Source organism: Haemaphysalis longicornis, unplaced genomic scaffold, assembly GCF_048455015.1.
Source record: "Haemaphysalis longicornis isolate Haplotype H1 unplaced genomic scaffold, Haemaphysalis longicornis Haplotype H1 scaffold_4, whole genome shotgun sequence".
NCBI lineage: Eukaryota > Metazoa > Arthropoda > Arachnida > Ixodida > Ixodidae > Haemaphysalis > Haemaphysalis longicornis.
Window position 1 is genome coordinate 150201875 of NW_027526361.1, and position 72089 is coordinate 150273963.

At 45.4% G+C, this 72089-nt stretch overlaps 1 protein-coding gene across 1 annotated transcript; it reads right to left on the bottom strand.

Annotated features, from left to right (window-relative positions):
• Positions 1-1249: 1249 nt before the first annotated feature.
• Positions 1250-59504, bottom strand: LOC144180047 (pancreatic lipase-related protein 2-like). The gene is made up of 5 exons (XM_077708455.1): positions 59418-59504; positions 30874-31058; positions 20949-21260; positions 3197-3449; positions 1250-1467 (listed from the first exon to the last, which is right to left on the bottom strand). Exons 1-5 carry the CDS (start codon positions 59437-59439, stop codon positions 1250-1252), a joined length of 990 nt encoding a protein of 329 aa, XP_077564581.1. The 5' UTR covers positions 59440-59504.
• Positions 59505-72089: the final 12585 nt, after the last annotated feature.

Sequence of the window (72089 nt, forward strand, 5' to 3'; positions counted from 1 at the left end):
GGCCACGGGTTCTAGCGCATGCTCAAGGGGTCCACTTTGGAAGAGGTGTGAAAGTCCCCGGACGACACCATCATGTCCTGCGAGTCAAGGAGACGTTGAAGCGCCAAGGCCGGAAATCTATGTGACGTGCAACAGCCGTGTTTACGACGAACAGGGAGGGGCCGCCACCTCTGGTGTTTCTCTGGCCTTGCACCACTAGTGCAAGTGGCGCCATTTTGGAGCAAAAACTACAGTACGCTACCTCGGGCAGCCTTCGCGGGGTGACCAGTTTTGCCCTTGAGAGCTAGAGGTCAAACCAAACCCCCTCCCGTAAGCTGCCGGATTGGAGCAGAGCCCAATGGCGAGGAGAGATAGGACAAGAGGGAACGGAGAAGCGCGCCGGACCCGTCCCGCCACCTGTCGGAGGAAGGCGAGGACGCCGTCGCCGCAGCGATAAGTCCGCGCGACGAAGGAAGGCGGCGTGCGCGCAGAGCCATGTGCGATGACGTAGGACGACCATCCAGCTGTGGTATCTCGTACAGCGGTGACGCTTAAACAACGCCGTGAGGCCAAAAAGAGGAAACGCGCTACTGTTGCGTCCAGCTTCGCTAGCTTTAAGTCTTACGCGTTAGTGTGAGCTTGCTTTATTTTTTATTATTGCCTTAGGTTTCAGCATGGTTATTCCTGATGTAGCCAAGGCCACTGCGGCCAAGATTTTCTTAAAACCGCAGCCAATGCCTAAATTGAAGAGTCTATTGATAAAACACCTGCAACTGGAACACGTTGGTAGTGTTGCGAGAATGCGTCAGCCAGGAAAAAGCGTAGAAATGCCTCCGTGCCGAGCGCATGTTCTACGTGGCGGAGGGGAACACGCAAAGCATTCAGAACCATTTGAGTACCCACTTTTACCAGCTACCGTGGTTACACCGGGACTATTAGTTCGCAGCGTATGATTATGGCGTCGTGGTGCTCGCAGCATTCCAGAACATGAGTAATGAAGTTTTGTGTTATTTCATTGCATATCATCTGGAGCAGACAACGTTTCATTCGAACTGGCCCTTACACATACAACAATCCTGAAATTATGTGTTTGTTCGTAGGAGAGAGGACACAATTGATAACTCCACTACAAGGGAAGTACCACAAAAATTAAGAATTCAATAAAACCCCATGTTTTTGTTATTAGTGTTACGTTTGTGACTGACTGTACATCTGTTTTTCGTGTTCCCTAACGATGATATTTGGGGGTAACCACCCTAATGTTGTTTATTCACCCATATTTGAGTTGCTTACCGAGAGGTGGGCAGCCGGGTTGGAATATGCCGCCGTTAGGATAGAAGTCCACGTCACCGAAGGGCGCATATACTCCCAGATTACCAGCAAGTACGTTGTACCCTGCCGTTGTGTGAATGGCATCAACGTAGGAGGCATCCTTCCTGGTAATCTGGTGTTCATAGCCTTGAAACAGGGGTCCTGCCGCATCCAGTGCTGCAAGAAATCAAAGGATAAATACACTATTACGAATAAATATTTAACTTCGGCCATGACAGATGCATCCGATAATTTTATTCGTTGGTTGCCTTCTGTTTGAAATACGGTACAGTTCAGCACCTGCATCACTAAACATGGTCTCCGTGACTACAGGGATACATCTCGTTCTATTATACGTAGTTTTCGTAGTACACAAAATATATAAACGGTGCACCGCATCATTGGAAGCTCTGTATGGCTTAATTCCCAAAACGATAGTCATAAACACTCAAGAATGTGGCACGCCCTTTGTCGCTTCTGTGCTGCACCAACAAGCTCATTTGGTTCTGTACCACCCAACTTTACATTGGTAAACTGTGTGGCAGTCTGTTTGCCTGTCTGTAACACACAGACAAAAAGTCTGTCTGTCACAGGCTGCCTGTAGCGAGACCCCCCTCTCCTCCCCGCCCCACGGTATCCTGCTAAAGATAACGTTTGCAGGTTATACGTCCACTTTCGCCGGGCATGATGGCGAACATTCCATTGTGAAAATTTTATTTTTGGTTGCAAATAGCGCAAACAATCTGTGGCCAGAGAGGAAACAGAAAGATGCCTTTCCGTGTTGCTTTTTTTTCTTCTGGTTTGAGTGGGCTATTTGTGAAAGGTATCAATTCCAACTTGTCTGGCTCGCAGTTATACTTACTTTCTTTCTGTTTGGTTCTTTTTTTGGTTTTGAAAAATTACGTCGACCAATTATCTCTGTTTGCCCTAATACAACTATTAAACGTCTGACCCTCGCCAAATCTGCATTTTCTTGGAAATGCAGGGCGTTAAACGGTCGTCGAATGGGGCGGGGTGGGAGAGGGGGGTACTCGGCAAAGAATGGTACTTAATAAAACAAACGTAGTGGGTATTATGCACGTATTCTCGAGGTCGTCTAAGAGGTACGTAATAGAAATCTGCGGAATAATTATATTACGTAGGCATCTTTATTACGACCGATATCTCGTGTCACGGCTGTCTTTTTCTAAATATATTAAAGGAACGGTCGTCAGAGGGGGATCGAGTTAACAGCGGAGGAAAATTTTAGATTTAACGCATCATAAAAGCTAACTTGCAAGCAAAGTCAAGTGTAAAGTATCAGATTCTAATTATTGTGGCGACGGCTTCATGCTATGACAATTGTCACAAAAAGCAGCAGTGTTTATTCGGTGCCTGAAACAACCATATACAACATTTATGCCCCACATTATATTCTATATATTTACCCCTCGGAAATCAAATATAAAAACTTATATGAATCCGCAACTGTAACATACCAAATCCCTTTTATAAATACTGTGGACACTAAAGGGCACAGCAGCGCAGGCAGCGCGGGCAGTCTGTGAAAAACCGTGTGTAAAGACGCGGCCGATGCCCCTAATATGCCGTGTTTGAAAGCACCGCGCGACCCGCTTTCTCCCGACCGGTGCTGCTGTGCCGGAGGGATCGCGCCAGTAGGTAAGTAAAAATGTCCGACAACAGTCAGGTGAAGTTAGACGCTGGACAAAATAATTAGCGTACAATTGTGCTTGCTCAGAATTTCACATGTGTACTTGCTGCTGTGAGCACAAGTTTTGTTTTCGGTTACTTCTTCGATTTGAAAGGACGAATACGTAGAACAAGTCAAGTAATACTCGGCGGGCGTTGCAAAACAGCCTGCAACAAGACAAGAGTATTGCTAGAAAGCGGAACTGGAGTATTGTACCTGAAATTCGACCAATCTTCTGTCCAGTGGCTTTAACAAAGTAACGGCCACAAAATCCAGCGATATGCGCACCCATGCTAAATCCGATCAGGTGCACGAGCCTGGGTTTTACGGACCAAGAGAAACTTGACATCAAATTCTGGATAAGCACGGACATCTGGCGGCCCACCAATGCAGTGTTTGCCACTGCCTTTGCGTAGAAGGGAGACTTGCAGCCACGAGACCAGTCGACCAGAATGACGTTCATGTCCTCCTGTCATAGCATGAAATGAGCAAAACTTCAGATACTAAATAACAGATAACAAACACTACGGAAACGCAGCTGAATATTTCAGTGTCAAAATTAGCCAAAATAAAAACTCGTGAGTTGAGGAAATCATGGCCTTCTAAACAGTTTCATGTACACCCGCTTGCAAATATATGACGTTTCTGTTGTTAAATTTAGCCAACGAATTAACGCGCTATATATTCTGAGCAGGCCAGTATTTGTGACGACATCCCGACAAAATGCAATACATAGACAGATTGGAAATTGCGGTAAGGGGCTTTTCACCCCGAGTGTGTGTATACGGCGTATGCAGAGTAAAAACCATAGGAAAGAAAGAAAACATCCGCGAGGTAAAGTTTATACAGTGCGCGCACCAATTAGCTCTAGCGGCGACACTATATAACCTTACGCGAGAACGGCACAACCAGCCCTTTCAATGGTTTAAAGGGAGGGTAAGTTTTAACCCTCACTAGCATACATAGAATAGTTGCGAAAATAAGGTCGCTATTACAGGAGCGCCGTCCTGCTGTGGGTGTCACTCGCAAGCAAATTAACCTTCCATGCAAAAAATGTGCAGGCTGTATTCATTTAGCAATCTTTTTCGGACGGTGTGCTTCAAGACTCTCGTAATTTTGAGTTATTTGCATCCCAGTTGTAAAAAAAATTAGGTTTCCATCTCTGTGTTGTAAAAGGACACTGAAGTGAATTTGTCAAGCTCCCGTTTTTGCTCGCACTGCGTAGACCAGCTCAAATTAACACAGTTTTCATCGTTTATCCGGTTGATAAGTCGGTAATTATTTTACAAAGAAGAAAGAAGAAAAACCACTATGCGCGATCTGCGGGGGCCGCACCAACTGAAGGCTGTGACGTCGGGAGGAGGTGCACCGTGATTGCACGATGTCCTAGATTAGCATTCAAACAAGTTTCGGTTTCGGTTCTGTAAACAACATGCTTGACATCCGGTGGAATCGTTGGATGGGCATTCTCGATACCTCAGTAATCGTCATACCGCGCTTCTGCCATGTTGTGGGCTATAACATGCCTACGTTAAACCTTCCAGGACGGCTTGGAATCGTAGCAATCACCAGCCTACGCAGTGGATGGACGCCCATTTTGCGTCAACCACAGACGCTCAAATGCCATGCGCTTCTCCGCCATATTTGGAGCTTGCCTCACTCATGCCTGTATCGTAAAAAAGCGTGTAAGCACCAGGTCAAGGGTCTGCTGATTCTGGCCTGTGCCCACTGCCCGCAAGCAGTCGGTGTTTATGGCAACAGCACGCCGACGAGAACTCGCTAGCGCGTCAGTGTCATTCTGCGCGCGTTCAGTGAACTCGCTCGTGGAGCAGTGAAGTTTACGCCCCAAAAATAGTGAACTCAGCATGGAAAATATCGGCAAAAGCTAAAAAATGAACTTACAAAAAAATGTATCCTCGGGTATTCGAACTTGCAACTTGCAAAATAGGCCTAGCGCTCCAGACCACTCGGCCACGGGCTAGCGCTGCCGGCATTGGAAATATGAGCCATATAAGGTTCAACCAGTTTACACTTTTATTTAGTTTTAGCATTTCAAGCAGCTTAGGTGACTATTTGTTGTATAGCGCTCGTGCTGTAAGCGTCCCAAAACTTCCACAATATCTCACGTCTAGTTCTTGCATTTCTCAGACGGAAAAGCGTTCGCAGATGCGTAGTCATGCTGCTGACCGCTGTACTTGCTTACCCAGCGTAAAAAAGTGCTTCCTTCTCGCTAGTTTTACGCTGTATGGTAAAAGTTAATTTTATTTCCTTAGTACCTATATTGACTTCTCCGGCTGACTTCTCCCTCCTTCAAGTGGCCTTAGATTTTCCTACTAGCGAACCAGTCAGCGAAGTATCGCATGTGCGCTTGTGCAGCGCTTGTGCGGAGCGACTTGGAGCTTGATAGAGTGTACAAACTAATAAACTGAAGAAACGAATTCTTCCATTGACAAACGTGCCGAGGCTTAGTTTCAACGTCGTTTCAACTGAGCGAATGGATTGCGACGACCCGTCGGCGGCCGACGGACTAAACGCTCGGCCGACTGACTCTGTCGCAAGGTCGGCGAGCCGTGCAGTAGCGCAGTCAAGCCAAGTCATTCACTCCTGACGTCACATGAAAACGCCACAGAAAATGCGCGTTGATGCAAAGAGTGGGACAGCATCTTCGAATTGATTTTTCTACTCATTAAATTCGCGTAAATGCACTCAGAGTGGTCGAAACATGGCCAATGGACTCCGGACTACAATTTGCGCTAGTAATCCCGCAATGTTTGCAGATCACTTCAGTGTCCCTATAACATGTATTGGAATACAACCCTACAGTTATAATTCACAAAACACCTGTACCCGCCCTTAGGTAGAAAAAAAAGCTAAAGCCGTTCCACTAAGCATGAAAGCTTCTCAGCCTCTGTGAAGCATAGTTGGAGTAACAATTTGTATAGGGAAATCAAATAAAAAATTCAGCCAGTTTTGCACCTGTAAAAACTGCTGAAACAGCGCAGCTGACTTCAGCCCGCTGGCGAGCTACTCCCGGAGAGCAGGGGGTCTCTCACAACGCTAATTGCCACGGCATGTATGTACTCAAACCTGACTTATGAAGGTCTGGTAGTTTATTGGTGCATATATGTGGGGTGGTAGTACGTCACCAGCCCCTGCGCACGAGCTTTGTTCGCGCACCGGAATGCTGTCGTATTGTGTTGAAAGAACTTCTGGGCAGGGTTCAGAGTTGGCGGGTCGGCGGTGAGCCCTCACGGCCAAAACAGTACGGTTTTGATTAGGCAAACTTTCGTGTGACTACGGCAGTCGTATTTCGCGACTTCTACACTCTGGAGGCCACCTCCCGCCGGGGCGGCAGTCGCTCTCAGCGCCACTGGCCAGACGTGTACGTACTCGATGTTGACCCACGGAATTCGGGTATTTTATCGGTGCATATGTAGGTATAAGGACCTGCTCCGCATGCCGAGATAGTGTATGGATTACCATCGAGGCGGTGACGTTATCTATCGGCCCAGCGGTGTACCTTCGCCTAGCGTAACGCACAACACCTCCGCCTGGCGTGACGGGCGTCATCGCGAGACATTGCGATCCCCTAAACAGCTCCGGTGTTAAAATCTACTTTAAATCGCCCAAAAAAAGACGCAGAGTGCCTTACCACCTTGCTACCTTAGCACGCTTGCACCGACCAACCCGAATAAGCTTAATTTGGCGGTGCTGACATCAAATCGCACGACAGGCAAATGTGACGCCACATTACACGAGAGAAAGTGCAGGCCGGTGAAGTAAAACTCTAATTCTTGGTGCGTTGCGCTCTGAAACGTCGCCAGTGCGCCTGTCCTAAAAGTTCGCACCACGTAAAAACCAAAAGGTCGCAAGGTAAGAGACGCAAACTAGAAAGGAGGGTAAAAAGTCTTCAATTAGTAGCCCGTCGGGAAGGTGATGATGCTTCCTTTTTCAACGAAAGCTCGCATATCTAAGTGCCCTAAGGAATTTTCTCTAGAGAATGACTGCACTGACATTGTAACTATCAATTAAAAAAATGAACTGAAATTTCAACTGCTGTCACGGCAACTAGATATCTCGTAATCATTCCTATCATTCAATAGAGGCAGTAATATTGCACTGCCGGTTTGTAAACAAATAAAGCGCTACTTTTTCCGTAGGTGTTCCGAAAAACGGGCGGAGGTCTGGACAATAGCGTACAAGCGTGTTGGAATATCCGTTTTACTAACAAATTCCAGAATTTTTAATCTACAACCGAATCATGCCATAAAAATGGATCGAAAAGGAACGCGAACAGAACACAGCTAAGTATCATCAATTATATGACCAAATATTCCCAACATTACAAAGTGAAACTGATACGGTCCAGTGGCTATGAACCCCTTTCAGAAGACCTTCTTCCTCAGGCATCTCTTGTCTAGTAGAGCACTCCCAACCCCGGTCCTTAAAGGGGCCATGTAGACAAAATACAGTAGGCTCTCGATAAACGGAATTTCAAAGGACCGAAAAAATTAGTTCCATTTAACAGGAGTTCTGTTCACTGAGAAAGATGTGCAACAGTGGAAATTTATGTGCGTAGGCATTCTTAAAGGCATTTCATGGAACTATAAGGATTGGAAGCTGAATGTAGTTGACAGTTTTTCACAAAGCAAGGAAACTACAAAGGGCTTAGCCACAACATTCATAAAGTTTATTGGCAACAATCAGTGACTGTACCCTAAAATGCATGAAAATGCATCAAAGAGCCGTTTTCGAAGTAAAGAATGATGTCCTTTTATTTCTAACGTAAGCGCATGGTCTGCACTCCTTGGGTCTCGACTTCGCGAGGGCTTACCAGCCGCCGACTTTAGAATACAGCAACGCGGTAATGAAGCACGAATAGCACCACGATGGCACGAACGAGGTGGCAGTAGCTAAGCCCTGTAACCTAGGCGATTTGAATTGATATCGAACGACTAGAACAAGAACAGCGACGTTATATTCATCGCGCTAAGATGGCTGACTACTAACGAGACGACGCTTGCGAGGCCAACGAGGCTAAAAAAATAAAACAAGGACTAAGACAGCGGAACCGCAAAAAGCTGAAGCTATTGGCCATAGGTTTGACCGGAAGTTCTATTTTTGGTTCCGTTTACACGTTGTGGCGGAGATTTTAGTTCTGATTACCGAAAGTTTTTTTACGTTATCTGAATACGAAACCTACCAAGTTATCGGCAACAGTTTCGTTAAGCGGAAATTCCGTTTCAGCAATTTCCGTTCATCGAGATTCTACTGTTCAAGTTAGCATCATTAAAAAAATTTGATGTTTTAAATTGGCCCCAGCGCGTGTCCGGTGGCGAAAGATGCCGTATTGACTGAGAAATTAATTAATTTATGCTAAAATTTTGATTCTCCCCCAAACCATGTGTTCTTGTTACGTCAGCTTTGAAGTCACAGGGGCGGCTATTGAAACGACCTTCCAATGCGCCGTTAGGGTCTGCAGCCTTGCTTAGGGGACTGAAAAGCGGGATTAGGGGACTGAAAAGCGGGAGCTGCTGAAATTTCTCAACTTTAAGACGAACATAGCATATTAAACCATGTCAGGAAGACGTAGCCCAGCTTTGCCGATTTTGCGGGGAACCCGGAACGCTACGCTATATGGTCGGAGGGTGTGACCAATCCACACTGATTCCCCCCAACCTGCAGCTTTTCTTTCGAGATTTGGGAGAGCGCCTTGGCGAGCACCGGCCCGGACGACCAGTTTCGGCTGGCTCAAAGGGGTGTCGATGCTGCCTGCGCTCAAGGCATCCTGGAATGAGGACGCCTCCTTCAAGATTGAGTACAATCCCCCCTGTTGATTTAAATAAACGTTTATTAGGTGCCGAGCACCTTAGGACCGCACAATGTCCGTCTGCGTCCGGTCGCATAGCATTACAATCGCTAAAAATCACACAGGCACCGGTAGTATTCGAGCCTGTGCCTGGTAGACCAGACACTGTTACCCTGGTATTCTGAGTCCCTCCTCCGCTCTTGGCTCCAGGGGAGGAGATCCTTGAAATTGATTTGTCCATGCATAAGCATTGCGGAATCCTCCCCCCAGCCGATTGGAGGGAGAAAATGGAGTGGAGGAGGGTCTCAGAACACGGCCCTTAGTGTCAATCGTCTTACCCATTGGGCTACGACCATGAGTTAGTACCCGAGAGTCAAACGGCTTACTCCCTCGCCTGTAACGGTGCGGACTACCTTAGGACCTCGCAACGTCCGTCCGCGTCCATCCGTGCACCACCACCATAAAGCTAAATTTAAGCGAAATTCGATTTGAGCAGTGAGTTGCAGTTTCATTTAGGTAGTAATCAAGGTGCAACTCACGGCTCAAATCGAATGACCGTTGGGGCGCAAATCGGATGTCACTCTGGGCGCAGCTTGGATGTCATTTCGAGTCCCCGTACTCCGCACCCTCGCCATCATCCACGGAGTGGAGATGCTGTATTTTTTCACATTCCAGAGTAAGTGAAGGAATTGTCCCTTGTCACTGTTTGTTAATGCGCCGATTCATAGGGCAGCAGTTTTCCCTGAGCGCATGGATTGCACCACTAACAAACATCTTCTTCAGAAAACCTCGTGGTAATATCCAAGAATTGCCGTTCAATGCCAACGGGTACTTCGTGTGTAAAGGCTGGGCCTTTGCCGTGTCGATTAAAAAGCTCTAAAATATTTCCTACCATAGGAAGGGGCGTTTCCGGGGTTAGCTTCTTTAAAACCACTACAACATCATTATCATATTTATTATCTAAGTACTATTTTGCCCCTGACATTGCCCGGAATCTCTCCTATGAAACAGAGTGAGGAACGTCCAGAGCAGCCAAGCGCCGCGGCTTCCAGAATACAGTGAATGAAAACTTCTTTGTCTTCAATACGCTCAATCCTACTGGCAAATTTTCGAGGAGTATTTATTAAACAGCGCCTTCTAGCTCGTTCAATGAACTATGTTGGACGGATATCAAAGAGTTTTAAAGGGGCCCTGAAAGGCATTTTGAGCACACTAAATGAACTAGCGCAATCGCTAGATTGGGTCGCCAACGTCACCTGTGCCAAGTATTACTCTTTTACGCGCAGCGGAAAGCTCACACTTTTGTTGCAAAGTTTGTCGCTTTTTTCTCACCCTTTCCTTCGTGTTTTTGGACGCCGCCATCTTCACATGTCTACATCATCGATTCCCAGATGTTCGTCATGAGCTAGACATCCTGCTATTGGGCGGCTTTTTCACGCACTTCCGGCAAAGAGATGAGTCGTCTGCTCAGCGTCGGCTCGCCGGCTGATCTGCCAGCGGAGTGCCGGAGTGCTTTGACATTTTACGACAAACGAAACAAGTGTAAACAAACGCTTAACCGTTTGTATTGAATGCAACACGGCCATAACACGACGTGGATTTTATCTTACGTGAGTACGTACCATAAAGAAAGTCCCGTGGCACTTCTTTGGTGCAATCGCAGAGAACGCCCTCAGCCGAATGCCCGGGTTTGACGCGTACATTTTATTCAACTTCAAAACAATCCAGAGATGCGTTTCGAACGAACGCAACGTCACAACATGCGTTGCAAGTCTGAACCGCGATTGACAGACGATGAGTTGCCTCCTCCTGCCCGTCGTAAATACGGCACTCACCTCACACGCGGTTTGCGGGGACGAGCAGCAAGTCACAACTCTGGCGCGCAAGCGAGAAGGCTTTTAGCCAGGCACACTGCACATACCCCATGCGAGGTTGAGTGGTACGTCGTTCGAGAAAGATAATCCAGACCATGGGAAGCACTATCCACCCGCAGAAGTACAATGTCGCATTTCATCGCGAAACGAACGCGTCCACAACACACAGGAGGCGATGCACACACACACACACAGCTTCGGTCGCTGCATTGGCTTAGCTGCAAGCTTCGTTCGGACAATGAGCGATGCTACGACGATACAGAGCTGCGTGAGGACGACGTGCTAACCACTTCAAGTATTTAAAAACACAGGGGCAAAGAACTAGGTTCATCCGAAGCAAAAAATCTTTCCTCCATTATACGCCTCGAGCGCGGCCTGTAGGGGCGCCACTGAAATCCCCCTAGCGGCCCGTTTCGAAAGCAGGCGCGGGAGTCCGCGCCCCGCTCCCCAGTGCCGCCGCTGCTTTTGCGGCACGTTCACGACTGAGATTTACCGTTTGTGGGCGTTTGAAATCCATGTTTGTGTGGAGCAGTCACTCTGTTCGCAAATGGGGTGTGTTTACGAGAGTGTAAATGTTTCCGACGCGATCTTAGTGTGGTATTTTCGGTCTGTATAAGCGCCAGGTGTGTGTCACAGGCCAGCGTCGCGGAACCGGCGTATGATGGAGCCGATTGTAGTTACACTGACCTGAATTTACTAGCCGTGTCTCCGTAACCACCGGTTCCTCAGATGTTCATGCTACGGCTATACACTAGGATTTAAATCGGTTTTGTGCGCTTACATAATCAGCGGAGCACTCATACCTGACAGCACACCAGTTACGTTTGCCAATATTATACCTCAGATATTGATCACCACCATTTACAAGCCAGTCTGTGTTAATTTCGGAAATATTCAACAAAAGTACGATGGACAATGCATAATTATACTCGGGGATCAGCACACGACAGGGTCGTCTTGTCGTGAGGTGTGCGCCCGCAGACCTTCATCTGCTACATATATCCTCTGCGAGCAGCGCGGAGACGGGCTTACAATATAATCCGCGTCCGCGACTAAATGCTTCTTCGAAATATCGTCATATGGCACAGGGAGCCTGCAGAATAAACCAGAAACTGAAATCAGAGGGCCTTATCACATACCACACTCTTCCAACGACACATTTCATCGCTTTTTGAACAGCCTACCCTGTATACTTCCAAAAATGCGTCCGCCGTACGATCAGCTCTTCGTTGAAGTAGAAAAACAAAAGGAAAGTGAACGCGAGATTTATGTGTGGGATTACTAAAACGTTCATTGCTTGATTCCGCTCCGCATTTGTACACGGCGTCCCCCTCCGCGCCCCCCCCCCCCCGCCCCCCCACCGATTTCTCGCGAAATAGCAGTGCATTTCGCGTATAGTTGGTCTAGTGAAACCTACCTGGCTTAAGTTTAGACGAACGTCTTTATCATGCGAGAAGCTGCACTGTTTCACTGTTTTTTTTTTTTTTCATTTCTGTTAGAACTATTATGTTTCTAAATTCCGCATTGGCACAGCATTTATTTTTCTGTGGTTTCATTTCCTTGGTTCTTGCTATATGGCGTCTGTGGGCACATATTTAACGACGCACAGGCTTGGAATATACTTTACATTTTCGCATGGTTTATATTCTTATAAAAGGCATAAGTTATTGTCCGGGATTTGGTAATCACATCCCCGAAACATATTTTTCTGCGGCGTATATATGCGAAACGAAGCCGCATTCGTTGTCTACGCTGCAAAATGAAGCCAACCTCTCATTGTGCCAGTATCAGGTCTAAACGAGGCGTCAGAAGAATTCATTTGTGCCTGTTTTGGAGGTGACATGGGTGATATGTTGCTGCCGTCGCCGACGCCCGGAAGAGCGGCGACGAAGCGCGCAGAACCGTGTCCCCGGGTAGCTCTTGCAGGCGATCGCGTACTCTACGAAGACGCAGCTGCTTTTTAAGTGACCTAAACGTACTCTTTGCCTATAGTCGTCACCATAACAAGTTTTTTTAGGGCGCGGAAAGGCGAAAAGAAGCGAAATAGAACCAAAACACTGCACGAGCCTCTATCAGTCACGCAGCGCAAATCCCGTCAACGCCGCGGAGAAGCGGCGGCAGGCGGCGCAGCGATCGCGAAGCTCGAGGCGTATAGTGCCTGAAATATACTGGCTAGTGTGCCGAGGGCGGGCTCCAGCGGGCGCCGGGAGCGATGTACGCGGCCGTCTGCCGCTTGGGGCGCTGCCGTGCGGGAGTGTGCGCGTTCATCCGGCCCGAGCAGATCGCGCGGTTACCTCCGAGCTGCGTAGCAGACGGCAGCGCGGCAGAACTTTCCATTCCCGCTTGCGACGAAAGCGAGCGAAGGCGACGGGAATTCTGTCGCGCAACCAAAATCTGTCCCGACCATTCGACAAAAACGATCGTCGCGCGACAAAGCGACGGAATTCCTGCCGCTCTCACTCGCTTTCGTCGCAATTAAGTGCGAACGGGCCTTTATGCGCAATCTCCGCCCCACATAAAACAAGCTCTTGCTTGTCGCCTGAGCATACGGTTGATATCTGACTACGTTACACTGTGCTTGCCAGTGTATTTAAACGACGTCACTAGGTTTGAAACGTACGCGCTCGGCGTGCAGCTTTGTAAACGCAAGCGGTTTCACATACGCACGCTATTTTGCTGCTAATAGAGTTTTAGTACAGCGTTTGTGGCCTTTGCATACGCTAAACGCTAAATTTTTGCGTCCCGCTACGTGACACCGCGATGGGAGTTGTAGTAGAGCGTCTCATCAGTTTTGCGTAGCGACACACTAATGCATACGGCGCCATCTGTCAAATGTTTTCCGAAATGTCTCGCCGGCTGATCTGCTAGCGGAGTGCCGGAGTGTTTGGACATTTTACGACTATCCAAACAAGTGCAAACAAACGCTTTCCCGTCAGTGTTGAATGCAACACATGGGTGAAGCGTGTCAGAACACGGGTTCTCGCTGATCGAGTGCAGCGTTGGTTTGCTCTTCGCCTTCACGTTCATCGCCGCTGATAAAGCGATCCGATCCGGCGCGTTTTGTGCACGGGTTCTGTGTCGGTTGAAAATGTCTTTTTTCACATGCCGCCGGTAGTAGGAATTACAACCACCGCAAAATAACACCCTGCACCAGCGGGGCCACATCTGAGACCGCGCTTTTTGGATAAACAGTGCGCGGTGCACCAAAGGGAACGAGCGCACGATTCTCCCCACGCGGCTGCGAGTTCGCCGCCGATACCAACTGCAGCCCTGCAGCTACGTACACCGCGAAAGGGCAAGGCCAGGCCGCACACATGCGGCCAGGTCATTCGTTCGCTTTTCCAGCCTGTGTCCATGGTGTCTACAGAGATGAAAAAGCCGAAAGAGCTGGCCCGTAGCAGACGGCAGTCTGTGGGAGCGCAATAGCGGAAGTACGTCACCGCTGAGGAGCGGAGCATCATGGGAGGGGAGGCCAACAGCGAAGAAACAGTTGAAAGGAGGAGGAAATACGGCGCGACGATAATTCGCGGTTTTTGATTTACGATTTCTCAGCTAATACTCATCGCTTTAACAAAATTCTTGCAGGAGGAGATTGCTAATACATTGCTTTATTTAGTTACATGTACACATATATATATATATATATATATATATATATACTACAGGGAGCAGTAGAACTTTGAAGATGGTAGAGAACACAATAAAAGAAAACTGAATGAGGTAAAAGCACGATTGTTGCCAAAGAGACTTGCTTTCGTCAGGGCAATCTCTCGCCTGGCTGGCACGCTTTATATAGGGGTACGTCCCCCTGTTGAGAGGAGAGAAGGAAAGAAGGAAGTGAAATTCAGAAAGCGGATTTGTTTGGGAGTATGTCGGGGGAGATATTGAGGGGCAAAAAAGGTTGTATAGTTTGAGCCGCGAAGTAGGTGACCGGGAAGTCAGCCGCGGGTTGATATTCGGGGAATTTTCGGAGATAAAGGATGAGAGGGTGTTCGTTGACCCGCCGCGGGGCATACCGAAAGGTTCTCAGAGCCGCCGGAAGCAGACCACGTGGTGAGAGTGGGGTCCTTATCACAAATTCATAAATTCAACTCCATGGTACCTACTGGAATCAATGCGTCTAGGGGCAACTTGTAATCCTTGCGATATTCACCGGGAATACAGAATTAGGCATTGTCTTGCATATACCTTATACAAAGACTATGACCCCTCCCTCTTTTCTTTACCTGTTCACCTAATTTCTTTTATTTTCATTCCTTAGCTTCCAGCTTAATACTCGCACGCATCCCTGCAACATTTGCTTATGGAATTCCATTTTATTTATTTTATATCTCCGTTTTTTTACTCCGCTTCGTCTTGTGCCCCGTACGTCACTCTAACTTTATCTTTTCGTTTTTGAGTTTCAGGACAGGCCTGTTCGAGGAATGTTGCCGTGGGCGACACGTGCCATTTCAGTTGTCGGGTTACTGCTTTTTCTTTTGTGTGTGGGTTTGTGTAGTTTCCCTCCCTGTTTTCCTTCTATTTTTTTCAACTTTTTTTTCTTTTTTTCTGGACCTAATCATTTCCCCCTTTCTCTACCTTCTCTTTTGACCTGAGGCTTGCAGATATTTTCTGATAAGGACCCCACTCTCACCGCCTGGTCTGCTTCCGGCGGTTCTGAGAACAAACACCCTCTCATCCTTTATCTCCAAAAATTCCGCGAACATCAACCCCCGGCTGACTTCCCTGTGACCTACTTCACGGCTCAAACTATACGACCTTTTTTGCCCCTCAATATCTCCCCCGACATACTCCCAAACAAATCCGCTTTCTTAATTTCACTTCCTTCTTTCCTTCTCTCCTCCCACCAGGGGGACCTACCCCTATATAAAGCGTGCCAGCCAGGCGACGATTGCCCTGGCGAAAGCAAGTCTCTTTGCTGACACGTTGGCAACAATCGTGCTTTTTGCCTTGTTCAAAGTTTTCTTTTCTGGTATATATATATATATATATATATATATATATATATATATATATATATATATATATATATATATATATATATATATATATATATATATATATATATATATATATTTATATATATATATTTATATATATATAATTAATAAAAAAATAATAATGTAACGTCAATAACGGTAAAAAAAAAATCTAACCACTCCCCTATGCCTTCTTTGGCGTTGTAGACTGCCGGCATTTCTTTCTGTATTTCCTAACGAGCCCCTCATTTCCAAACCCTATTATCGTGCGAAACCTTAGCGAGGGCCTCGGTTCTGGCAGCCTTGATGCCAAGGTAGCATAAGAGGGTTTCCCGCCAGTTAACCGCTCATGACAGGCTGTAGACGTTCGCGTCACGCCCCGGGGGTTGAAAAAGAAGGTCCCCTTCTCCCCGTGTAGTCTGAGTGGCGCTGGCTACCACCCTTAAGCGTCAGATACAGTTGCAGTAAATATAAATACCCCAGAAAGTGAAGCAGAACACAGTCGCCCAGATAGCCGAATTGGTAAGGCATTCGAGATCTAATCGAAAGGCGTGGGTTCGGTCCCCACTCTGGGCGCGTGTTTTTCTTTCTTTCTTTCTTACGTAATTAATAAAAAAAATAATAATGTAACGTCAATAACGGTAAAAAAAAATCTAACCACTCCCCTATGCCTTCTTTGGCGTTGTAGACTGCCGGCATTTCTTTCTGTATATATATATATATATATATATATATATATATATATATATATATATATATATATATATATATATATATATATATATATATATACAGTCGAACACGGATATATCGAACACGGCTATATCGAATTATTGTCTATATCGAACTCATAAATTATCCCCTTGAAAATTCTGTGTAAAAGTATAGGAATTCGTACGTTTATATCGAACCGTATTTTTCCCGACATTGCGTATATCGAACGCCGCGCGAGCTGGAAGGTGCTCTGCGGCGGTCGCTGCACCCCGGATTGAGGTTGAGTAGGATGTGGAGGAATGTTCGGGCATAGCGAAGATTGGCTCGTGGAACTAATCCGCACTACCGGAACGAATTTGCGCTTGCCCAGTCGGGCCCCTCTACTGCCCGCCGTAGCGTTAGCAGACGGAGCTCGGTATGCTAAATCTCTCTAGGCACACAAGCCCGAACGCTCGGAAAATGTGACAATGCGAGGTAGGGATGCCCTGACTGCGCACGTCCTTTTTTGTTGTTTTGCGGCTGCGTACGTTCCCCGGCTTGCCGAAAAAGGTTTTTTTTTTCTTCTTTCTCTCTGGGTCTGTCTTCCCCCGATATCGTCTCAGGAAAGGGAAGAGGGAACGAAGGCGCTGGCGGCCTCCTTCTTTTGAATTTGCTGCTGTTGCTGCTGTTTGGCGAGTTGTCCAGCACCTTTCGGAGATCACTGTTTCTCTCGGAGATGACCATCGCGAGCGCTTTGCTGGAGTCCGTTCAGAGAGCCTTGGAATTGTTACCTTCAAAGTTCCTGTGGTACGTGCGCGCTGTTCTTCTTTTGCCTGCGTGTTGTGCATGGTGTGCGAAGGCGCAGCGTACTGCTGGAATTTTCTAGTTGTGCAGCCTCGAGAAGATCCAGACCAGCGTCTTTAATTTCAATTCCAGGACGAAGAAGCAGGCCAAGATCGGCGATTTTTTTTTTCACGGAAATAAAGCGTCCTGTTGCGTCGTGAGTGCGGAATTAGTTGTCATTCTTGAATGCGACGATCCGTAAGTGATCGTCTGCCATAGGTGAGGTCTCAGAGCCCATATTTTTTATATCGAATTTTTTATATATCGAACTATTTCGCGATCCCCTTGGAGTTCGATATATCCGTGTTCGACTGTATATATATATATATATATATATATATATATATATATATATATATATATATATATATATATATGTCAGTGATATCAGCAGTAATATCTGTTCTACTATTCGATTTTTTGTGGATGACTGCGTTATTTACAGATGAATTATGAACACCTAACATTCCTTATCAACTGAGAAGGTAATGTAGGGATTGCAGATGAAATTGTGTTTAAAACCAATGCCATAACATTTACTAAAACCAGCATGTCACAGCGCTGTCACTACATTCTTAATAGTACGTTTATACAAGCAATAATCATGGTAAAATGCGTAGGGTCAAAATAACGTCTGATCTGATCTGGGGCCATCCTATCGATACAATAACCAGGAATGCATCTGAAATACTCGAATTGATTGGTCGAAATAGGCATTGAGCTAATTTATTACAAGTGTAAATATTTGCTTATTCATTAAAACCCGTAGACAGGGTTAGAAAAGACCACTTGGAAGGGAGACAGGGAAATTTGTTTTATAAAAACAGGTGCTAAACGTCGGAGTCTGGTAAATCGCTCTTAATTTTTTTATTTAGATTAATTAGGGGAAACGTGATATGGGCCTGACGCTTTTTGTCCCTATCCATTTTGCCATGACTGGCTTTTTATCAATTCTATTTCAGGTGGGATCAGCTCCATTGAGCATGAGCTGACGCAATCGGTCTGTTGTGTTGGTATGTGAAAGTCATCCCAGAATTCGCACGTGTCCTTGTTTTGCTATTTTACAGAACTGAAGTATCTTCCAACCATGAGTTGCACTCACATTTTCTGCTGTGGGGTGCCAGATTGCCTCAGGGGGCGATTTCTGACACGCGTGCAGGTGCTCAACAAACCTCTACGTGAAGCACCTCACTCTCTGTCCTATGTATCCTTTGCCGCCGCCCAGAAGAATAGTGTACACGGTCCTTGCTTCGCGTTCAACCAACTTATTTTCATCACTTGTTTTAGAGACATCTTTGGTGGCTTCCCCCACAGTGTTTAGTTCTTGGCACATTCCTTTAGGATTCACTGGCGTGAAAAGCTCAACGTTAGTATCAAAGTGCACCCATATCTGTTTTAATTTATATGAGGCCTTGTGTACGCATGGCACAGCAGCGTGTTTCTTGTCATGGCTCCTGTGTACCAGCCGTTTCTTTCTTTTCACGTTGCTCAAATTTTTTTCGGCTCAAACTAAAACTAGCCTGCTGACTGCGTAGCCCCTTGCTTGTTCCACCTTTAAAATATTTAATTTATTTTATAGTTTCTTTTTACCTTTTTTGTCTTCACAGTTTCCCGCTTTATTTTCTGAGGAGTGGCCCGCCTCCTCCAAATAAATCTTGCACACGCCAACGGTCAGAACATACTGCGCAGTCTCTCGAACTTCCCGCTGTTCCAGCACACTACCAACACTACCATGAATTTTTTTTAACTGTCGCTACCTTCCCCGTACCTCGCCACAATCCCACCATCAACTAACAAAAATTGAAGCATTCATCTGGTGTCGCTCCAAAGCGAACACGTACTGCAACGGCAGCATCTTATCTCCTTTGTCCCGTACCTCTTCAGATGTCATTTTTTCCTATCTCCTCATAACCCAACCGCAAGGTGTTGACTTGGTAATACACTTCATTTCTTGCCCCCGATCTAACTCTTTCCCAAGGAGCAGAAGGGCCTGGTGGCTAGCTATGAGCACGCTGACCAGATTTCACTGCTCACCCATGCCAGGGCTCCCTGGCATGGCTGGAAATCTTTATACTCTATCTCTCCCTCATCTCTTTATTCGTATTCTGTCTCCGCAGTACTTGATTCTAATAACTGAAACAGCCTACGCCTTAGAAACACGTCTATAGTGTGGGATAGCTTTTGTAGGGGCACGTTGAGGCTTGCTGTTTCTTATTGATAAAGAAACCTTACAGGCCCCAGGGGAGGGCAGAGGGTAAAAGGGGCATTCGAAAAGTTACACATTGCTAGCGTACAACTTTCCGGCAGAATCTGTGCAACAAATAAAGTAAATAAAAACACTTATTTCGCGATAATAGGACGTACATTTTAAGGTATGCAACATGTGTTGACGTGAAAACGAGGTAAGAGGGATGCATTTCGAAAGAATAGAAGGCAACCGAGATATAAATCGCAGTAATACTGAATGCACTCAAAATTCAAGAACATGGTCGGAGGGTGAACAGAGAGAGTATTGGCGACGGGTAAATGTAATGGGATTAGATATGGAGATAATACAATGAGGGTTGTCAATGTGTATGAACCCGAACTGATTATGCAATCTGCGGGATAAAGAATGCGGTATTTTAAGCTGAGGCAGAGTTCGTTTATTGGAGGCAGCAAATTTGCGGAACAGGCAAAGAGCAATATTGCGACGACTATCTAATGGCAGCAGTTGAAGGCCTAACTTAATTCGGTATGCTTGGGCTGATATACAAGTTACGTGATACGCAGCGGGCTGTTCTATTTTGAATCCTTTGTGCCATTATGGTAAAGTATTTTTGTTAAGGGGACCAAATTGCTTAGGCAAATTCCTATATTGACAGAATTTCCCAAGTTGCGCCACAGGTTGCACAGCGAACCTGATGTTTCGTAGAGGTAATGTGTGAGGCCCATGAAAGATTTGCTTTACGAATACCACGGTATTTGCAGGAAGAAGTGTGGGAAAGCATACTGTCTTCCAAATAATGGGAAAAGTTTGTTAAATGTTTACGGCTGAAGGACATTACGTGCCATTTTGTAACGTTCAATTTCATAAACCATTTATCACGACACAACCAGTTACAAATACGGTTAAGATCTGGAATGTTTAAGTGGTTATTACTAGAGTTAATTGACGGGTATATTGTACAATCATCGGCAAAAAGACGCATGCAGGGAGTAATATCGGAGGGTAAGCTATTATTGTAGATTAAAAAAAGTAAGGGCCCAAGGACGCTTGTCGGTACACTCGAACTAGCAGAAGAAAAAGGCGACGAAACATTGATAACAACAGTGAACTGTTGACGAAACAAATGAAGTTTGGAATCCAGTATAAGGCTATGAGTCATGTCGTAGAGTAGATAATTTCGTGATTAGTCTGCCGTGGGGCACACGATCAAAGAGTTTTGAAAAACGAAGAACGATACAATCGGTTCCCACGTTGCTGTCTACTTTAAAGAGCAATTCAGGGGTTAATTCAAGTAATTGTGTGTCCGACGAAAATGTCTTCCTAAAATCGTTCTGATTAGAAAAAAACAAATAGTTCGTCTCCAGGTGATGGTACACGTGTGAACGGATTATGTGATGAAGCATTTTACAGCGTATCCAACCTAAAGATGTGGTAATTAGTAGTCAGGAGAGTGAATATCTCCCGTTTTCTGAATTGGTTTTGTCTTACCTAATAATGAGTCGACGGGTAGCATGCCGGGTGTTAGAGATTTTTGAAAAGAAAAGATACGGTGAAGACTTACTATTTTCAGAAGGGCGTCACGCAGATCACCTTCCCAAGGCTGGTAAGCATCGCCGGTATAGCCGTGTATTATAAACACCAGTTGTTTTGCCTTGTTGAAGAGCTTCGAGACCTTTCGAGTGAACTTGCCAGCGTAGTGGAGGTAAATTGGCCAGCGCCTATTACGGCGCGAGAAGAGAAGGAACTTTGTTTTAACTTTTTCGGGGGATTCCGGGAGCCTTCCAAATGGGGCGAACCTTCCACCGGGGTGATGGAAGCATCCCAATCCGATGTAACACACTTCCTCGTGGTTATTTGGTGTGCTGGCGTTCATCTGCATAACGAACAACCGAAGAGGTATAGGGGTAGGCGAAATTACCAACTGTGCGAACCCATCATGCCTTCTACAACCAAGTATATTTTTGCTGCCGTTTCAAAGAAACCGTTGAAAAACCTAATACAACTTGATAAGTAATTTACAGCATTTTTAACTAGGTCTATCGTGCAGGTACAGGTACCAGTATCTTTAAATATGTTGGAGTTGGAGTTTGGATTATTTTTCCAAAAAGCAGTACGCGCATTAACAGGCAGCATATCAACGTGATAACCACAATATCTGATGTGAAAATCGGCAAAAAGCTGCTCGGATGCAGCTTGACTCAGACCCATCTGCCGTGAAAAGAAAGAAAAAGCCGCAGGCTTCACAGGGCAACTATTTCTAAGCAAAAAAGGATGCGGAGTAGAAACAGTGTGCAAAACGTAGATTTTTTTATATACAGAACAAGCTCTGACAGCACAAATGAACATATGGGTACACGCATCATCTGTAAATCATTTTTCCCTCACACAGTACAGGATTTACACAGATACAATGCTATTGTTAGATATACGGAGAGAGGCATGTTGCCTTGGTCTGTAAATATGTACGACTAAAGTAGGAATGAGATGTTCAAAACTCAGTGAGGTTAACAACATCCTCGCACAAATTCAGCACAATTGTTCTAGCAGATGCATACATTTAGAACGTGTGGCATGGTAAATGTAAGCACTCTAAGGTCGCAATTTTTTTTTGCGAGGGATATGTGCCAGACTACGGTATTTAGTTTGCATTTGCTCAGCTCAACTAGTCGCTACAACATTGTTTTCTAGTAATCATGATGGATACACTTTTATTAAATAGAAAAGGAGTAAGGATCGGCGTTGTCTGCCTCGTATAACGAAAAGGCGGCGAGAGGACGCCGCCATCACCGTTCAGTCGACCAGCCTAGCTTGAGGTTCAGGGTCGGAGCAGGCCAGCAGCCTCTCCTACTGCTCACTTGAAGGGCACGGGGCTAGTTGGGGAGATCGTGCTTTTTTCCACGGATGATACGCAGCAAGAGGTAAGTTTCAATACTCACATTTACGTTTTAATTCCATCAGCCTATCTACACGCTTGCGCCTAGGTTCCGGTGTTACAGTCTACAGGTTGAGGGCTTTCAGAGTGCTCAGAAACAAGGTTATTGCCTGTGATCAATAAGTACAGAATTGGTTTGCGACAACATAAATCTTTCTCACCGTGGAATGCTGTTAAACGTGTTTTCGTTTCAGAGGAGGAGGAGATTTAGAAGAGACCTATCGCCCCTTTGCGAAGTTTGTTTATACAGTGAAACTTCTGTCCCTTCACCCTTCCTTAAACAGGCATATTTCAGAGTAAATGAAAGTGAAATACTGAAAAATTCTCCTCCGCATCTAAGTCTATCTATGGTGCTTTGAAGACAAAAGCATTCTGCATTCCCGTTTCGATACTTTTTAATAAGATCTTTAAACTATTTCCGTTTATACAGAGCGAAAAATAGGCTCGCGAGCTTCGACCTCAACTAAAATTCAAAACATCTTTCCCAATGCCAAGGAAAAAACAACTTTACCATTGAGGACGCATTTTGGGTAGGCGAACGCGCCTCAGCCTGCTTTATGCAACATGGACACTACCTCAATCTCCCATCACCCTTCAACACAAAGCAACTATTAAGACCTGACTTCTTTTTTTGATGTAGGCGAAAAGCAAAAACACCCACGTGTACGTGATTTCGCCGCACGTTAAAGATCCTCAAACGGTCAAAATTAATCCGAAGCCCTCCACTACGGCGTGCCTTATCGCCTGCGCTGTATCGGTGCGTTAAACCCTACAATCAATCATACCTGACTTCTACACCGGTCTTGTCATTAACCATGCCACCCCCACTGGAAGCACGTTAGTCTGCTGTGAACCCAAAGCCGCTACCTAAAGACGACTTCCTATAGGGCCTTTTTCGATATTCCGCCAAAGTCAAATGTGATGCTCCAGCTAAGCCTGTGGATGACTTTACATGCCAAATTCTTCGTTAATCGACCTGGTCTTGAAGTGTTTCTTCACAAGACATTCCTCGCTATCACCCACAACCATATGATGCTTTGGCAGAGTTCGCATGGAGAATTCTGCTTGATCGTTTGGAAGTATTCTAGAACCGCCCTATTCGCAGTCTCCAATCCCTCTGATGGCTACACGAGTGTGCATGCGTGCGATTAAGCAAAAGAGGGGTGGCTACGGTGGGCAAGCACACGGTATTCCTGGCAAACTAAAAAGCAGAAATGAGTACAACTTCTCGTTTTGTGAAAGATTTGATTATATATAGCGAAAGCAGCTTATTTAATATTGAGCTGTGCGCGGATTCAGTGTGTTGTTGGCGATATGAATTAGCTCGGTAAAGCAAAACACCGTGTCATTAGAAACAGGGTCAGTTCTTCTGTACAGAGCTCTATAGAGCAGCCGTTACTTCCAGGATAATACCGAACGAGGAAGTAGTTAATAGGAGATAGACATCCCACTGGTAACGACAAAAAAAGTAAGAAGACTTTGAATCAAATGCAAGCGCGCAAATCACCTGGTGAGGTTCAGATAAAAGCAAACATTTTGAAGGATGGCGGGCAAAGTGTACTTGAAAATCTTCAAAATCTGTATACGCAATGCCTAATGATCGCTAGTGTACCGGGATCTTGGAGTAACGCGAATATAATCCCAATCCATAAAACAGGTGACATGAAGGACTTGAAAATTTACAGGTTGATGGGCCTACTGTCAGTCGACTACAAGGTAGTTACGAAGGTAATCGCTAACAGAATTTCTACCACCTAAGAGTTCAGTTAACCTAATGAACAAGCAGGGTTTCTTAAATATTATTCAACAATGGGCCATATTCACCCGATCAATCAGGGGATAAAGAAATGCGCGGAGTATACACAGCACGAATACAGGGTGATCAAAGTTAAGTCGGCAGGTTTTCTCTAAAAAAAAGCGCTAAGATTTGCGTGAAGACCACCTCTACAGTGAGATTGTGCTCCCAGGGGGACACATAATTAGGAGGTAAATCTTGATGTAGGTGGCTTAATTATTTTAAACTGCTCAATTAAATTTTTAGTGGCTACAGTAACCAGGCATGTTTGTATTGAAAAGGGAGACGCAATCCTGTTTCTACGCCATTTCATTCGGTAGAATTCTTCTGGCACGTCTGTACTCCGACATATTGACACGTGGTCAAAGACGACTCTGTTGTCTTCAAGGAAAACAAGTTTATTGGAGCGAACTTGTGCTTCCCTAACAACTCAAAAAGTACATATGCGTCGAAGCAGCAGTGGACAAGTTGACGTGCGTCGGCGAGTGTCGGAGAGTGGAATGGAAAACCGCGGCGTCTGCTCTGCAGGCTTTTAAATGCAGAGCATTTCTTTAACTCACGATGTCACCCGGCGTTGGCGTGCCTCGGCGTCCGCAACAGCTGTTCCAGGTGCGCCCTCTCCCCCACTCCTCCTCGCCTGCTCTCCGCTGCTCCTCGCGTGTTCTCTGCGTGCTCCTATCGCGTTCAGCAACAGGTTGGGCGCGCATGCATCGTAGTTTGGCGCGGGAGCAACAACAGTTGTGGCGTGATAGTGACGTGGTCGTGACGTGGTCGTGGCGCGGTCGTGCCGTGATGGGGTGCTTCTCGGCGTTCGCTCTCGCTGTCAATTTCTTTCGAACCAGATAAAATCGGGTATGTGCGGGGTTCCAATCCAGTCATCGCCTGCGCTCTCTTCAGATGCTGTCGCCGGAGTCAGCGTTGTACGGGATGGAATCAAGACCTTCAAAACAATAACAACCAAGAGCAACAACTGCAACAACATTAACGTAACCCAACCTACTTAACGTCGTGCGCCCCCCGAAAATACTCTACATCTGACCGTGCCCCTCGCGAGGGGGATGTTTAATATTCATCACTATTTATCTTTAGGCGCGACTGGTTCTCGAACCGTCGATTTAAAACCAGAACAAAGAAGATTCTTCTAGGCTGTTCACGATAGTTCAGAACGCTCTCCCTATCACAAGAGATAACACATGCGGCACAGAAAGAAACCATGGAACACGCGCTTCCCTTGGCACACAGATAACACAGACCAGCGCAACCGGGCGGTAAAACCAAACATAAATAAACAAACCCAATGTATGGTTCGTGGCACTATCGAGCTGCGAAGTGTAATTGCCGCTCGCATGATTACGCATGCTAGATGTCAAGACCTGCGCATAGCTCCTCCCTTTTAGATGCGACGCATCTCTTTAACTCGCCTTGTCCGCACTACTCGGCGTAGTCCGCACGTCTCTCCCCCATTCTTCTCGCCGCGCCAGCTGCGCGCTAACGCCGCTCTCTCACCGCAGCGCCATCTGCGTTTAGCGCTCGCTGGCGCTCGCTCCCGTCGGCGTGCCAGCTGTGTGTCAGCGCGTGTTAGCGCTCAGTTAAAGACATGCGCATGCGCTACTCTCTCTCATTCCGCTACATATAAACGCGGTAATTGCGCCGCTCCATTCAGTCGTTCCGCCGCCGTTCCACCACGCCCCTCCGCCGATGGCATCCGATGACCACCGATGATTTCAATGGAGACTCTGTGGGTTTCCGTTGCGTTTCCCTTTTGTTAGCAAGTCCATTGTTTTTATGTTTCCATTTTAAGCAGCGTGTCCCTCCCCCCCCCCCCCCCGATGCGTCGTATCTACCCATGGTTCTCCTCGCAGGAAGATGGTGTAACATTTTGTTCTGTGTTTCGATAGCGGTTCCGAGTAGTGCGGATTGCGATAACGCCGTCCAAGTATGAAAGGATTCCAGTTATCTGTTTTTTCTATGCCTCCACCCCGTTGTCGAACTAAACACCGTACCCAGCAGGCACGCCACAGAAGGGAGGAGCTTTGCGCCGGTGCAGTCTGCCTTGCATGCGGAATCATGCCAACGGCAATTAAACTTCTTAGTTTCATATATCGGGGTACGTATGCGCTTGGACAATTCTGCCAAATGAAACATAGTAGAAACACGATTGCGTCTAACTTTCCAATACAAACATGCCTGGTCACTATAGCCACTAAAGAGTTAATTAATCAATTTTAGTTAATTAAGCCTCCAAAATCAATAATTCTCTCCTACTTAAGTGTCCCCTTGTTGTCATAACCTCAGTGTAGAGGTGGTCTTCGCGTAAATCTAAGCGCCTATTTTTATAAAAAAACTTGTCGACTTAACTTTGATCACCCTGTATATGGCCTTCGTAGATTATATGAACGCATTTGACTCGGTCGAAATCTCAGCAGTGACACAGGCATTGCGGAATCAGGGTGTGCACGTGCAATAAGTAAGAATACTAGAGGACAACTGCAATGGGTCCACAGCGACCATCACCCTTCATAAGGAGAGCAGTAAGATACCTATAAGGAAGGGCATAAGACACGGCGACACAGTCCCTCCAATGGTTTTCACAGCTTGTTTACAAGAGGTATTCAGAACATTGGATTGGGAACAGGTAAGCGTAAGGTTAATTGATAATACCTCAGTAGCTTCCCATTTGCTCCTGACGTTGCTTTGCTAAGTAAGTCGGGGGACGAATTGCATAGCTACATTACAGCAGTCGACAAGCAAAGTTGAAAGATGAGCTTGAAAATGAATATGCAGAAAACTAAAGTAATCCTCAACAGCCTCGGGAGGGAACAGCGGTTTCATATGGGGGACGAAGCAGTGGAAGTGGTAAGCGAATATGTCTACGTAGGCCATGTAGTGACCCCTGATCACAACTATAACGTAGAGATAATTAGAAGAATGAGAATGGGTTGGAGTGAATGGGTTAGAGTGAATCACATAATTATTCGTAGCATACCCTTCTCCTTGAAGAGGAAAGCGCATACGAGCTGCATCTTAGCGGTACTCAACTACGGGGCATAAATTTGGAGGCTCACTAAGAGGGTTCAACTTCAATTAAGGACGACTCAGAGAGATGTCTAAATGAAGGTGAATGGTCTAACGTTAAGGGACAAGAAGAGCGTGAAGTGGGTCAGGGAACATAAAATATTAAAGTCGTATTAGTAGAAATTAAGAATAAACGGTTGTGGGCAGGGCAGGTGACGCAAAGGCAAGATAACTATTGGTCATTAAGGGTAACAGAGTAGATCCCTAGAGAAGGCAGGCATGGCAGGTGGCGGAATAACGTAAGATGGGCAGATGATATCAAGAAGTTTGCAGATACATTGGTGGCAGTTAGCACAAGACCGGGGTAATTGGACATCTGTGGTAGACGCCTTTGTCCTGCAGTGGGCGTAGACAGACTGATGATGACTATAACTAAAGTACGTCCTGAAAAGCCTGGTGGATAGCGCTCCTCTCGCGCAGTTCGCTCTCCAGGAACAAAATGATGCTGCATGTTTTTGATGACAATGCAACATGTAGAGGCCTACACCTGGGGATAATTTCGAAAAATTGAGGGTGTGTTTCCGCTCCGACCCATTACACCCTGTTCCCCTAGCACGGCACGACACAGACCCTGCGGACGACAGAGCCGCTGCCAAGCAAGAGAGCAGGGCGAAGCTCCGTGCTGCTACACCCCATGACCCACGACCACTTCCAGGAGGACTTCCCAGAGGGGCCCAAATCCTGCTACACAAAATAAGAGCAGGGGCTGCCCTTACCGAGGACGTGCTCGCAAAGTGCCGGGCATACGTTCCCCGACGCTCACGACACCTGAGAGTACCCCTCGAGAACTCCAGGGAGACTACCATCGTCACCTGCTCCTCGTGTCATGCGCCAACAAGACCCACAATGTAGCACATGCTGTGGGAGTGCTCGGGGCTCGCGGCGGAGAGAAGAGCCTATCTTCCACCGTACATCAAGACCCTCCAGGAGTGGGCATCGCCTCCTCTGGGCCGGGCTCACCCAAGAGAGACTGTTATGTCCCTGTGGACTTTCACTTGTACCACGGGGATACACAAGAGAATGTAGACGCTCTCACCTTCTTTACCACCTTCCCCATCCCTGACTAGACCTTGAGTCACCCTTTCCTAATAAAGAATTATAATAATAATAATAATTATTAGCATATAAATTTTCTGGTCTCGCCTTTTTTTATTCAAACTTGGGTTTTCTTGCTCGCTTCGTCTTAACTACACTTAATGCAATTTTAATATTGCGTCTGTTTCCTTCGAAATGTAAGGGGAACACGTGAGCAAAATTTTAATGTTGTAATTTAGATCCTTTGTGTGGTATGTCGGATCAGATTTGGAAATAAATTGGATTCCTAGCCGAGTTTGGCTTTCTATTGCAAGAACTGTATATTCTTGCAACAACAAAAGCTTTTTTACGAAAAATTCGCCGTGGTGAATTGAGAAAAATATTTACGAATTTCCCCTTATAAATATTTTAGTACATAGACGTCACGAAAGTTCCCCGAGGCGTATGGGAAGGTACCCTCGGGGGTCCACCTTGTCGTGTTTCCACTTTTTACAGCTAGACAAAATTATTTCCGGGAAACATATTAGTAAATTTAGAAATTAAAATAAACAGGGAATCATACAAAATATTTAAAGCAAATTGAAAAGGCCAACCAGCCTCCCTTTTTTCCATCTTATCACGAATCCCACGTGATTAACTTCACTGCGAGAATTACTTGTTAAATCCGCCTTTCTCGTTCGAAAGCATATGGGCAATCCGGTTTTTGAATACCTCTGACCAAAACATTGCCAGGGCAAGTTTATTACCTTTAGCTGCATCCATGCACTTTTTTTTTCTGAATTATTCGGGAATCCCTTTAGAATAAGTTCACGGATATTTCTGTTTGACTACTGTGATAAACACACTCTAACGAAATACACCAACCGGTATACGGGATGTTATTGGGTGTAAGCTTTCTGAAGACGTTCTCTAGGCTGTGAAAGATCTACGTTTCCCAAAACCAACTGATGTTCGCTTTTTTGTTTACTGTTATCGCGTTGTTTGGAGATAATGCCCAGTGAGAAACTGGGAAGTTAGAAGTTCGGCTTATCAAGGAGAAGTGTGAACGGGTAACAGCTGGATTAAAAATCAAGCTCGAAATTGCAGCAGTGTCCCAGAATACTGTCCCAACTACCGAAACCTCATAAAATTTGATTGTGTTATAGAGTTAAAAAAACTGGCAGGAGATTTAAATTATATAACACCTATTATACAACAAAGTTGCTTGAGGTTTTCGCCAGTAAGATGTCCTCATAAGTGTTTTCCGCAATTTTGGAAGGGAGCTTATTTATTGTTTTCGGAATGTGCTTAATGATTTTGTTATTCTGCTGCGGTTCAAGTCACGAAGCCTTTGAAAGCAGTGCAAGAAAAAAACGCAGGGTGACGAAAAGGTTTCTGTACGTAGGAATTATCGTATATTTTTCTGAAATAGAGAATAAAGAATAAGGTTCTTTGTTGGCATAACGGAACCACATCTCTTTCTAGGGCGCAACTTACAGCAAAAAGTTCCTTCACACAAGCGTATAACCTGGATGCAAGAATCCCTGTTTTGTTTCCAGTTATACAGTGGCGCCATCTGCCGTGGCAATTGAATGTAGCACTGCCGAGATCGGCCGTATCAGATTGCATGCCTGACTCAAACGACAGTTTTGTGAAGCAAAACTGACCACAAGCCCAACTTTTTAGACACAGACACCGAAAAATGTTATTACGCCAGAACATGCACTATTATATTAATGCGTAGCATTTCTTGCCGAGTACTCCGACAGCCATGATCGTGTCACGCCCTCCATTTTCGCAATAATGCAGATTTATCCCAGGTAACACCTGTAATCGTTATAATAGTTGTAATCGTTATAATCGTTGTAATCGTTATATAGCCTGTACTCGTTATAATTATAAATTTAATAATTAGTTGGTCATGATTGCAAGAACCAAAAAATCAAGTACAATAAAAGAAAATCACTAAAATGTTATGAGCAAGGCAATAAATGTGCATGGTATGCATCTCCCAGATTAACCGAATAATAAAAAAAAGTCCACAGAAGATTTCTCAAAATATGTAGAAGAATACTGTAAATGGGTCGTTATACACCACCCTTTGCTTCTTCTGGAAAAATCAATAATTAGCGAAGTTAAGGCACTTAGTCATTGTAATAAAATATATTTACATCATTGGCGAAGACAAACAAAAGAAAACTTAAAAAGATTGAAATATTCGAACGTATTTCACTGCTTATAGTCATGTGTCGGCAAAGAACTAACACTCTAGTGAAGGAGCACCAGAATGCTACCCATTAGTAGACAACTGTCTAAATTTCTGCATATTTTCTCTAGCATGAAAAGGCAAATAGTGACCTAAGGAAAACCTTTTTATAATACCCTAGTTGTTTTCAGCAGTTTTAAAACAATAATTTGAATCGTGTCTTCAGCAGGTCCATAAATATTCGTCGACAGCGTCCCTCATCGCATCATAAAAGTTTATTGTCATCGTCGTAAAAAAAGTTCTCAGTATGGTAAAGTCAGCTTTGGCGAAGTTGATCGAGTCTTCCTCAAACGAAACGCCAAAACAAAACCTAGCTTGCGTGCAACTCTGATAGTTTAGATATGAAAAAAATATGAAATATAACGCACCTTAATCAGGTCATGTGTTCAGAATGTTTTACTTACCCTGACTTCTATTTCGGCGTTATACATGCTTCGGACACTCCGTCGTATCCGTGACTTTTCATGAGGCGGCGTCCCCTCACGGTAATAAATAGCATTTGCGTAGCCTTTTCCGGGACACGTATCCTCATGTTGAAATTCTGTCTTGGCGCTGATGTTGTCGAAGGTTGATGTTGCCAGGAGGAATGCTATATGGCAAACAGAAGACATGGTGGTGAAAAGTACAACACAGCTTTCAGACTTACTGAAAGCTGTGTTACTGACTTACAGACTTACTAGCGGTAGTGCCCGGCGATGCCCTAGTGAGCCCCTATACGGTAGAATCTCGATAAACGGAAATCGTTTCAACGGAACTGCTACTTAAACAGAACAATAGCCTATAATTTGGTTGTTTTTGTATTTATGTAATGTAAAAAACTATTGGTAATCGGAACTAAAATTTCCGCGTCACCATTTCAGCGGAACCAGAAATGGAACTTCTTATGAAACCCATTGGCATGAGAATAAGCTTTTTACGTTTCCGGCTGTTCAGCTTTGTTTTGTTTTTTTCTTCCTCCATCTCTTTTTAACCTCGTTGGCCCAATAAGCCTCGTCTCGTTAGTGGTCAGCCGTGTTAGCGCAAAGAATGCAACGTCACAGTTCTTCTTCCAGTCGTTCGGACTCGATTCAAGACGCCAAGGCTACAGGGCTCAGATACTGCCGCCTCGTTCGTGCCGCTTCATTACCGCGTTGCCGTCTTCTATATTCAGTGGCTCGTAAGCACGCGCAACGTAGAGGCTTGTAGCCTCCCTGTAGATGCATATTCAAGGACTCAAACAAAAATAATAATGCATTTTGTAGTGCACGACGACTCATTATTGCCAAATCAACTTTGTGAATGCTGTGCCTAAACCTGTTATCGTTACATTCTATTAGTTACATTCACCTTCAGTAATTCACATTCAACTATCAGTTACATTCACCTTCTAGTGCTTACGTTTCCATTAAATGGAATTAAGAGTATCTACGCACTTAAATTTGCACTTTCCCATATCTATCTGAGTAGACGGAACTCCTGTTAAACGGAGCTCATTTTTCGGTCCCTTAAAGTTATGTTTATCGAGAGTCTACTGTACTAATGGCACTAATTTTTGTAACAATTTAGTTATTTCTCACGTGCCGTAATTGGGTATTTAACCGTGAAGTTGTACACAGTTACGAAATATCGCCTGCTCTTAATACATGGGCTCTTACCGGAGGCGTGTGGTAATGGGAAACGCCTGAAACTCGTGTTTTATTGGAAGCCTTCCGAACCAGATTACACTTAGATGGTGCGCTCAAATGACTCCTTACACATGGTAAATCTCAGTAGGTATGAACGGCACTCATTAGTCATAGTTACATGATAAATAACATTGGCCCCTGAAGAAGGACGCTGTTGTAGAACGTCCCAACAGATGGCGAGCGCTATGTGATCGAGGGGAATTTAAGCTTAATTCCACAGTCCTGAATTTTGTAATATATCAACTGCAACTGTCCTCTTTGTACGCAGGTTAGGGCCAAACCCTGAAATAGGTTTTTGGAGAGCTTTTTGGGCAGCAGTTTCCAGCAACTACAAATTGGATTTCTCAAGGGGCAGTATAGTTATTTAGGAATGTGTAAAAACGTGCAGTTTTCCTGAAATCCTGATTCTTCGATTAGGTGGGTGTTACAGAAAAATGCTGCAGAACAGTATTTGGATACCTGTGTAAGTTACATATGTCAAAGAAAACCAGTTCAATACTGGAACTGGCCTGGGATAAAAATAAGCACTTAAAATATTATTTCAGTACTTTTCACTCTCCCTGGTGTAAATGTTAAATATTCTGGAAATATTGAGCTCCCAAATCAAAATTACACTGTGCTCATGCAACCTGTTTGAACCAGCAGTTTGGCAATGCGTTGACTTTATTTCTAAGGCTATTTCGGTTAGAAAGATTTGCCAAAAAAGTTGGCCCTTTTACCGGTGTTTCAGGGTTAAATCCGTAAAATTGTTTTTTGCATTTATGTGAGTAACAATTATTAGAAAAAAACTAATCGAATAAAGCAACCACTGAAACATTTATTGGAAATATAGAGAAACAAACATTTATTGCATGGCTGAGCAGGAGGAAGCTCTTAGGGCCTCCCCATTATTGGACGCATCCTTATTCCAAGATGCCTTGGTGCTAACTAGCCGCCCAAAGCCATTCCCTTTAAGAACACCAATTATGTTCTAAAATGCACAAACGCCCTAGTCTTGTTGGTTAGGGCGACACGGGGAACTACTTTCCAGATATTATTAAGGGCTGCACATATAAATAAAAAGAACTTCGATATGTGAACGGGGGACCAAGATAATCGCACACTGACGAAACCACAATAACGCCCTTTTCCTCGGTTAGGTGTACAATTTCCAGAAATTCCGCCTTCCTGAGTCCCTACGCCATGACACAAATGTACTCCCGAAAATTTACATGTCTTAACACAAATACGGAGCAACAGCCCACCGGTAGCTAGTGGTCATCGCACCAGAAGCTTATTCTGGAATTCGTGGGTTCGGGTCCCATCCGGCGAGCATTTTTTCTCCCCTTTCTTTCTGTCTTTCCAAATTCACCAGCTGTGTTAATTCCCTACCACATTCTCCCCTTGGCTTTCCGAGATTTTCTTGACTGCCAACACCCTTGTTTCCACCTTCATTCAACGTGCCCCTCATTTTCCCAATCTGATTCGCTATATATATATATATATATATATATATATATATATATATATATATATCTATATATATATATATATATATATATATATATCTATATATATATATATATATATATAAAAATATATATAGTAAGGTAAATGAGGGGCTCGTTGAGGAAAATATAGAAAGATAGGTCGGCAGTCTACAATGCCAAAGGAGGCATAGGGGTGTGGTTAGGCTCTTTTCTTTTTCACTACAGTTAATTAGGTAAACATTTTTTTTTTAAATATACAGAAGAAAGAAAGAAAGAAAAACACGCGCCCAGAGTGGGATATTTCGTAACTGTGTACAACTTCACGGTTAAATACCCAATTACGGCACGTGAGAAATAACTAAATTGTTACAAAAATTAGTGCCATTAGTACAGTAGACTCTCGATAAACATAACTTTAAGGGACCGAAAAATGAGCTCCGTTTAACAGGAGTTCCGTCTACTCAGATAGATATGGGAAAGTGCAAATTTAAGTGCGTAGATACTCTTAATTCCATTTCATGGAAACGTAAGCACTAGAAGGTGAATGTAACTGATAGTTGAATGTGAATTACTGAAGGTGAATGTAACTAATAGAATGTAACGATAACAGGTTTAGGCGTGGGTTCGGTCCCCACTCTGGGCGCGTGTTTTTCTTTCTTTCTTTCTTCTGTATATTTAAAAAAAATGTTTACCTAATTAACTGTAGTGAAAAAGAAAAGAGCCTAACCACACCCCTATGCCTCCTTTGGCATTGTAGACTGCCGACCTATCTTTCAATATATATATATATATACATATATATATATATATATATATATATATATATATATATATATATATATATATATATATATATATATATATATATATATATATATATATATATATATATAGATAGATAGATAGATAGATAGATAGATAGATAGATAGATAGATAGATAGATAGATAGATAGATCTGAAATGGGAAACGAGGGGCTCAGTGAATTAAGATAGAGTAAGGGTTGGCAGTCAAGAAAACCTCGGAAAGCAACGGGGGGAATGCGGTAGTTCATAGAAACAGCTGAAGAATTTTTTAGTCATAAAGAAAGTGGTGAAAAAATGCCCGCTGGGTGGGATCCGAACCCACGACCTCGAGAATACCAGTCTGGTGCAGTACTAAGAAAATATCAGGATATCCTAATTCAAAGTGGGCGCTTCAAAAGCGTATTTCCCGAACCACCACGCCTAGTCTACCGGCGTAATAAGAGTTTAGGCGAATTTCTTACTAACTCTCGTATCAACCAACCGGAAACTACTGGTTGCATGCCCTGTAATAAACCTCGGTGTAAATATGCCCGCACATGACCACTACACAGCGCTCCACCAGCATGGCTTCAGACTACTACGTAAATATAAAATGTAACTTTAACTGTGACTCCGCGAATGTCGTGTACCTTCTAGAGTGCACTGTCTGTCGGCCAAACGGAAACGCGCTTCCGAATACGGTTCAATAATAACCGCTCTCATGCAAAACATTGCCCTTATTTGATCCTGTCAAGACATGTGAACAGTCCCGTGCATGCATTTTAACATCCTAAAGCAAAAGTTTTAATTTCCGCTCTCAAAACTCACCACGACCGCGAGGTTCGGGAATGTTATCTCATTTATAAGTATGGGTCAGCGACGCTTGGTATGAATGAAAGTTACTGAAAACTAACTTGCTTATCCCTGGATTAAACTTGGCACCTCATCATTTTTACCACATTGTTCATTAATCCTACCCTTGAGTTTCCCATCAGAATTCGCAGACACTCTCCAAACACAGTAACTTTTTTAGCTTAATGCGGCTCAACAATGCGTTTTGTATGGACCCTACCCATTTTATGTTCGGTTGCTAGCTCACTATGCAATGCTCTTTTGTGCACTATATCTATTTTCTTCCATTCGCGGTGGGGCACAACCAAAATACAATCTTTGTTCATGCCTGTATGGAACCGTCCGAACCAGTCTCCCCACCCACTGAATACCTTATTGTATACTTTTCCCTTCTTTTTGAAACCGCGATTGCCCAGTCTTCCGAACTGTCTGAACTTGCAGCCCACGATACGCCGTACGTGGCCCCGTCGTGGTCCAACCTTGAGAGATGCCTTGTTAATACAACCCCTGTCACTCTCTCTCTCTACTTTCTATTTTTTTGTTGTTGTTGTAACATAGGCATAGCCCGACTGCATGCATACGCGCCGTTTCCGAAACTTCTTGCGCTCGTTCTCACAGTTTTCTGCAAAGCTATATAAGAAATGTATTCCAAATGTAACTTTACTCTGATGAAGGCAAGTCCGGTTGCCGCTATGTAAGTAAGCCTTTTGTTATTGTTCTTGGTGTGTATCCGACTCTTTATTTATACTATATATATATATTTAGCGCCCGCGGACGAACACCTCTCACTAATTTGGGGTTGTCGAATTTGGAGAGGATAGACTTGCACATTATGAATAAACATCGCTTCGTGCGTTTAAATATTTCTAACTTGTCTAGATTTATCCGTTTAAGAAAAGATGCGAAAAAAAATTCCCCCGCATTTCCCCGAAGGGGAGTATGAGGAAGTGCGAAGCACGGGGTGATGCAATGAGGGGGAGTTTGTTGAAGTTTGGTGGCATTTTGCCCGTTAGTTACATTAACACCCCCTCGTGATCACGTTCGGCTTAACACGCCTCGTTTGTCCCTCTGCGGAAATCTTGGTGAATTAACGTGTATGTTCGAGAGGAGGAGCGCACCGCACCGCAGCGCACCGCAGCTGCGAAGCGCCGACCGGAGTGAAGGGAGAGGAGGCGCAGTCACGTGAGAGAATGCAGAACTAGCTGGTTTGTAGTATCACGTGTACACCACGCAGTTATCAAGCCGCTATAACGCCGCCGAGTCGCCAACGCACGCCGCTGACGACGTAGTTTGAATGCGTTAAAGATATAAGGCGCGTTACTAACACTGATATTAACGTCGAGACAAAAAGGCGAAATTAAGTCGGCTAGTAGAATGTCTGCGCTCTCTTGTAGAGGCGGATGAGGAGAGACCGGGAGAGTTCGCTGGGGATATTCGCAGCGTCAAGGAAGAAATCCGGTCTGAGCTCGAGAAACGATATTGGGGAGCTCTTGTGCGGAGCAGGGAGCAGCGAGTAGTGTCCGAGGCACAGCCATCGAAGCTTTTCGGTGCTTTCGAGAGAGCAAGGACCGCCGCTAAAACAATTTCCGAGCTGAACCACTCTGGTAGCATTGCTAGTGGGAGCGGGGAGGTGGCGACTGCCTTCTGTGAGTACTACGGCAAGCTGTTTTCCTTGCGCTCGAAGCTTGACGATCCCCCACCGGACGTCTTTGGCGAGCTGCCAACGGTGCCAGATGACGTTAGAGTCATAATAAACAGCCCGATAACGGTCGAAGAGGTAAAACACGCGATAAAAAAACTGTCAAAAAATAAGTCACCGGGGCCTGACGGGATTGTTTCTGAATTCTACCAGGTATTCCGTGAAGAGATAAGCCCTGTTCTGGTATCTGTCTTCGACAACATCCAAAACACAAAAGTGCTGCCGCCTTCAATGCGGAACAGTTTTTTGTGCCTCATACCCAAAAAATCCGTCCAAGATACGGTACCGAATGTGGAAGATTTCAGGCCCATCAGTTTACTGTCGACAGACTATAAAATCCTAGCACGTATCCTGGCCCGACGACTCGAGATGGCCCTCAGTGGTGTGGTGGGCCCACATCAGACATGCGGATTTAGGGGCCGCTCCATTAACACCAATTTGCATCGCATGCGGACGGTCTGCGAGGTGGCAGAGTCAGGCACTTACCCCTTAGCTGTCCTTCAACTCGACCTTAAAAAGGCCTTCTACCAGGTAGACCACACCTTTCTGTTCATGCTCCTTAGTAAATGTGGGATCGGAGATGCAATGGTAGATTGGATAAAGACCTGCTCCACAGAAATAACTACAAGCATCATCACGAATGGGGAAGTGGGGCCGCCAATCAACATCGGACGGTCGGTCAGGCAGGGCTGCCCCATGTCCCCTATTCTTTTCGCACTGTACATAGAACCTCTCTGCAGGATGGCAATAGCGTCCAAGTCGATCCGAGGCTTCGTCCTTGGAGACGAAGAACTAAAGGTCCTGGCCTATGCGGACGATGTTGCCTTTGTGTGCACATCGAGAGAGCAGGCGGGGGAGGTTGTTGCACGTGCCGATGAATTCTGTCGATTCTCCGGGGCTCAGCTCAACCTTTTGAAGTCGGAGGGAGCGTGGCTCGGCGAATGGCTCACCAAACCCCAACAACTCTACGGAGTTCGATGGAGGGGGGCCATCACCCGCTACCTTGGGGTAAACCTAGATACCGGCGCAGCCATCGCCCCCCGGTGGCAGACAAAACTGGCAGCGGCTGGAAGGAATTTGGATCCCTGGAGAGCGCGACATATTGCCCTCTTTTCTAGGGCACATGTTTGCAACGCCGTGGTATATCCGGCCATCTTGTACGCGGCCCGCGTCTCGACTATTGATGCAGGCTCAGTGTCCAAGCTACACCGGTTGTTTGCGGTTTTCGTCCGGAGATCCACGTATGAACCCATGCGCCGCACTAACATTTTCTGGAGCGCCGAAGCCGGGGGTCTTGGACTCGTTAACATGGAACTCAAACTGATTGTACAGAGATTTGTGTACTTCCGAGATCGCAGTGATGGCTTCCTCCAGGCGGTTCTCCAAAGTGTGGGCGCCCTACACCTGGCCCCTTGGCTCGTAACAACAGCAGACCTTGCACACGGCACCCGTGCAACAGGCTTTTACAGGGAAGTGGCGGGGGCACTGGCCCTCTTGCAGGAACTCTTCTCCTGGGAGTATTTGTGCGCAGTGAAGCCGAGGAAGCTCTACTGGGATTTGGTAGAACAGACCCTCCCACCCCCCTTGTACCGCTCCCCACCTTTAGGCCGCCTTAAAAGTGACGTCTTACGGCGTGTGCGGAAACTCCCCGTTCCAACAAGCTCGAATGACTTCTTTTTCCGTCTGCACGCAGGGATACTCACAACTAAGGCAAGGCAGGAAGAGCGGGGTTTCTTCCTCCCTGGAGGGGCCAACTGTCCGCTGTGCGGAAGGCGGGAGACGGGCGAGCATGTATTCTTAGAGTGCAATACGGCATCGTATTTCTGGGACGAGCTGCAGTGCTCCTTTGGCACACAATGGCAGCTCACGTGGACCAACCTGAGGTTCTTGGATGCAGACACGGAACTCCCACACCTTCGAGATTGCATCCACGTCATGGGACTCCACTCGCTTTGGAGGGCAAGGGTGGATGCTGTTGAATGCGCTGAACACCCTCGGCCGGCGTGGAGGCATTTTGTTCAGAAGGCGCAGTGGGCAGTGGCCGCCCTTGACGGGCCTGACTCGGACACCGAGCTGCGTGATGCACTGGCGCAGGGTTCGCGTGTCCTTTCAGAATTTAAGGTAAAGGAGCGGAGGAGATGGGACTCAATTTGATGGCTAGAATCGGGTAACACTCCTGCTCACCTCTGCTTGCCCAGAGCCTTCTGCCCCTCCCTCCGCTCCGATCCCATTCCCTTCAAGCGGTGCACAAAAGGCACTGTCATCCATTGGACAACGTTCGTGCTAGTGTAATTACCGCCCAAACTCTGCGGCTGTGCCAGCATTGCGACGCCACTAGCTTACACTTGCCGGCAGAACACGCTTACGCCATGCTAGCGTAAAGGCAGTAAGCGCCTATTTTTCTGCATGCGTAGAGCTGCTATTGTGTACGACGAATACCCTGCATTCATCTCATGTGATCCTGTATTTATCTCTGTAAGTAAAGTTTTTTGTTTATCAAAAAAAAAAATCGCGTCCGTGGCTTAGTCGGTAGAGCGTCGCGCTGCGGCCGCAAAGTCCGCAGATCGAAACCTGGCGCCGGATGCTGTTTTTTTTTATATAGTGTAGTGGCCTGGCTGGCGCGCCGAGAGAGGGTGTTGCGAGCTGGAGAGTAGTAAAGGGGCTTTAAGAGAGTAGGCGAGGGGGGAGAGGAGGCGCTATGCGAGCGCGACGATTCAGGCTCGCTTAAGAAGTGCATTCGCACTTATTCCTGGCCAATCTCCCACGTGGGTATGTGCCATGTCAGCGGCCAGGCAGCGCGCGCCCATCTCCCCCCGTTGCTAAGGAAGACGAAAAGCGCGCGCACCCGCAGCTGTTGCTATGCGGACGGCGGAAGGTTCGGGGTCGCTTATAAAGTGCATTCGCACTTAAAACCTACTTTACACTCCCTCCACCGTCTACAATTCCAGACTGCCGATGCAAACTCGAGCTTCGTAATAATAAGGGCTTTATAGAGGGCTAGAAATCAGGATCATCCAGAAAAGTCTCTTGTTGCAGGAGAGATCGCACCCAGAGCGAAGACAAGTGTTAGCTTAAGATATGACCTAACCAATGCTAGTTCTGTGTGACACTGCCACTGTTTGGATGTTGTCAATACCCATTAGTAGAAGAAGGAATCGCGGTGGTTGGCTTTTGATTGCGTTCGTACTGTCCATTTCGCTCGTTTGTCTTCTTTTAGTTGTGTCCCCTGTAACCCAATGCGAGTCGATATATCATTACCGATACGGCAAACAAGTTGTCCACAGTGCTATGGAATGACAGAGTGAGCAGCCTTAGATGAATTTTACATGAGGCCGTTTGAACACGGCGTTCTGAAGAGGTCGATCGTGTATTACTTATTCTAATTAAAAAAGCGTCTGTAAAAGTAAACAAGCATCTTCACTTATCAACACTTGGCATTTCTGACAGTCTGATCTTTTCTGTTGATTCTGGTATTTGTGCACTAGGTCAATAATTGTCCGAAACATCAGGTTTTAAGTGGTTCTTTTTATTCTACGTGAACAAACTTATCAATATTATCGTAAATTATCAAAGAATTTTTATTTGCCGTTTGAGGCGATTTTTATGGCCAATGTATTATTGTGATTAACCCTGGAGTTCCTGGTTTATGTTGCCACGTCTCCAGGTCATGAATTGGAAACAAAAAACAGCCAGCAAAAGCCTGGGAGCACTGCGGTACACAAAAAGCGTAGTAATTTTGATGAAGCCGTTATGGTTTGAGTACTGCTACCGAATCTGATGCCAAGGTATGTAACCCGGTTTTATGCATCATTTACGTGTTAATGTGCGCCCCTTTCAGTCGGCGGCCCTCTGTATGGGTAATTTCGTTGAGGTATGGAGGCCTCGTGGTGTCTTAGATGGTCCAATTGCCAGCGAGAATTTTTTTGGCTGATATCCGCTTCCGTGCAGCATTCTATTGCAAACCTTTTAGTGACTTATGGTCCCCGTTTAGAATTGGATGAAAAATGCGCGAACTTAAAGACAAAATACGTGGAACACAATGACAGCCGCTGGTCTAACAACGAAAGTTGAAAATCAAAAAGGGCAAATATTAGCTTTTAAAGGGACACTGAAGTGAATTTGTCAAGCTCCCGTTTTTGCTTGCACTGTGTAGACTGGTTCAAATTAACACACTATTCATCGTTTATCCGGTTGACAAATCGGTAATTATTTTACAAAGCGCGAAAGAAGAAAAACTACTATGCGCGGTTTGCGGCGGCCGCACCAACTAAAGGCTGTGACTTCAGGAGGGGGGACACCGTGATTGGACGATGCCCAAGGTTAGCAATCAAAAGTTTCGGTTTCGGTTCTGTAAAACAACATGCTTGACATCTGATGGCGTTGTTGGATGGGCATTCTCGATTTCTCAATTATCGCCGTACCGCGCTTCTGCCATGTTGTCGGCTGTCAAATGGCTGTCAAATGTCAAACCTCCCAGGGCGGCTTGGAATCGTAGAAATCACTAGACGAGGCCTACGCAGTGGATGAACGCCCTCCGCGTCACCGCAGACTCTCAAATGCCATGCGCCTTTCCCGCATATTCGGAGCTTGCCTCACTCATGTCTGTTCGTAAAAAGCTAGTTCGCACCAGGCCAAGGGTGTGCTGATTCAGGCCTGGGCCCACTGCCCGCAAGCAGTCGGTGCTTGTGGCAACAGCACGCCAACGAGAACTCGCTAACGCGTCATTGTCAGTATGCGCGCGTTCTGCGATCTCGCTCGTGGAGCAGTAAACGTTACGGCCCAAAAAGGGTGAACTCAGTTCAGAAACCATCGGCCGCATACGAAAAAATCAACTTACAAAAAAAATACATGTACCGTCGTGGATTCGAACTTGCGACTTTCAAAACACATTCCAGCGCCTCAGACCACTAGGCCACGAGCCGGCGCTGGTCAGCTAGAATATATAAGGTTTATAATGTATGACCAGTTCACACTTTTATTTATTTTAAGCATTTTAAACACTCTATGTGACTGTTTGTTGTATATCACTCCTGCAGTAAGTGTCCCCCAAACTTCCACAATAGCTCACGTCTAGCAATTGCATTTCTTTGACGGAAAAGCGTTCGCAGATGTGCGGGCATGCTGCTGACCGCTGTGCTTGTTTACCCAGCGCAAAAAGTGCTTCCTGCTCCCTAGTTTTGCGCTGTACGGTAAAAGTTTCAGTTGATTTTATTTTCTTAGTACCTATATTGACTTCGCTGACTCTTCTCCCGCCTTCAATTGGCCTTAGATTTTCCTACTAGCGTAAAGTCAGCGAAGCGTCGCATGTGCACTTGTGCAGCGCTTGTGTGGAGCGACCCGGACTCTGAGTTTGACACAGTGTACAAACTAACAAAGTAAGGAAAGGCACATTCTTTCATTCACAAAGGTGTTGTGGCTTAGTTTCGATTGAGCGAGCGAATAGCGACGACCCGTCGGCGGCCGGCGGACGAAACGCTGGGCCGACTGACTCGACCGGTAGGTCGGCTGGTCGGCGAACCGTGCCGTAGCGCAGCCATTTTCCAGCTCATCTCCTGCTGACGTCACACGAAAACGCCACAGAAAATGGGCGAGCGTAAAGAGAGGAGGACAGCATTTTTGAATTGATTTTTCTACTAAATAAATTCGCGTAAACGCGGCCAGAGTTGTCGAAACAATGCCTACGGACTCCGAACTACAATTTGCGCTAGTAATCCCGCAATGTTTACAAATCACTTCAGTGTCCCTTTAACACGAAACAATAAAACAATCCGCATGAGCGAAACAAGTATACAAAAGCCTCCGTGAAGAATCAACTAAACACAGGCTACAGTCAAGGCTCACGCAGATATGCCATCTCTTTAGGATGAAGACCCAGGCTTGCTTGGTTGACACAAGTTTGTCTCCTCTTTCTGCTATGTGGAACGCTTCCATATTTTCAAGGGGCGTTTGTTCACAGTGCTTCAAGGGGCACTGACACAAATTTTGAAGGCACGATAACTTCGGAGGTAGATTGGTGTGAACACATATACATCATCTGCAAAATATCAGCGGCGAATACAGCCTAGAACATATTTAAAGTTAATTTTAAAGAGTGCGAATCGCAACCGAGCAGCCAGCAGAGGACCACGCGCAATCGACAATCCCCCGGATATTTTGTAAATAAACAACATCCAAACACGTCACGAGTTTGTGTTTGTCGCTCCCGCACTGCCGGCGTTTTTCGCCGGCTCGCCCGGCTCGCCACTTCAATCGGAGGGCCGGAGGGCGGAGCTTCTGCTCTCGAGAACGAACGACCCGATCGTTGGCGGTGGAGGCGCTGTGATTTCGTCAACTCATCGGGCAGCTGGCCGCGACGAAAGTTCTACAGCGATTCCAGGCACTCTGTTTCTATTACTTGTTTTTTACATTGGACGCGAAAACGCGCCGGAGACACGAAAAGCCCACTGAGCGAGCCGCACGGTCGCTGTGCAGGCGGCGGCCACGGCCACGAAGTGGCCCAGGCCGCCGTAGGTAGCTCGAGTGATAGCTTGTTACCGCTGCACGAAAATGTACCCCAGTGGCAGCTTATCAGAAAGGAGTTAAAGATGCGATCGCGGGTTGCATTAAAAATTGTCATCTGCACCGCTTACGAGAGCGGCAGTCGAATATCCGCCGCAGTTCTAAGCCGAACACATCTGTAGGCGGACCTGTAGGCCGACAGGCCGGCTGCTCCCAGCGCGCGTCTTGCCACCCACTGTCTCGAGCGTCGCGCGTCGTTCTTTAGCCGCGGTAGCATTTGCACTCGCAGCGCCTGCGTCACGTGAGTCCACGGTCACTTTTTAATTAAGCAGCTCCCGAGATCAGTACGTGTGGGCATTCTCAGAAACTGCCGGCGATGCGGATTCGACAGTGCTACGGCAGCTCTGCTCTGTGATATCCCTCCGAAGGTCACGTGGTCAGCTTTGTTCACATAAAATCCATCGGTTCGCGGCACCCGCTGAAACCGAAACTGCGACTGGCCGCATTGAAAATGCCTCTGATTAAACAACCGTCGCACGCTGAAGCAAATGAGGTTTCTACAGGTGATAAGTAGGTCACTAGTGACTTATCGCAACAAAAAAAAACAGGATGCAAAATTTTTGTGCCATTGCCCCTTTAAATAAAAGGTTAGCGTCAGGAAAATTACGTTTTCATACGCTGCACTCAGTACAATCTGAAAAAAGACGGGATGATGCGGGGCTCTTTAATGACAATTCGTGCTCTCTCAAATGCGCGTTGATACAACGGCCAGTTTGTCCAACATAGTTCGGCCACATGGTAAAGGATTGCATTACATAGCAGTCGCTGAGCAGGCAACGTAGCGGTTCTTGCGGTTAACACCCCAACAAACCCCTGTTTCATCACTTCCCCATTTCATCTTTCTGTCAAGCCTGGCACATACAGGACGCAACTTGTTGCGAGCCCTGGTAGTCAGTTGCACTCCATAGCGATGGTCCACAATTTCTAGGTGGTGCGTGATGGCACGGATGTATGAGACGATGGCGATATTGAGGGATTTTTTGTGCCATCTGTAACATCCCAACAGCTAGATTTTGTATTTAAGATTTTCAAAAGTTTTTCACATGTCTATGACAATAGGTCCTGTGGAAATCATGCCTCCCATTGAAACTATTTGTCATCAAGTGTTGTGCACGACTTCGAAACCGCTGGGCGAAAACACGATAAAGTATTGGCGTTCTTAACATGGTTCGTATAGTCCGATGAGTAGCTCATCAAGGGATTGATGGATCATGGCGCATACATTCAGCAGGCATGCTCCTTTTCAAACCGAAGATAGAAATCCAGATACTGGATGCCATTTTGTTTCGTTGTTTCCACCGGGAAATTAAGTCAAAGCCCTTTTTTTTATTATTTTAAGATATCTGCGGTTGCTCCAAGACCGAAAGCTTCCGCTTCCTCAAAAACAAAAAGGTAAAATCCTTCACGCAACGAAACGCTTTAGTGGCCATGCCGTTTAGGTCTAAAAAAGCGATCTACTTTGGCGAGGAAAATGTCACTTAAAATTGGAGCCACTCACCAGACGATACAGACGCCCGGCTTCTGCGTGCACACCACACCGTGGTGGAAAATAACTAAAGAGCATCAATAAAAATTCAACATTTCCGTGAAAGCTGTAACAGGTATGCCGCTTACGTTTTTGAATGTCATTTCGTCGTTATCAATTGTAATTCACACCTTAACAGCAGGCAAACGATTGGCATGGGGAAGCGAGTAGAACAAACCTTCCACATCAATGCTAAAAGCAGATAAGTGAGAAAGGTCATGCGCTTCAAAGGACTTCACTACTGCTTGAAATTGGCCCCTGACATTTTATAGAAGCCCCGCAAAATTTTGGAAGCAATCCGCATAGCAGAAAGAGGAGACAAGTGTGTCACCCAAGCAAACGTGTGTCGTCAAACTAAAGAGATTGCATATCTGCGTGGCCTTGACTGTAGCCGGTGTCTATCTACAGGTTTTCCCGTCCAATTTAATCCAATTGTCATACAACTTAATCGAGGCACCAGCAAATTTAATCCAAGCGCTATGTAATTTAATGCAAGTGCTAGCGATTTTAATCCTTTCGCAAACCAAATTATTCCAGCTATCCGAAGAATGTTCAGGAGTGTTTTGTGCGAAATTATGCGCAGCTTTTCGGGCTTCGTTGCGCGTAGTGTGGTGAAAATGTGGTGTTTCTTGATCCATTATGTACGAAATATCATATTAGCAGGCGCTTCCGTCCCTTGCACGCGATATTTCTGACGATCTCGTAGACGACAGTATAATTTGGAAATAATGCTTAACACTGCATAAAAGCATGCAGTAATTGAAAAGCAGAATACAAAGCGCATTTAGGTAACGTGTTTTTATCGACAGAGCTTGTGAAGGTGTTGTTACGCGAAGAGCAGACGATACTTGTGACGTGAGTTATCGACGGCGTTCTTGAAGACGATCAGCTCTCAGCACGCAGCACCAACGGATCACAGCACGCGGCGCCAACGAATCCCAGCACGTAGCAACAACGGTGCGCGCGTGTTAGTAAATGTAGATTAGGCTGTGGCATAACATATTTTTCTCATAATGGCTTACAACACACCACGTTTTCACCCCACCACGCGCTACACAGTCCGCAAAGCTTCGCCTAATTTCGCGCAAAATACTCCTGACATTTTTCTGATAGCTGAAATAATTTGGTTGGCGAAGGGATCAAATTGGTTGGCACTTGGAATAAATTCGCTGGCACCTAGAATAAATAAATGGCATTGGATTAAATTCGCTGGCGGCTGGAATAATTTGTACGGCGATTGGATTAAATTGAGTGAGAAAACCTGTAGTTGCCTGATCACCGAAGTTTTTGTAAACGTGTTTCGCTCATGTGCAGTGTTTTCTATTGCTTTGTGTTAAGGGTTTATATTCACCCTTCTCGGTATTAAACTTTAGTTGTTAGACCAGCAGCTGCCATTGTACCACTTCTTTTGCCTTTGTTTGAGTTCGTGGTGGTTTAATCCAAGAATATGTCTTTCCAGCTAGCCCAGCTTGCAACTCGTTAACCGTTTAGGATCCAGGAGAACCGTTAAAATATTTTGCAGCATGACAAAAGGGTACGTCGTTTAGAGAGTACTCTTCTTGAGCCCGCTCGGGCCTTCGCCCTTTGCAGGTGCGGTGGCCAGCGAGCTCCTCCGACGTGTTTGCGCTTGTATGCTCGATAAAACAATAACTTCTTCCATGAAGGACTGTTGTCGCAACAGAAAAGAACAACAAAAATACAGTCCGTCGCGTATGTGGATTTTTTTTTTCTTTTTTATGCCATCACACAACTGGCCCCTATTGTTTAACGTTGTCCAGGTGTCCCTGATAGGTCTGACCAAGTCGATGACATTGTCATTGAATTTCGAAAGGCTTTTGAGCTTCTTTAACACTTACAACTGATAAAAAGACAGAGTCGAACGAGTTTTTTGCGTTCTGAACTAACTGAATGTCTTGCTTCGTATTCAACCGCACATGGTATGTTAGTACTAACGTTAACGATTTTTATTAATTGGCCGTCGCAAACAAAAAGCAGCGTACTAGGCCCTCTGTTGCAAACGTTATTATGTTGTCACGTGACAGTGAAGAGATACAATATCGGAAGGGGGTGTATTTACTAAGCAGACACAGTACTCACTGGCACTAAGACAGGTTGATGACACACAGCCTGTTCAGTCGTTGTTGTTGTTGTTGTTGTTGTTCCTTTGAATATTGGCGCATACCCAATCAGGGGATCGGCCAAACATCAGTCGTTAATTCGAATGAGATTCAAAGAAAATTAGAAAATTAGAATGATTCAAAGAAAATTATAAAAATTTGGAAGCTTTTCTTTTTCTTGTGTTGGAGGAATTGAGTTTGGAATTTGGTTAATATTGAAACAAAAAAAAAAAAGGAAATAAGTAAATAAATAATTAAATAAAGAAAAATAAGAAGAGGAAGAAGAAGAAGGAGGGAGAGGAGGAGAATAAAAAAAAAAAAAAATCAGAAATGGATGCTTTTGGAGGGCTCAGGTGAGGATCCAGAACAAGATACGAATTAGGTTGTAAATCTTTTGGAATTTTCAATGAAGCGCAGAAGAGCAGAACAAACATCCCGGCGGCAGTATCCCGTTTCTGAAGCCCCAAATGATAAAAGAGCCGGCACTGATAATACCAACCCCAGGCGATGAAGCGGCACTTCAAGGAGCTGACGTCTGAGGCTTGAAAATCGCCGACATGACAAAAGGAAATGGTCGACAGACTCTTCTTCATTACAGTAACTGCACATGGCAGTCTGCGCCAGACGAGACCTGTGGAGGTATCTGTTCAACTGGGGCACACGACATCGAAGGCTCGTTACAATCGCCTCCAGGTCGCGTGAGGGGCACCAATTCGGATTCCAGGAGAATTTTAGATGAGAAAAATCTCGCATTGACAATAAGACTGATTCGTGCTGCCCTTGCAGCTTCAACAATCTACGGAATCTTACAGCGGCTAATAAAGGCGTTGTCTCAATGACATCGACAACAGGCCCGGAGAGTGCTACCCTTGCCAGTGAATCTGCGGTTTCATTAAAGGCGATTCCCGCGTGCCCAGGGACCCAAAGAAGGTCAATTTCAGTAATATGAGGTGGTAGAAGGGATCGAAACGTCCGTAGAAGAGGTGAGTCTTTCGGAGAAGAAAGGGCTAAACCTACGGATAGGGAATCTGTAATTATAAGTGGAGACGACACCGATATGTCAAGCTTTCGTATTGCCAAGACAATTGCCAAGAATTCCGCATAGAATATAGGGATAAAATCCACCAGACGAACCGAAAAGTACCAATTTAAGGAAGGGGAAACTATACCTATTCCGGATTTTTCATCTCGTTGAGAAGCATCTGTATATATGATAGTACCTTGCTGAATTGAGGCCAAATGATCTTGTAGGATACTATTGAGCAGTCTGGCAGGTAGCATTTTAGCATTTTGGGGAAAGATGTTCCGGAAGTTGACCGTTATCGTATGACCCCTATCAAGAGATGGAAGTACGTTATTGAGCGCAACCCCTAATGGAGACACCAAGCTTTGTGCTACAGTAACTTGCGGTCGATAGGACCTGGGCCACTGGGCCGCCAAAAACACCGCTGGTTCATCTACAAAGATAAATTGTGCCCTGTTAACCCCCGCGCCATAGGCTCTCAGGAAAGTATCCACAGTGAGTATTCTAAATCGGTGTATCAGAGGAGGAACTCGGGCTTCCAAATAAAGTAACGCATTAGATGCATTTTTAGGTAGCCCTAAACAGCAGCGAAGAGCCTGGCGTTCCAGGAGAACTAGGCGATGGAGCTTATACGTAGCAGCACCCGAGAATAGAACACACCCGAACTCTAAAATAGGCCGCACGTACATACGGTATATCATCAGAAGAGATTCACGGCGCATTCCCCTTTTTCTATGGCTGAGGCGCCTCAACATGCCAACAGCACGTGCTCCTTTAGTAGCTATACGCTGTATATGTGGACTCCAGTCAAGTTGGCTGGTGTATACTACCCCAAGGTATTTTAAAGAATCAACCTGGGGTATGATGTGCTGACGGTAACAGAGAGTGATATTAAAGGAAAAAGTGGACTGAAAAGCTAGCACAGAGCATTTGCTGGCATTTATTGTGAGAGAAATGCTATCTAACCAGGAATCTAAAGAATTCAGATATGACTGCATTAATACATACAGTTCGTGTATGTCAGAAGCTGACGCGAAAAACGCGATATCGTCGGCATAAACATAAGTCTGGACACCCGAAACCACAGGGACCGAGCTTAACAGGATATTAAAAAGAACCGGCGAAAGGACAGCTCCCTGTGGTACACCTCTTTTCTGTGAGTGCCGAGAGGAACAAATGTTACCCCTCACACACCAGAACTGCCTGTCCTTTAGGAATTCACGCAGCCATGCTATAATGTATCTAGGGAAATTTAATTTCTGCAAGCGAGACATTAACACAGGGTACTCCACGCTGTCGTATGCTTTTGCTATATCCAAGGTCACTAGAGCCGCAACCTGTTTATATCGACGGGCAAGTTTTATACGACTTTCAAGGTCGATGTGGGCACTCCAAATAGAACAACCTGGGCGAAATCCAATTTGACTTGGGCTGAGGATATTATACTCAGACAAAAATTCCATAATTCGGTGAAGTAAAATCCGCTCAATTAGTTTTACTACGTTCGAAGTCAGAGAGATAGGCCTGATATTATCAATAGCGAGGCCCTGACCAACAGTCTTCGGTATAGGAAGTATTTTAGCTATCCGCCACACATCGGGAATCCATGCATTCCTGAGAGAATAATTAATCATACTCAGCATGTCATCCGGTGCATGATCGTATAGTAGTTTTAACATTTCAGTAGTAATGTGATCCGGACCAGGGGCCGCTGCTGGCATTTTTGACATAGCATCAAAAAGCTCTGCATGCGTAATTTCTGTGAAGTCCTCTACCACTATAGGTGGAGGAGGCGAGGTAGCTAGAGCAGACGAAAAACGAATTTGCAGACCCCTAGCAATCAACTCTAGAGACTCGGAGATTTCATTGGAAGATAACACTATAGAGTCTAAATTATCAGATTGGGGAACCGCTTTCCTAGACCGAAGAAATCGAAAAAGGGCCCGCTTATTAGTGGGTTCAGAAAGAATTGAGCAGCGGTGACAGTCATAGGCCTGTTTGGCATTAGAAACTGCTCGTTTGAACATCGCGGAATGATACTTATAATTGCTCCAGTTCAGCGGGCAATGGTTATAGCAAAGCTTCTTCCAGGCTGCCTTCCTGCGTCTAAAGTTGCGTGTACATTCTTCATTCCACCAGGGGCTAGGTGACACAGCTCGCTTAGACCGTACTTCAAATAACGAGGACTGCGCCGAAGTGGTTAGGGCAGCACAAAGACCCGTCGCCCGTTCAGTTGTGTCTTCTGCAGGCAGAGAAGATACGGCCTCCTTCAGAGAGATTTGGAATTTCTTATAATCTACAAAAGTGCAACTTCGCCGGACGAGAGAGCGAACAGGGCACTGAATCTCAAACAATATTGGAATGTGGTCACTGCTAGTCCCGCTGTCAACAGTAGACCATGAAGAAACTTTAACACCCCTAGAACAAATAGTTAAATCTAAAACAGATCGAGTTATTCCCTGTATGTAAGTAGGAGAACCTGAATTTATACATGCCAAATTGTTGTCCGTAATCCAATCTAACAAGCGAAGACCGCAGGAATCCGTTCGATAGCCCCAAGAAATATGATGGGAATTAAAGTCTCCCGCAACAACGACGGGAGGTACAGCCGCAGCAAGAGCGAGATCTAGGGGTTCCGAATCAATAACCCCAAGTGGAAAGTAAACGTTCGCCAAAGAGAAAGGAAGACATCCAGGGAGTCTGATCTCCAATACCAAAATTTCACAATCTGATCTTCGAAGCTGGAAGCATACCTTGGTCTTATGAGCGAATTTTGTTGAAACTAGAATCAAAACGCCGCCCCCTCGTGAAAGTCTGTCTAGTCTGAACGTGTGGTAATTACATAAGCTAAAGCTTTGGTTGCTATTGAGCCAGGTTTCCTGAAGCAAAATTAGATCTGGATTGAACTGGGAGCTCAGACAAAGCAAGTCCGCGAATCCGGCTGTAACAGATCTGCAGTTCCATTGGAGTACTTTAAGGGACCCTATGACTCGGGGAGACCAGCCGCTGCAACTGCAGCGTCTAATATGCTTTCTTTGATCACTGTTCGCGGTTTATTTTTCTTGTTCTTTGGTTTCGGTTGAGTATCTAGGGACCCAGTACCTGGGGAGCCCGATCGTTTACTGGAGTGAGAGATTGAACCCAGAGGCCAACTTTGAAATTCCATGTCCGAATCTGAAGTGGGGGAAGCCGGAGGTAAGCACTCCGAGCCAGTTTTGGGATAAGACGAGGAGCCTGCATCTGAACAAGGAAGCTGCGCGGGTTCATCTCTTGGAGGCGTGACAACCGGTACTTCGTTAGCGGAGCTGGGGGCAGAACACTCTGCTGGCGGTAACGAAATGTCCGCAATAGAGGACACCTGTGGAATGCTATTTGGAGGAGAGTTGTAAGTGGCCGGAGCCAGCGGCAGGAATGGCGCCATCTGAGCCACTACTGTCCGGGACACACACTCCGTGATGCTAGCTGTTAACTGAGTCACCACTGAGGACACCACTTTCTCTACAGCCGCTGCTATAAGCGAAGCAAAAGCTGGATCAGCTAGCGAAGGCTGTTGAACCTTGGACACCGCTTTTTCAACTGCCGCACCGATGGCGTTCAACACAGCGGGCTCGGTCAGCGATGAAGTTTGTTTGGCGGCTATTCCAGCGTAGCCATGCGCCCTTTCTTTAAAAATGCCGAACGCTTCCTTACGTGAGCAGCGGCGCTTTTCTATGATATCAAGCACTTGGGCTTCTTGAGCCCTCACAGGACAATTGGAGTAATCTGCTGGATGACCAGCGCCACACAAACAGCATTTGACGTTCTCAGAGGAGCACGAGTCGGCAGAATGGCTGTCACCGCACGAACGACAGCGGGTAGACGATTTGCACGCCTTTGCAGTGTGGCCAAAACGCCAGCAACTGAGACACTGAAGAGGCCGAGGAGAGAGGCGCTCGACTCGGTAAACCAGAGGCCAAGCTTTAATCTCAGTGGGGCATGAGGAGCCCACAAATGTGGCGATCACGGACTCTGTTGGGACCCTGTTGCTCTCCACAACGCGGCTGCAACGGTACACTGATGTCACTCCTGCCACCGCAAACTCTTCGAGAATCTCATGCGGAGTCATCTGGACATCGACACCGCGAATAATGCCCTTCACGCATGCCAAGTGGGGGGGAACAAATGCACTCACCTGGTGAGAAGCGAATGTTGTGCATTTGAGGAGGTCTGCCACACAGGTCTCATCTGATGACTTACAGAGGATGCCGCCCTTTCCAAACGGCCGAACCTCGGATATTTGATCAAACCTCTCGGTAACAGCCCGAAGCGCCGCCTGCACGATCCGGGGGTTCTTTAACCGGATGGCTCCGCCGCTCACTGGGACCAGAGCTACCGGGATGCAAGTCACTCCACTGCGCTTTAGAGTCTCCACCGGCAAGTCCTGAGGTCGAATGGAGGCCGCCCAGGGGGAACTCCCCCAGCCCGGCGAGTCACGAGACATCCCTGCGCAGCTAAGTGCACCTGGAAGGCAACACAGAGAAGCGACAAACGACCAAAGAAACAAAAACCGCCTGACGGTTGGCCGATCACCTGCAGCGCCAAACCTCTAGGGCGAAACTCTCAAAACTCAGACTTCGTCTATCTTCTCTTCGTCCCTTTGGTCATCGACCAGCGTCTATATACAGAAGCACATACCCAGATAGGGAGAGATTGGACACCTGGATATGTGGCTATGCTTGGTGTCCGTTTTTACGGAAGCTTGTCAAAGTCTGTGCCTTAACTACTCGACGGAAGCTTGTCAAAGTCTGTGCCTTAACTACTCGGCCGCAGAAGTACCATCCCCGTGCCTGTTATACAGAAGGAGCAGCAGTTGGTGGATCCCGTGTGTGGTACGGCTTGAAGCGACTCCCGTGAACCAGCTGAGGTGCTAAGTGCACAGACGATGTCAGAGGCAACACAGGCACAATTTCTTAGGGGACGGGTTGACGGTACGCTCGACGCGGTAGAGGCCAGTGAAGGAGAGCTTAAGCTTCTCTGACAGTCTAACGGGGTCCCCAAAAGAACCAAGGAGCCAGGAACAAAGTTTGCAGGGTGGTGTCGCTCATCGTATCGGGTCTTCTGGGATGCTTGTCATACAGTTGAGCGTGAATGATGACGTCCCGACCATATACAGTGATCGGCTCACTTAAGGAAGGCGGAGTGGTATCGAACAGTAAACTAGGCTCAAGGCCAAAGAGCAGTTAGAAAGGAGAGCATCCAGCAGTGTCGTTCCGGGAGGAATTATTTGCAATTGGCACATACGGTAGTGTAACGTCCAAATCCAGATGGTCTTTGCACAGCTCGTGGGAGTGCACGTGTTATATCGTAGCGGGTAGCAGAGCCCCTGGGTTCCGCAATCCAACGATTTTTGGAAAAGGACAACGGGAAGGGGCCTAAAAGATCTAAGTCAGCACGATAAAATGGTTCTGGAGGAATTTTCAAAGGTTGCAACTGGCAGGCGGGGCGTAATGGGGGCGTTTTCCGACGCATTGAAAGATCGCATGCCGCGAAATAGCAACGCACAGTCCGGTTGATCCCTGGCAAATAAAATCGCTGCCGGACGCGTCAGTACTTGCGAGTGGCGCCAAATGTCCTCCGCCAGCTTCACGACGTTCCAATGCCACGTTGAGAAGCTGGCGGTGGACATCCAGGCGAAGTTGCTCGGGTACCGCCAGAAGCAGGTCAGGTCCATCAGCCCGCAAGTTGCGGCGGTATAAGACACCACCCCGGAGTAAGAGCGCGTTCAGAGAAGGGTCCGTTAACTCTTTGTGGATACGGTCGATGGTAGGCCGGAACGTCGTAATACAACGCTGATTTTTGCCGATGTCTTGGAAGTCGCACAACGAAAGACACAAATATCCGTGTCGTGCTTATCAGTGTAAGGCTCTTCGACGGAATGACGAGATAAACAGTCGGCATCTCTGCGCAGTTTACCGGAATTGTAGACTACCCTTAAAACATTTAACGTCAAACGACGCCAAAATATTTAAATTCATTTCAAACACTGCAAGCTGTTCGCCTCTCCAGACAGAAATCTTGTCATTTTCGCACTGGTGCGCTTGCAACAAACTTCTTATCAATACATCTAAAACAAAGTTAATGACATACACAAGAACAGCTGACGGTTCCCCTATGATATTAATGGTGAAGTGCTACTCATGGTGCAGAGGTTAACGACTCGGTGTCAGTTATGACGCCAAGCTGAGCAGTTCGTTAGATATCCGGATCATTACTCGTGGGGCTTTGGAACCCTAGGTGTTGTGCGCCAGATATCGAAGGAGTTCAAAGGACATAAATCTCTTCTCAATTTCTACACTACTATTTGTCGCCCGCAGCCTGAGTATGCGTGGGTTGTTTGGAATACCACGTGTAAAACAAACTGTATTCTCATTGATCCACCGCTCTTTATCCACCGCTTGGCCGGTAAGACTAAACCTGAGTTATCTTCTGCATTGAAGCTAGCATGATTAATCTCCAGGAGAAATAAAGCGGGGCTTTACCGATTGACTATTATTCATGGCTTAGTGTCTTGTGAAGTGCTGCTGCGAAAATTCCACTGCATGTGCCGCAGGAGTTGTGGCTTCAAATTTTGGGTTGCGCAGAAGTTTGACTCTAGACATCCGATAAAGATATTCGCGTAGTTCGGCCCGATTTGGTTCCCACTGACGTTCCGCTGACTGGCACGTAATTCACACCACTAAACTCAAATTTGTTAAGCTCAAGGATAAGGTGAAGGAAAGTTTCAAAGGTGAGAGAATCGATAGTTTTTTTCACCCGCCGACTGCTCATATGCGCATCATACAGCGGTGATTCCATCCGCATGCGCAATGTTAGTGTATAGCGACACGACATTCAGGGTAAAAAGTAAACAGTTGTTAAGAATTTCAATCATCATGATATCCAATACAAAATCATTTGTATCCCTAATGAAGTATGGAAAGCTGGGGGGAATGTCGCGAATAAGAGAGCCGACATAGCGCGAGAGGATCTCGGTGACCGTACCGATGCCAGAAACAATGGGGCGACCTGGGTTTTTATCTTCTTTATCTTAGCGAGAAGGTATAATAAGGTATAAGAAGGTATAACCGGCTACTGTCTTAAGGTATAACCGGCTACTGGTCTTAAGGGGATAAGAGAAGCAGCAGTTCTTTCGTTTATTTCCGGATTTTCAACAACCTCAGTGAGTTGAGCTTTGACAATCAGCTTATAATAAATATTGGGATCACTGGGGAGTACCTTGTAGAACGTGGATTCCCGAAGGCATTACCGAAAGGACTGGGTGAACAAACATCTATGAGCCTCGTTGACATAGTCAGCTTTAATCCTTGACTTCGTATAGCGCCAACAAAACGACAAGGACAAAGGGGGCGACGGGCGCTACACGAAGTCATGGATTACCGCTACCAACTAGCCCAAACCCAAACTCTAATAGTCAGCTTTGTCTAGGATCACAATGGCGACTCCTTTATCAGTCGGCTTGACTACTATTTCGTGGCAACGTGCGAGTTCTTCCAGCGCTTTGTTTTCCTTGTTAGTGATGTTACCGCGGAAAGAGATTTTCTTTTGGTATGCTGCTCGTACATCGCGGTGAACGGCTTTAATGTACATGTCGAGGCACGTATCGCGCTGCGTGGGAGGGATCGAGTGCTTCTGGCTAAAGAATGCAATTCGCCCTTCGTCGGTTGGAGGAAGGTCATGTAAGTACTCTCGCAGTCTCATATTGCTGGCGAAGTTATCTAAGTGCTTAAAAAGCGTTATTGCACGGATGTGTTGTCTAGTACCTGTTGTCACTTCCTCATGTTGGATGAGGAGAGCCCATGCCAAATGCGTGGGCATATCTTGTTTTGACCCCTCTCTTTCACCCCTGTTGCCACGGGGACGGGGGGGACGGGAATTACCTTGTTAAATTTTTATTGCTCTTTTTGTTTCTTTGGTTCTTTTTTCTTATGTTCGTACCGCGTGACTGTGATTTCTTGTTATCCCCTCTTTCCCCCTCTTCCACTTCTTTCATTTTTTTCGCCCCCCCCAACCATGATCCCATTGTACAAGCTCTACCTTCTTTTGCCCTGCCCTCGCCCTTGCTACATTCTCTCTATATATAACCTTGAAACCAACCTGTTCTGCAACCCCAAGCAAGGAAGTCCTCTTCCTGCAACGTCAGTAAACTCTTATTTTTGTAATGTTTTTCACGTGTGTCTCTGTCTCTACTTAGCTTACTTTCTCGCGCTCGGTGTGAGTTTTCATGCTTCCAAACTATATATATATATATATATATAGGTATTATAGATAGATAGATAGACAGATAGATAGATAGATAGATAGATAGATAGATAGATAGATAGATAGATAGATAGATAGATAGATAGATAGATAGATAGATAGATAGATAGATAGATAGATAGATAGATAGATAGATAGATAGATAGATAGATAGATAGATAGATAGATAGATAGATAGATAGATAGATAGATAGATAGATAGATAGATAGATAGATAGATACGTCTGTGTATGTGAATTGACGTCACATCGTGGACCTGTTTTCATTGTAACCACTGCTATTTTCTTTTTTTCGTTAGATGTTCACATCTTGCATCACCTGTTTTGTTTTGTTCTTTTGTCTCGTGCGGCAGCCCAAATGCCCTCCGCCTGTTCCGTAGCCCTCTAATAAGCAATGAATTGATTGATTGATTGATTGATTGATTGATTGATTGATTGATTGATTGATTGATTGATTGATTGATTGATTGATTGATTGATTGATTGATTGATTGATTGATTGATTGATTGATTGATTGATTGATGTTATAATTGCTGTTATTCATGAATAATACTTCCCAAAGAGGCTTTACACAACAGATACCCCAAAACTTGATTCACCGGGTAGGCTTCGGAATTTCCCTACAAACCGGAACAGTCCTGCCTTAACAAACAAATGTTCAGGAAGTTTAAATGAAACAGTCCAAGGCGGCTAAGTTTATGTACTCAAACTATTGTATGACAGTTTCCATTCGTCCGATATCCATCGGATATCCCTCCGAAGATTGTGTGTGGCATTGGAATATTACATGAGCACCTTAAATTAGAGAGAAAATGCCGTTACCTATATAATTAACAGCCACCTTAAGTATATGTATTTCAGATTTTGGGGATTAAAAGCACTGTATCCTGGGCGTTTTTAGCGCGATCTACTGGAGGGCTGCGGAATATTGCCACATGGCGATAGTTACCGCGCGCAGAAAGCTCGACACGATGGCCGGTTTGCTCTTCTCCATCCGAATAGCAGCCACAAAGGCCAGCATCGAACCCCCGTTCTTGGCACACCGGCTGGGCAAGTCGGAATGTTGTTATTGCGTCCAGCCCTCGTAGTTATTGCGTTAAGCCCGCAATATTTGGATATTCTTTCAGGCTTTCTATCATTTGTATCCCGGTGAGCAAAAGTAAACGCGAGCCTCCAAAGCCCAACCTTGTGTGTTTTCCGACAGCACCGTGGCCCACACACGAAGGCTATCTGTTGGAACGTTTGGTACAGATGTGCGCATGTGTGAATGGCGTACATAAATGCTATTTCACATTCGCAGTAAGCAGCTCAGTCTTAGCACGGGAGAATAATGGTTGCTTGAAACATTTTGCCCTCTATTAGAAACAGACAAATCGAGTGCTCTTGAAACCAATTCACTATATATATTTGGGATTTCGGGTGTAGCACTTGTAATAGAATTTTGTAACCACATAATCAATTGATATTGACAACGCTATTAGCGCTGTAAACTAAGATGACATAAACCGATCACTTCTTTTTTTTTTTGTTTCGCGACTACCACGCAAGAGTTTTGGACTCCAGATGGCCATACGTGTATACTCAGTTTGAAACCTATACCACGCGTCATTGGATTGTATGTCCTCACCACTTCTCAAAAACAAATTGACCAACGTTTCTGCACTATCTGACGCGACAGCTTGCTACACCGAGCAATGACACCATTCAAGCCTCGGGATGTGCGCTTTCATACTATGTGTTGCCCCCTGCCGGTATTCCTAGCTGCTAACATTTTACACGTCTTTCCTTGACGCTTTTACAATACTCACTTTGTCTCTCGATATAGCAATCACTTTTTTTTCACCACCACAGTGTGTACCTTCAAATCGCGGCCATGGCATACAAGTCAATTTTGTAACGATAGCCTTACAGATCTTACTAGTGAACGTTTCCTGTATCCCCAATTTTGTGCACGAACTAAGCGTTTACACTTCGCGTCTATTTCGTGATTTCCGTCACGGCTGGTATGAAACCGTGTTGATTTGCTTTTTATTGCCTCAACCTGCACTGAATGACTACGCAATTAGGAATAACTAGAGTCTAGAAGAGAAGGGTAAATGGCTAGTTAAGAAGACGTTGCCTAATAATTTTAAGAAGCAAGGCTCCTAAGACAATCAAACGTTTGAATTTCATCTCGAAATGATGTTGTGACAGGTGTGGACTCTACGTGGTTGAATAAACTTGCCTTATTCACCATCCCAAACTAAGGCGCATAGGGTTGCATTACAAAAACAGGAATGTTACAAAGAAGACCCATAAAACGTTCCGTATGAAACAAAACAGAACAGGTGCGTATGAAAAAAGAAGAGATGAAGATGCACAAGATAGAAGAGAGAGATACCCACGTTAATTCCAGACAAATGCAATGAATAATTCATTTTTAGTATGCGGACTTCCCGCTCCAGACATGAGAGTTTGAAATCGTGCTTTCAAAAGGCATTTCACCGGCACAAAGTCGACTTATGTGCAGTTATTCAAGGCTTCCTGTTCTTCTAGCCACTTGAGCAAAATAATATTTTCAATCGTCAAAGTTCCTTGTTTTATTCCCTCCTACTGAACAAGGAGCAGAATAATTCCTGAGACTGCCTTGACGAGAAACGTTAAGGTTCGTGAATAGCCCATACGTTCTAAAAGATGTAAGCATGTAGGACTTCATTAGCCTGTCAGCAGAAAAACAACTTTCGATCAGTCGTTCTAAGGGTTGGCACCATGATAATATAAGCTGTTTTAAAAATATGCACGCTACCGATGCAAATTCACCGAATTAGTCTCAATAATCTATCTCATTTGTCAGGTATGAACGAGCAGCACGCTCTATCAAGTATGAATTCTGTGACATTTCGCATTGTTGTCTTTTCAGCGAATGGGATAATTAAAATACCATTGGGAAGAATAAAAAACAATGCAGCTCAAGCTCACCAAAGCAACACGGCAGAAACATTTATGAAGCGAGCCGTTAACCTTCTTGACGTGAAACCACCAGAGAGCACTAAAGCGAGAACAGCAGTCTTGATCATCGTGGCTGTTATACATGAAAGTAACGCCACACATTTCATACATACTCGGAAGAACAGTATATGACAAGCCAATGGACTTCTTGTCAAACGCGGCTTCTTTGTTCTTCTTCCTTTTATCATTGTCCTCCGCGTATATTCTTTACAGCCTGAAGAATAGAAATGCCTGTTGCCAAGCTTTGTTTTAGTGAGCATCACAGCTCCTGCAGAGAAATGCAGCAATTTCATTTATTTCTCTCGGTTTTCAAAAGCGAAGCTTTCTTGGTCTTACGAAAGGCAGTGTTGTAACAACAACGCCGTGCAGGAAAGCAACGTTACACGGCAGAGGGCGTCAAATGATGATGACGTTGATGGTGATCAAACGGGAAAAAAAGCTTCCCCAGCCGGAATCGAGCCTTCGTCGCTCGCGTTATGAAGCCGACGTCTACCCCATTGCGCCATTACCACAGCCTAAGTTCGTTACGCTGGCGTTGGCTTTGGGCTTTGGCTGATCTGAAGTATACTTTGGCTTTGGACTTTGGCAATTTGGATTTTCGATTATGACAATGGTTGGAGGGGAGGCAGGAGGCGGGTGCGCTCAGCTTTCTCGTGAGGGATTCGTTTGCTGCTATCTGAGTTTGAAACTGGAATCTCGGGCGGTTTGCACTTACACTATTGACCCTTGGGCTTTGATTGCAGCGGCTTTGACTTTCTCACCTTGCCACGCAATTTTTACACGCGAGAAAGTTTCCCATGTCAACCATAATAGTGGTTAGACCGAGGAGCTTAAGATTTTTTCTTGTTCTTCTACAAAAAATTTCTTGGGGGTAAAACGGCACACGCTGTTGTGTAAACGCCACAACTAAAAGCTCTGACTAAGCTTAATATCGTAGACTAGATCAAAAGAAACAGAGCGTAACATTGATCCTTATTTTGTCTTCATTCAGTCATCTCTCGATTTGTAAGCACTTGTAATGAACAACTATAAAAAGAAATGCCCGACTGACTGACTGACTGACTGACTGACTGACTGACTGACTGACTGACTGACTGACTGACTGACTGACTGACTGACTGACTGACTGACTGACTGACTGACTGACTGACTGACTGACTGACTGACTGACTGACTGAAGGACGGACGGACGGATGGACAAGACTCCTATCAAGGCGTTGGGTCTAGTGAGCCTGGATTTTGAAATAAAGCACCCTTGAATATGCAAAACCGAGTGAATTGTGTTTCCACCACTTTCTGATCTTCTCACTCACCTGTTAAGATATCAGACTGATTCTTGATAACATATGTAACCCATAGAATTGCCTAAAAACATTTTCATGGTTTCGCTCCAACCTATTCCTATAGGGCCAATCTGGATTTAGGGGTATATTCGGTGTTTTTGTAGATTCCTTTGTATATTGTCGGCCCGTTCATATATCACCTTCTTTTTTTCCGACAAACATTAACCATGGCAGCCCGCGAAAATGAATTTAAGAATTTTTTGAACAGAACCGTTCGAAATGGAAATCGCCGTTTTTTTGTACTTACATCTCTAACTTAGCGAACAGGCCATGGTGGAGATATCTACGCTGAATTAAACTGCTGGAATATATGCTTGAAATTTCGAAGTACGTTCTTATCGCTGTGTAAGACATTCGTGTGGCTAGACTTCAATAAAAACAGAATTGACGGTGCTGGGGCAAATAGTTGTTCGATATTCCTCCTTAGCTCTTAAATCCGTTACGATATTCAAGTGGTCTTAGCTAAAATACCTAGCCTATAGAATTTCGCGAAAGTTTTCTGCGGCGTTTTCTGTTTATCAAATAATTCGGATTTGGAGAAAATTACGATGTCTCGTGTATCTGCCAGTGAGCGTTCAGCAGTATGATTTATCTAATTGGTTTCTGATTAAAGACCAGAAACTGATTTCAGAGCTTACTCTTGCCAAAGGGCGAGCAGAATGTTATAAAAAATGCCCATAATGAAGTAGAAAGCTCTATCAGCGCCCTGCAAAAGTGGAAGCCTAAAGGTTTCCATTTGTAGGGGTACATTCATAGAATGTAGCAGGCGCTCATTTTAAATCTAAGCTTTCTTTATCTCAGGTATGGCGCTCGATTTCACGCCAAGACGAGCTGCAGGAAAGCCACCTTCACGCAATTTCCTTCACAAAACCATGATGATAAGCGAAGGCACATAAGCGCCCTACAAAAAGAAGCTTCCCGAGGTAGGAATCCAAGCTGGATCTCTCGCGTTATAATTCCGACGTCTATCCGATTCCACCACTGCGACACGCCCGAAGCGGTGTGGGTTTTGGAATTAGAACTTGATTCAGGTTGCACGGGACAAAGCTGTGCATTTTAACAATTTTTCTTTTAAGAAAGGCGCTTTGATTTCATCTTCACTGCAACCCCAACGTAGTAAAAATGGCAGCGAACCCGCTTGATTCGCTGCCGATGTTCTCGAAAGACAAAGCTTCTCGTTCTTCCTTTTCCACCTTTCAAGCTCCTTTTCCTATCTCTAGAAACTCTCTTTACAAGTGCAAAAGTGATTTGATCAATTCAATTCCCCTTTCCGACACGCTCACTGCTCTCTCGGCATCCGGTGGCATAGGGGGCATCTGTTGGGCACCGCACTTTAATGCTTGGTATTATTTTGGCCTCTGTCGGGAAAACATTGCGACGTGTGTACGCCAGAACTCATCTGCGTTTAAGCAGAGAAAGGAAGTCTACGGTGTCCGAAAAACACCCCCAAGCCACGATATGACCGAGTGTCTACGTAATGTGAACTATTTTGCGACAAATAGCATGACAAACGACGCGCAGACCAAACGGTTGCAGAACAAAGACACGAGCGCATTTAGTTTCTGATTTAGAGTTCTTCTCAATAAAGTAGCCTAACGGAATTCAGTACGATAAAAGCGTTAGGCTAGCGGGCAAACATGTTTTCTCAATTTCCACGGTTGCTTTGGGACGCGGCTGGAAGGTCTCTATAGCGGCGGGTGGATATTGCTAAGGCGAAAGCCTTGAGTGCCCCACCAAGCGCAAAAAAGTACTACCGTACGTCAAAACCAGGGGTAATGGAAGAGAAAATAAATGTTTTTAAAAAATTTTTGTTTCAACCCAGGTTGTAGATGCAGGAGCAAAGTTTGCTAATCACTATAATAATCTTCCGCAGAGCCAGAATAAAGCAAGAATTAGCCTGATGCCCTCTGAGACAGGTGAGCGTGAGGTCACGTGACTAGAACACGTGCACACGGAGGAGCGCTCTCACTGTGGGAAGCTCCTGAGTGAATTGTGGCCAGTCTACTTGTTGAAGTTATTCCTTTCAGAAGAACCGGCAACGAAGATGAAGCAGGTGAAGCAAACACGTTGTAGCAGTACAACGTGTGTCTGGGAATCGCTACCCTTTCCCTTTGAGTGGACGTAAGAGAAAAACGTCCCAGGCGAACACTTTTATAAAATGGGACTTATGGTTACCCGTAGAAGGCCATCTATTTAGAGAAGACGGGGACTCCTTATTGTGCAGACCTCCACGCAAACCTAGCTATAATAGGTAATGGGTTACTCAATGTGTATTGGGTCCGCCGTTATTTGGAACACCCGGTCGTCACCAGTTGCTACCAGTAGTTACGTACAAAACGAATCCTAAAATATTATAGTTGAATAGATGGGTAATTTGGAGTGGAGGACAAATCGGAAACAATGATTGAGTGCTGTACTGTGCACCAGATATATTAAATTCAGTAAAAATATGCCTTAGCAGAGGACACAAAACCTGTGAGGTATTGTTCAGGGATAACGTCCTTGAAGGGCCAAGAAGACGACCCCCCCCCCCCCCCCCCCCGCTCTTCGTTTGAACCTTTTCCGCTTCCCTCACCCACCTCTGCGGGACTAAATGTCGTGACTGCGGCCTGCTCACTCATGTGAGTTTGAGAGCCCTGGCCTACACGCTGAAATGTGTCACGACCGACCTCTGTAGTGCGCTATAAGACTTGATGCGTGTGCTGATGAGTGTTTGTAATCCTGCACAGGTCGGTAGCGACGCTGCAGATCTATAACGGTTCGAGACACTTGTAGCGTTGATGTCATGCGACAATGGGAGATGCATCGCTAAGCAGAAAGCAGTGTACAAGTTCTGGGCGTGACGTGTCGGAAATAGGGTAGCCCGCACATAAAGCGAGATGCCAGCAATGGTTGCCCGACCTGCTGCAGCTCCCTGTTATTGCCACCTTGCGTACGGTTGAAAATACGTCTCAGAGTACAAAATATTCTGGCATATTTTTAACGCACTTTGAAATCGGGTAAAGGCGTACAATTCTCGTCCACGAGCATGCCTAGAATTCTGATGGGCGGCTTTGTGGGTGTTTTGACTTCCAATTCGCAATTTGTATGCCTCATGGTAGTTTACCTTTGTATATGCACCCACGTAAATGTAAACAATTTAGTCGGCGCGGATGTGAAGTCCAGAAAACGCTTGTAAGAATCTGTAGTGCCTTATGCCAGTTCCAACGTGGCCACTCGTGCACTGATGAAAGTTTGATGACGTAGAAGCATAGCGATGCTTCATTACCGTTGCTACGAACTGCTGCTCAGCACGAAAGCAGCTGCAGCGCTGGCGTTAGCAGTATATGTAGTTGATGCATGTGACGGTGGATATTTTTGTTCACGACTCGCACAGCGAGACGGCCTTCTCATACTCGCGTGCAGAGGTCCTCACTTGGTTAAATCCCGGAACTCCCAGCTCTGCGATTATTTATTTTTCCTTTATGTTGTGCGTATCAGCTCCACCTAATCTGCCTAGGCTAATTTACCCAGGTCTTCTAGAGTGGCCCGACGACAAGCAGCTAGCTCCACATTTACATTTATGTAAACAAGAAACATTCATTGCACGAGGAACACGATTGTACTTGCTCGAGCTCCTAAGTGTGTTTCTTTTCTGCCGATCAACTTGCCTTTATGATTGATTGATTGTAGGGTTTAACGCGCCGACGCAACGCAGGCGATGAGGCGCGCCGTAGTGGAGGGCTCCGGATTAATTTTGACCACCTGGGGATCTTTAACGTGCGCCGAAATCTCTTACACACGGGCGTAATTTGCCTTTATGAATGCTTCGGCGTCAACGTGTGAATATAGGTTAATACCCCATTGTATGCCTGGTAGAAATAAGACGCTTGTATCAATGTATTGAATTCTTGTTGACGAGAGTTTAACATGGAGGATTATCATAGCTATTGTGCCCAACTAGCTTTGAATTATTTTTCTGATATTACAGGAGACAACAACATTTTATTTCTTCTATCTTTTCTTACAATCTCACACCATATGCTTCGGTCTTACCCGTTTTTGGGTTTCCGTTTACTTGGACTTTGCCTCACATTCCGACAGACTGACCTACTACTAGTCATCATTACTTTTTTCGGCACAAACGGCTCAATTGATAAGTGTACACATTAAGTAAGGATAAATAACTTAGTATTGATACCCATGTTGAAAATTTGCAGTAGATCAGCTGGGAAAAGGTCACCCTTAAGTTTATAAAAGGCACACTTATGCGAAGTGAGCAGCGAGCGTTCGTAGCCGACAATGGCATTCTATCCCAAGCCCAAACAATCGCGAAAATCCGTGACTTTCATATTCTTTTGTTTATCATATACACCCACACGTTACAACATTCCGCGTCGTAAATCTCGGCCTCCTTACAGTGTTAAATTACCAGCCCGTCACAGCATTGAACATTTGTGCCACGCCGTCTTTGGCATCCCTAGCTTACTCGCTCAAAATTCCCACCTCCGAGGAACCCAGTATATCCACTTAAGGGTAAGTGATATCTGGCATAGAGCGAGGTGAAAACTGAAAGCTTTTTTCAGGAATCTGAGTATTTTTTGTGTGAAGTTTTGACAAAACTTACTCCCTATGAGATAGCTTCCTGTGGCTTTTGAGCTTGGTCCCCCAACGTGCTAGACTTGAAGTGTTCACAAAGCAAGATTTCGTCCCCAATATTAGCAAAAGGCTGCTTTATCATGGGAAGAAAGAAGAAGAAAGCACATCAAATATTACCAAAACTGCAGGACAAAAAACAGGGCAACGCGCTGACTAAAAACTGAATATCTTGCAAAATCAGAACCAATATATACATAAACAACGTACACACGATCCTGAAGGTCACTGAAAATAAGTTGTGATATATGGACGGGTTCAAAAAATTTTTTTCTCAGTTTTTTGTGGACACGGACCGAACGCCGACGCACGACTACCCAGCTTCGCCGAGTGCAATGCCCTGAGAAATCTCTCTGCCCAGCTTGTCATCTTCTCGCCGGTGACCACAATACCGTCGTACATGGTAGGTTTCCACTGGAACTACCGACAGTGCACCGCCAGATGGCCAGAAATGTTGTTTATAGAGACCCCCTGTGCGCACCTGCCATGTCGTAAAACATCCACCACACTTGCCGATGCTTGAACGACGTGTGTAGCAGAATTGAAAGGGCGAGCCAACTTGTCCACCAAATGCACGACCGCGCTCCCTCTCCTAGAACATTCCAAACATCGCTGGCTGTGAGAATTCGGCCGATGGTAGCAACAAAACACACCTACGAAGTGACCTCAAGAACAAGGATCATGCCGACCTTCAGTGCTTTTTGCGTGAATTGTCGGTTTTCTCGACCTAAATATCAACAAGCCAGCGGATGCCCAAGAAAATACAGCGCTCTTTGTTACCCCAAATTATTTTTCACTCTTTATAGCACAACTGTGATGAAATGGCTTCGATGGAGAACATTTGCAGCACGTAAACAAATATGCAGATGAAAATTTCTATGCATTATTTTAAGTAATATGGGAAGAATCACAATATTTAAGGAAACCTCATAACGTCAGTGGTACAGGGGATAACCCAAGACAAATTAGTCCGTATCCGCGCCGTTTTATGTCTGCAAATAATCGTTTTTCTCGACCAGAATTGATGTCTGAAGTGATCTTTATCCAGCTATTGTTGATGCTGATATTTTTGCACCCGATCTATGACTGTCATATTGAATGTAATGGTCAATTATGCTCTACCGGGTTTTCCAAAACCTACTGTTGTTTCAGTCACGGCATTTTAAATGTCTTGACATTTTTGGAGTTTTGAACCTGAAAAAATATTGCACTTTCGGGCTGTAGGCATTTGCAACGAAAATAACAAGTCAATAAATAAAATTATAAATAAATACAAATTCAGAAAAACATACAAATGAACAATGTTTCTGACACATCTTTGTCTACAATCATGCGTTCAATGCAGCTGCCACCCTTGGTTGGGACAATTTTTTTCATAAAAAGGGGGCCTGCATGAATGTATTACTACAAAGCAGCACAAGTTGTACCATTTGACCCACTGTCCTTATGCATCAAGGGAATATAAAAAAATGTTTTGGCGAAACATGGAAGGACATGCGAGGAATAACAATCAAAATGAAAGCGAACACGCGTTACCCTCCTCTCGCAAGATCAATATCCCGCCACTGACAAGTGAATCGCAGCAGTGACCTTCGGTCTACGCAATAGCAGATATGCAATCGCAGAATTGCAGATATGCATGCGAATAAATCTTCTGCGCCTGCGCCGCTTGTCAGTCACGTCCCTTTTAGGGTAAACTGCAACTCATATAAGCCTTCCTGGCAAATCTTGACGTTTTCACACATCATAACTTCAAGCTAATAAGGCCGTTTGCCTCGGCTGCAACGTACAGCTAGCGAGCATACCGTGCTCGAAATCATTTCGCACCTGAAGCCTGGTTGGCTGAGCCCTCTTGATGAGCACGCGAACGTTATTGTGTTCAGCTATGAAATGCGATATGGGAAACAATCCATCAAGCAACGCCCAATAGCTGGACAGAAATTCCCAAGAGCTTTCGCTTTCTACATTGTAAAGCAAACGCGCATTGCATAACGGTTTCCCCATGTAAGGACAATACAAACATAGAAACTGAAGCGCTGAATACTTCCATCTTGTCATTCTAAATAACCAGCCCTCTTCTGTGAAGGAAATGAATACTGGTGTCGTGTGAACAAAACAAACGGTAAAAAAGGCTTAATTCTAGGGTTGTTTCTCGCTACGGTGGGCGAAATACTGCGGTAATAAAACCTCAGTGTAACGAACCTCGATTTAAGGAATTTCCCCTTTCAACAGTCCTACTCCACATCTGGGATTTCACCCTCACTGGCAGGTGAAACTTTTTTGCATATGTAATTATGCCTGCGCATACAAACTCCCTTTCAAATCTATTTACGAACATTTTTGCAGGAATGCGAACGGTTGGTTAAAAAGTGTGCTTCAAAGCTTCAGGTTCTGCGTCACATGTGTGTGTCTTTTAATGCGGAGCATTGTTTTCCGAGTACCACCCCAGCCAGGAGCATGTAACACCCTGCATTTAAACAAAAATGCAGATATCCCAAAGTTTCCACCTGTAATTGCTTTAATAGCGTAAATGGAGATAATTGGTACACCGAAATTTTGGAAAACTAATATAAGAAAAATATAAAAAAAATTACGGAAAATGGCGAAATGCGTAACGCCCTTCACTTCCACAACATTGGCGATTTCGCGAAAGTTTCACCTGTAATCATTATGATTGTGTAAATGGAGATGATTGGTCGAACAAAATTTTGAAAAACTGGAAAAAGAAGAAAAATATAAACATATTACGGAAAATGGCTGACCGTGTAACACCGTGCATTTCTACAATAATGCAGATTTCGCGAAATGTCCAAATGTGATCGCTGTAATAACCTAAATGGAGATAATTGGCCCAACGAAATTTTGAGAAACTAAGAAATAACAAAAATATAAAAAATACCAGAAAATTTCAAAACGTACACCGGATGGAATTTCCATAATAACGCAAATTTCTGGAAAGTTCGACCTCTAATCGTTATAATAGCGAAAATGATAATAACTGCTCAAATAAAATTTTGAAAAATAAAAAATAACAAATATATCAAATTATTATAAGAAACAGAAACGCAGAAACAGAAACAGAAACAGAAATTATTATAAGAAACGCGCTGCATTTCCACAACATTGCAGATTTCGCGAAAGTTCCACCCGTAATCGTTATGATAGCGTGAATGGAGATGATTGGTCGAACGAAATATTGAAAAACTGGAAAAATAAGGAAATTATAAAATAATTACGGGAAATGGATGACTGTGTAACACCCTGCATTTCCACAATAATGCAGATTTCGCGAAAGTTCCAAATGTAATCCTTATAGTAAGGTTAATCGAGATCATTGGTCGGGCGAAATATTGAGAAAGTAGGAATAACAAAAATTAAAAAAATACGAAAAATGTCAAAACGTGTACCGCATGGCATTTCCACAGAAATGCATATTTCGCGAAAGTTTCTACTTTAATCGTTATAATACATCATTCTTGATAATTTGTCGTACAGGGTTTAGAAAAAAATGAAAAAAGTTGGTTGGAAGAAACTCACACTTAAGACAGGTGGCATAAGAATGCTACGCATTAGTATATAATTCCCTAAATTGCTGCAGAATTTTTTTTTTACAGTCTCTTTGCTGCTCCCTCCATAATGCAATATCGTAGGTGTGGGATTCGTCGACGTCGAGGGACCAGAGGGACGAAGGCTAAGTCCGCCTCATTCAGCAATTCGCCGAGGGACGAATTGCTGAATGAGGCGGACTTAGCCTTCCATAGCTGCCCGCAATTGCTCCGCCAAATCGTCCCCAATACAATTTCAGAGACTGTCAAAGTCATCACACCTCACTTAGCACTAAAATAACAGACACACAAGAGACCAGACTCAAGCGTCAAGGGTGGAGAGAAGCGGCCACAGAGGTCCGCGTGTAATGGTTGGTTGGTTGGTACCAAAAATCAATGGCACGTACCCCCTCTGGGGGATTGACCAAGTCAGATTTTGTAATATCCTCAATAATTCTAATTAAGGGTAAAATCGAGCTGCGGAGAATATGAGGGACGTGCTGTTAAGAATTTGGGAAACCCAAGAAAAAAACTATAACATACCGAAACAAAACCGATACTACACGTGCCAGAGAAAAGAAAGTACGAGATGTGTTTTAACAGGGTAGGCGACCTGATCGTGAAATAAAAGCGTGAAGGGCGCGATAAAAATCCCCGTGGCAGAAACCTAAACCCGATGCCCCAAATGACAGTGTATTCGAACCAGATAAGGAAAGACCCAAGCGCCTGAAGGGAACCTCAAGGAATCGATTTCGGAGAGGAGACCCGCCGGCAAGTCACCAGGAATTGTTCCATTTTGTCCTACTCTTGACAAAACTCGCATATAGCCGATGGAGCTATGCGTGCGCGGTGAGAGCATAAATTCAAATGGGGCACTCGGCAAATGGTACGCTAGGGGAAGCAAGGAAAGAGGAAGAAGAGGAGCGTGTGCCGATGCGGCAAGGGACATGGCTTTGAAGCCAGCTCGGGGAGATAGACCTCAGTTCATCGAAGATAGTTCGAAACAGGAGGCTGGTGGCTGTCGACAGCGACGGCGTTGTGTAGCGTTTCAAAATATTTTACAATAGGGACCCTTGTTGACGCCCTTCTATTGCTCCGACCAAAAGCACAGCACTCGGGAATTCTGTGTGACTGAACACTTTGTACCACACCATAAAAAGAACAATTACACTGGAGCAAGCCGCGACGCAATCGCCACATCGCACGATAACTACCGGCGCTTGCAGCGAGAATCCAGCCATCGGGTCAAGTGGGGTCGTCACTATCCACGTGACTACGAATAACTAATGAGTTCCCGGACAGAAGCGGCAGCGGAGAGATAAGGAATACGGCACCTTCCAAATCCCTGTGATTTAATCTAAATTACCGGCAGTTCCGCGAATCTCCGGTCACTCTCTTGCAAAGTAGGATTGGAAAGCTTCGAGCGACACTTATAAAGGCAATAAAAAATGAGTATCTATTTCTAATATTGCAAATGCGTGAGCACATCTTCCCTTTCCCTTGGCAACCTGGAGTTCAGCCCTGTACGCATGTTCTGTTCCGCTTTTTTAAGCCGAAACCCACGTGTTTCTCCCACATCGATCCTCCAACCGGCTAACCATGTTTTTCATTCTAGCAATGTTCGTTCGCACATCTGCTCCTTTTAACAGCGGCACTGGCAACCTGTCACTCTTTTCAGTGTTTCACAAAGGGCACTTTGTCCCCACACTACCCATTCCGTCCTCTAATGACACCTACTCGGCCTTGCATCACTCCGCACTCTATTTTACAACGGCTACCAAGTGTGCCAAGTGCGCGCAGACACCTTACGGCAAGAGCGTCAAGGGGACGTAGTGGATGAGCTGAAACCGCTTGGACCTTATGCCAGCCTAGCAAACAGGTGCAACAGTTGTGAACGCAGCGCATCTGCAACCACTTCGGCTGACTGCTTCATCTCACGAAACCGCTTTCCGCCGGCGCTCGGTTGTTTTTCGTTCTGCCGCTCCGTGTCCTCCCATCAACGGCAAAACCTTTCGCGGAATGGTGACATCGGTTGATTACGCAACACTAAGTGTATAGTTCTCAGGTAGCGCGTTTACAAATAGTGTTGAAGCCCCTCTTAACCTCAAATTTTGCCATTAACACGTTTTACTCTTCCGCTCCTATAAGGAGCGAACCACAAAGGTTTAACTATACCTGTAAATTTATCCGTTAGACCCCAGGGTCCCGATCGTGCATGCGCTCTGCACTACCCATGACAACACCACTATCGAAGCATGGTTTTTAAAATGCCTCGTGTTTTACATTTGCGAGGCCGTAATCATTCACGCAAAGGTACCAAGAACACCAATTCAATACAGAGTTATAGCAGATCGGAAAAACGGTTCCGGTGCGGTACGCGGTACCCGTTATTGGACCGTACCGGGAAGGCACCTATAAGAGTTATAGCAGACTGCAACTACCGGACATGCTATCGGACCGTATACCAAACCGCGTCCGGGAGCGCCGTCTGGCCCCGAATTGGGTTAACGCACCGCCTTAAGCAGCAAGACGTATTTTTTGCAATAATTGCAGATATTGGGATTGGTGTTTAATTGGACTGCTAAAAGGAGCCCACAAAACCCAGCCTATCCAAGACAGGCAAATTGGCTTCCCTACGTCACGTGTGACGGGAAGCCCAGAATACATGGAGCGAACATTCACGACGAAGTTCGCGCGGTGCCACATCCGCCGCAGCAGGACGCCGTATGTTCGGCGGGCTGAACTGCATGGAGCGAAGACACGGCGCCCGCCGCCGCATCGCTGCTGGGTTGCTCTCAATGCGGCTAACTGAACCTCCGTGCCCAGGATCAACGGTGGCGTTCAGTAAACCGACCCAGTGAAGGAGCTACCCGCTTCGATTGTACGTCGTTTGGCAATTCTTCGTGAGTCGGTGGTGTTTGTTGTACCGAAATATTGGCTTTCAGTTCTGGAAAGCGACAAAGGCAGTAGAAAAAAAATAGCAAACGCCCCCAGGGGAGATTCCAACTAGCGACTCCGAGAACATAAAGAGGACACTTTACCTCTCGTTCACCTCAACAAATGGCGATAATATGCAAAACAATACATGCCAAGCAGTGCTCTAGGTACATACGGCTGGC

What these genes read in the sequence shown, in the direction of transcription:
- LOC144180047 (XM_077708455.1), bottom strand. Translation starts at nt 59,439, where the DNA reads ATGTTTCTGCCGTGTTGCTTTG. An exon ending in ACGCCGAAATAGAAGTCAGG is followed by an intron (nt 21,261 to 30,873) that starts GTAAGTAAAACA and finishes TTCGTTATGCAG; the next exon opens with ATGAACGCCAGCACACCAAA. An exon ending in GAAGATTGGTCGAATTTCAG is followed by an intron (nt 1,468 to 3,196) that starts GTACAATACTCC and finishes GATTTCTTGCAG; the next exon opens with CACTGGATGCGGCAGGACCC.